The 61,411-nt window shown below is 47.1% G+C and overlaps 4 protein-coding genes across 4 annotated transcripts; all 4 read right to left on the reverse strand.

Moving 5' to 3' along the window:
- Positions 1–5,601: 5,601 nt before the first annotated feature.
- On the reverse strand, positions 5,602–10,235 carry LOC142563478 (vacuolar protein sorting-associated protein 4B-like). The gene is made up of 2 exons (XM_075674031.1): positions 9,955–10,235; positions 5,602–6,694 (listed from the first exon to the last, which is right to left on the reverse strand). Exons 1-2 carry the CDS (start codon positions 10,233–10,235, stop codon positions 5,602–5,604), a joined length of 1,374 nt encoding a protein of 457 aa, XP_075530146.1.
- Positions 10,236–13,094: 2,859 nt separating this feature from the next.
- On the reverse strand, positions 13,095–25,756 carry LOC142563596 (vacuolar protein sorting-associated protein 4-like). Its single transcript, XM_075674176.1, has 2 exons — positions 25,248–25,756; positions 13,095–14,176 (listed from the first exon to the last, which is right to left on the reverse strand). Exons 1-2 carry the CDS (start codon positions 25,530–25,532, stop codon positions 13,304–13,306), a joined length of 1,158 nt encoding a protein of 385 aa, XP_075530291.1. The 5' UTR covers positions 25,533–25,756; the 3' UTR covers positions 13,095–13,303.
- Positions 25,757–43,157: 17,401 nt separating this feature from the next.
- Positions 43,158–45,662, reverse strand: LOC142563597 (vacuolar protein sorting-associated protein 4A-like). The gene is made up of 2 exons (XM_075674177.1): positions 44,905–45,662; positions 43,158–43,686 (listed from the first exon to the last, which is right to left on the reverse strand). The coding sequence occupies exons 1-2, from the start codon at positions 45,630–45,632 to the stop codon at positions 43,254–43,256; spliced, it is 1,161 nt and encodes a 386-aa protein (XP_075530292.1). The 5' UTR covers positions 45,633–45,662; the 3' UTR covers positions 43,158–43,253.
- Positions 45,663–49,622: 3,960 nt separating this feature from the next.
- Positions 49,623–50,840, reverse strand: LOC142563479 (uncharacterized). Its single transcript, XM_075674032.1, has one exon. It carries the CDS (start codon positions 50,838–50,840, stop codon positions 49,623–49,625), a length of 1,218 nt encoding a protein of 405 aa, XP_075530147.1.
- Positions 50,841–61,411: the final 10,571 nt, after the last annotated feature.

Genomic DNA, 61,411 nt, shown 5'->3' on the forward strand with positions numbered 1-61,411 from the left:
AAAATTGAGGCTCGCCTATGTTTGAATAAATACGATAGATGGCGTTGAAGTTCCTATATTCTAGAAACGTAAAATGTAAAATTACTTAAGCTACACCGACCGCTATTTCTGTAGCCGGGAGGCAGGTTTCGTCTTACATTGTGAGATCAGGTTGCGAGCGTTATATTCATCATCATCATCATCATCATCATCAGCTGCATGTAGCCTGGTTACGCCCACTGCAGGGCAAAAGCCTCTCCCATACTTCTCCAACTACCCTGGTCATGTACTAATTGTGCCGGTTGGAACTCGCTCAAGGCATCATCAAGATGGACGACTCGCAAGCGAAACGTGCAGAATAAACAAGTTTCTTAAATCTAAAGCTTCAAGGTCTTTTGACTAGCGTAGGCTAACGTAGATTTTTGAAATAAGCATTGAATTGGTTGCTAACGTGGCGCCTTCGACATAGAACGCGGAATCCATCCGGAACAACAAGAGTCGCAGCTCCAGACGCTTCTCCACACACTGAATATCGGCACCTATACTACGACGAAGATCTTCTATGCCTACACTACGACTACGACTACGACGCGTGAGCGGTGATGTGAGGCGCTGCTGCGAGCTCTTGGGCGCGGTTAGCCAGGACTGGGGCTTGCTGGCGTCTATCCTGAGACCACGAAATACACACATAGATTCTCTTTTGAGCTCCCCCATCCCGTCTCTGCTATACCACGTGACTGGCTCCTCACGCGTTAACAATCTTACACTTGCGCTCTCCTAGTGCTGACGCATTAAGGCAAATCCGAGACAGCAATTTACCAATACCCCTACAGTTTCTATGTAATATTAGTGCTTGCGCATATTTAGGAAGGTTTAGGAAGTCCCCGCCTGGTTCAGAGTCTCGTAGACGGCGCCAGTTTACGATAGCTACATGGCCTTGCCAACATAACGAATCTTCTTGCATTGCAGGTTTTCTCCGAATACGTACGAGATGTTCTCGGCGACTCTGACAGCGATCCGGCGTCCACGCGGTGCGCGTCGCCAACAGCCCCTGGCTCCAGACCTCCAGCGTACAGGCGTTGAACCAGCGGCGGGTCTACGTCCCGCTTCCTGATAAGTCGTGCCGGGCCACCATCGCGCAATAATTCCTCTCGGACTCCGACGGGTACGCGGCCTCGCTCTCCCTCGGCGACATCGCGGATGCCACGGAGGGCTTCACGAGCCCGGAGCTCGCCATGTGCCTGCTCAGCCCATTTTGGCGCATGGACTGGCGCGGATAGCTCGGCCAAAGGTTCGCGCACCTGGTCAGGGTTTCCGGCTTGGGACCTACGCACTGCTGCGGCTTCGGCGTCAAAGAGGTCGAGCCGGACGAGCAATTGACGCCGCAGGGGTTGTCGGGCCCCGAAGGTCCCAGCGCGGCGCCGCCCATCCCTGTCGGCACCCATCTGCAGAAGGCCATTGCGGCTATGGCCTGTGCGCTGGCGTCAAACGTGAGTCCTAGACCGCCGCTCCGAGGTGAAGTGGTTGGCACATCATGGAAATCGTCTGGGCGGAACTCCGTAATTTGTTGATAATTGATTTGGCTTGGTTTTGTGCCCACGGAAATGGTTCAACCCACCACGGGAGATCAGCCATAAATCGCGCAGGAGTTGGTAAAAAAATGAAGAATACTGAAATAAAATTTTGTAATTTCAATATTATATTAGATGAATACTAATCCTTAATATCAATTTTCAGGGTATCTTACTTGAAAATTTCAAGTTATTATTTTTTCTAATCATATTGAGCATAATTGAATGGCGTAGGATGTTCTACCAGTGCCTCTCTGACGATTGTTTTCTTTGAATTCTGCGCGATATTGTACTTTTTATCGGAAATATCAATTTCTTGATTTCATCTTACTGGTTGCATTAGCATGACGCTCGCAAATGAGTATCGAGTGAACATAGCTAAATGGGGGAGGGGGGAAGCTTCTTCCGACGTGTTCAGGTCAGTATTAACATTAGGAGAGCCGATTTCGAAAGTTTTCCAGATGTAAATAAATACAACCATTCTCATTACAGCACTCAGATACGCATTAAATCATATTTTTAACTTTCGTAGTACTTACTATAAAAAATGACAGATTGAATTAACGTTAAACCAGAATCCGAGTACAACGACATATGATACCTTAGCTCGGCCGTACAGATTCATAATTCTCTGATAATATCACCTAGTAGTGACGGTGAAGAAAGCAGAAGTGTTATAGCAATACATGCGATCAGATTATTTATAGGTATATGTATATATAATGATATTATATTATTATTATGACATACAGCAATACATGCAATCAAATGACACAAGGTTGGGCGATAAAAGACAGCGGATAGAACCATCGATAACATTGCAGAAACTTCCGGTGCACCCTGCCGCGTCCTGCGTTGAGCGATAATATTTCTTATACGATTAAACGCAGTAAGGTGCAATACTACGCCAGTAAAACAATGTAAGAGGAGGACCAACGTCAGCAGCAAATGAGAACAATGCCCTCTGTCCTTTTGACGCTTTTATCTGGTTTCAACTTGGTGCCAGAGACATTCGTTGTCGTACGCAGCTTCAAGTAATGTATGTGCACTTAGTAGCCTGTAGGGTGAAATTTTGGTCATCACGTTCAGTCTACTTGTTCCTTGACAGTTCCAACTTAGCGCGCGTATAGCAGAGGAAAAGATAACGTGCCGAGAGAATCATTGTTTGAAAAAGTTAGAGGACCCATAAACTGTGTATTCGGTCCTGCAAACCCTCATACCCGAAAAAAGCGGCGTATACGCTACAGAGAGAAAGAGAGAGAACAACTTTATTGAAAATGCCTGCAGAATCGGTTAGGCTCCCTTCATGCAGGGAGGACAAGCTTTTACCGCGACGCGGTCACTACGTCAGTTTCGTGCGTTGTTCTCCTCGAGGTCTTGGTTCCTCGCTACTTCCGCGGGTCCGAGAGGGCCGCCGCCCCCTTCCTTGGTGTGCTGCCCTCCTTCTCCTCAATTTTGTGCGGTCGCTGCCTCTCTAGAGCTGCCGAGACTTGCTGGGCGACCTTGAGTTGTGTCTCTTGATCATAGCTCCTTGTTGCAGCCTCTAGCTGCGGCGGGTCATCGTCTTCTCGCTGGCTTCTCGCGGATTTACGCTACAGTCCCAAAGGATGTGAGCCGCGGTGGCTCTCTCCTTCGCGCACAGTCTACACACGTCACTCGCGTATATGCTCGGACACACGTGTTTAGCTAGCACCAGGGTGAGCAGGGACCCCGTCTGTAACTGTCTGTATAACACTGCCTCCTTCCGGGTAATCCCCAGGTGAGGTGGCGGCATAGTCTGTCTGTTCAGTCTGTACCACTTCACTATTTCGTTGAAGGTGGTCATCTTGTCCGTGGCACTGCACCGCGACCAACACTCCGAGTCGGCCGTGCTTGCAGCTGCGCTGTTGGTTCGTACTCGCGCGGCCGAGTTGGCCGTCTGGTTGTGGTTCACGTTCCCGCGTTTTGACACGTCACTGCCTATGTGGGCCGGAAACCACTTGATCACCACAGCACTTTTGCGTCCGATGTCTTCGGCCTTGCGCAGTGTGCGCGCGGCCTCCCTACATACCCTACCCTTGGCGTTCTTCACTGCCGTTCTAGAGTCACACAACACTGTAGTGCATCCGGGGTCGGAGACGGCCAAGGCGATGGCCACCTCCTCCGCCCGGTGCGCTTCTCGAGTCCGAACGCTTGCCGCGGTCTTCGTTGCAGCCGTCGATGCCCCGACAGCCACCGCCGCGTATGCGTCGCTGCTCCCTCGATACTCCGCCGCGTCCACGTAGACGGCTCCTTCTTCTCTGGCGTGGAGGTCCACGAGAGCCCTGGCCCTCGCCAACCTCCGCTCCTTGTTGTGCTCGGGGTTCACGTTACTCGGGATCGGGCAGACCCTGAGCTTTCTGTTGATGCTATCCGGTATAGGTACGTCTTTCTGCTGCTTTCCTTCCCTCGTCTCGAGGCCAAGGTCCCGCAGTATCTGTCTTCCGGTTCTCGTTTCAAGGAGACGCTAGAGTTGCGCCGTTCTCTCTGCTTTGGCTATTTCGTCCAGCGTGTTGTGGACTCCCAGCGCCATGAATTTTTCGGTGCTCGTGATCCCGAGGAGACCGAGTGCCGCCTTATACGCCTTGTGTATGGTGGCGTCTATCTTGTTACGTTCGCTCGGCCTCCAGTTGTGGAAGGCGGCCACGTACGTTATGTGGCTTACTGCGAAGGATTGAACGAGTCTAATCAGGCTCTCCTCCTTCATCCTCGCTCTTCTGTTGGACACCCTCTTGATGAGTCTCATTGCCGCGGCCGCTTTGCCCGCGAGCTTGAGGACCGTTTCACCGTTGAGTCGGTTTCGCTGGATGAGCAGCCGAAGCACTCGAATCTTCTCGACCTCCGGTATTACTTGTCCTCCCGCCGTCTTGACCGTTATCTTGGGACGCTCGTACTTGACTTCGATATTCTTTCTTTTCCTGCCCGATCCTGTCGGTAGAATAATCAGCAGTTCTGACTTGGCCGGAGAGCAAACGAGTATAGACCCGCCCAGCTGCTCCTCGATGGCGTTGACCGCTTCTTGCAGCGTTATCTCGATGAGTCCGTCGCTTTCCCCCGTTACACATAGCGTAACGTCGTCTACGCGTATACTCTATAGCGAAAAAAAAATCGCCATCAGGAATGGCTCATACACCAGTAAGCAAGCAAAGATGCAGTGGCTGCATATGAATGAAGAGACGAAAGAAAAAAAAGAACGAAGGAAAGAAATAACGATGGAAAAAAGAAAGAAATATAGAAGGAGCGCATAAAATGAAAGAAAAAAGATGGAAAGAAATAGAGAACGAAAGAAAGAACGAAAGAACCGTTAGATAGCGCACTAAGAACTCGCATGTGTCATTGAGAAGGTCGACCTACAGCACCATACCTTTACTTGACAGTACTGCTCGTTATGTCTTGCAAGAAGTCTGACCCCTCCCTTCACGTAAATTAATGCACTAACACATTGCAGCAGGCTTTCGCCTTTGCCTGTTACAGGAGTGTAACGTGCTGCCGAACTTTTCTTTCTTTCTTAAAATGTATATGTACAAAAGCCGACCCGCGCTTTTCACAAACGTCTGAAAAGAAATATTGTATATCTTTATAGCCTGATTGTTAGGCACAAAGTATTCATGACTGACAATTTCAGTTCATGGTTCAAGCGTATGACGCTGTTTTGGTGCCTATGATTGTCTTGCGATAAACAGAGGGTTTTGCTGAGGATGTCCAGGATTTCAGCCTGTGTTTCCGTAGCGAGACATATCTACACGATTATAGAGTGCATTCTCATATAACTGCAACAAGCCGATCAATTATTGTCGCAGGACGTTAGACCAATTGCCACTTGCGGCTACTTGTATGCTCCGCTACTTCCTGTTTACTCCGCGCATGGAAATATTTTTCAGTTACATTACCTCATTAACTAACTAATAATCAATAGGAAATTGAAAAATTGAAGACAAGCAGATGTTCTAGCATGGCACCCACTATTTCCTTTTTGCTTGCTCCTGGGCGAGCTTTATTGAGGCTGTCGATAAGGAAAACCAAAAACTGAGCGTCAGTTTTCCACTACAGCTCCAGCGTCGTCGTTAGCCATGTGGCCTACATTAAAGGCACTCATGTCGACCCGCAGAACGGTGTGAACATTTGACTCCTGGTTTGTTCTGAACGCGTCCAGTTTTTCAAGTTCGCTGGATGTCACCGAGGCGTGGTACTTCTGCAACGCCGCCTCGAAATCTTGCAAGCTCAGTTCTGGTTCTAAAAGGGCTTCCTTGGGAATGTCCTTCCAGGACAATCTGATCGCTCCTGGAGTGTCCGGCGAGCATGGCGTGAGAAAGTCGCCGGTCTTTGACGCGCTCCCAGGCCTCCTGTACCCTTCGACCTTGACAAAGTGAGTCGCTGACTTGAGTTTCTGTCTGACCTGCTTCTGGGCCTCCCTCTGGAGCAATGTGAGATCCTCGCACGTGTACCCGTCTGTCTTCTGCACGAGGTAGTAGACGTCTGAGTCTAACATCTGATTGCGAACATCCTTGAGTCCACTCAGCAGCATCACTTCTCGGGTGTCGTCTGTCGGTAGCGGAACGTAAACCCACTTCCGGAAGACGCGCGCGAGAGCCGGGTCCACGGCCCACGGCGACTTGGTGGCTCCGATGACGGTGACCTTCTGCTTGAAGAGTATCCCCTCCAGGAGGCTCAGGAAGTCGGCCTTCACTCTGTACAGAAAACCCGAGCTTTCGCCGCTCACTCCGCTTCCGCTGAGGGCGTCAAGCTCGTCGAGGAAGAGCACACTGGGGGCGTGGTTGAGGACCATCTCGAACAGCGTCCTCACGGTGAGGTTCTCGTTCCCGACGAGGCACTTGGAGGCGAAATGCTGGCACATGACGTAGAAGAAGGTCGAGTCATTAAATTCTGTGGCCAGGGCCTTACCGATGTGCGACTTGCCGCAGCCCGTGGGACCGTACAGCATGAGGCTCGAGAGCGGCTTGGCGTTCTCAAACAGCGCCGGGTGCTTGACGGGGTACACCACGTTGAGCATGAGCGCCCGCTTGAGCACCTCGAGGCCAAACACGTCGGACCAGCGCACTTGCGCCTCGCCTAGCACAACCACGCCACCCGTGTGGAACGCCTTGTGCTCCTCTTGACCGTGGGGCCTGGGCAGCGATAATTGCGCCGTAATGTGTCAGCTTTGGATGCCACAGGTTGTCCTCAATAAGCGTAAGCAGACAAACTTGAAGGCTTTACATATCTGAAGAAATAATTGATTCGTGGCTTTTGACATACCAAAGGACCACTGCTACTGTGAGGGACGTTGAAGTAGAGGGCTTTTGAATATTCTTGGCCATCGGAGGTTTTTAACGTGCCCCTGATTCTAAGTATATGCGGGTTGCTTGTGCGTGGACTTCCAATAGAATATGCGGCCGTCGAGCTAGGGCATCGAATCACCGAGCACGTCCTCAGAAGCACAATGCCACTGCGCCACTGCGCTGGGTACGTAAAAAAAAAAAAAAAAAAAACGTTCTGTTCAGTGCGAAAGCACCCCAGTACATCGACTGCATTATACAACTTAAGTACGCCATGTTCATATATGTTTCTTTAAAAGTTTAACGTACGTGCAGCATCCATGCAAATTAAAAGACAGCGTGGACAACGTTGGCGGCAGTCATGGTTCCGCTTTCTTTCAGTACGTGTTGTTGTCGACGAACGACAACAAGTGAGACAGTTGTGAGACATTAGTACACCTATTGCTTACGGATGCTCTAATCTAAGAACATATATATAGAATAAATGCGATGTTTTTACTGAATATGTGTTAATGATGCTGCCAGGACGATTAAATGAAAAAAAAAACGGTACTGATGTTTTGACCAATCTTGAGACCAGAAAGCGGGAGAACGTTCGGAAACAGGAACACTGGCGAGCATAGCCCCCGAAACTCGAAGCCCTTCGTCATTTCAACGATATCGTTGAGCGTCTGACAGCAATCAATACTGTTCCCATCTGTGCGGGCATGTTTTTACGCAACAGTAAACACTCCGTGAATACAATATTATTAGTAAAGCGCCGTATATGTACAGTATTATTATACGCCATATTACTTTAGGCTCAAGAGCCATCTATACCCAAAAGAAGGCAAGGCACACAATGCATGAGCAAATGCATCGATATGCGGTGGATAAATTTTCAGTTTTCCGGCATTTCTAAAAATTGCCTGTTGCGGAGAGCATAATTCTAGTTTATGAGCTAGATTAGTCAAAGAGGCAGACATTACTTGCACGAAAACTTGATACACATGTAGAATGGAATAAACTATCAATAATTCATTTTTTGAATTATTTATTTACGGCATATAATGCAATTTACGAGTTGTAGCCGGTGTGCTTGCGAGGCGTTTGCACTTGTAATTAATTTCCAAAATGGCACAAATATAGAGATATTCGCCATCAAACTCGGCGTAGAAATGCACTGTTGTTCAATTTACTATTTAGCAAGCATACTCTTTTATGCATTGAAGCACAAAAGTAACTGGAACGTCGAAGTATTTCGTCCCACATTTTGCGAAATAATATTTTGAAGCTGGTGTGATCCTGCAGATTCAAGCCAACTGGTTACGTCATGCAAACTCACCGGCTAAAATTCGTAAATTGCTATATATGTAGCGTAAAATAATTAATTATAACGATAATTAGCGAATTTTCAATAAATATATGAATATTTATTTCGAATTCACGGCCAAGTAATGTAGGCCTCTTTCAATTATACAGCTCAAGGACAAGGATTTTGCTATCTGCCACATGCGATTTTTGAGAATTCCAGAAAACCTGAAAGAATGATCTCTCCGTAGGAGCAGGCAAAGAATCAATACCATAAAGGTTGATGCCCCTTTTCTGTTTTTAAGTGGCGTAAAACAGCTTGCTTGAATTCGTATGACAACTAAAAAATAACGCAGTTATAAAGATGATCACATAAATTGGTTATACTACTAGTACAATATTATTTGGAGGCCAGATTTTTATTCGATTGTGTTGTTAGATTGCTGTGTTAAAAGTGCCGCAACTGTTATACACAATAATATTCATCCCACCCAGAATGACTGAGCATGAGGGCTTTAGCTAAATTTATGCGACACCAAATTATGAGATATGGCATCGGCACATGCCTACCTACCCCATGTAAGCTCGTGCTGTCGTGGTCGGAAATTCCTCAGGCCAATGGTAACAGGAACGATTGCGGCAACCACGGAAATATGCCCCTGTGATGCGCCACAGGGCAGCAGTTGCTAGTGAACAGCCCCAACTGTGTGCGAAGGCTTGCATAGCACACATTGAAGGCCCTCGAAACACTATCTCGCCAACAGGGTTAGGTACCGATGACCTATCCGCGCTCCTATTTCAGCTTCCGCGGTCAAGGCGAAGAACACCTGTTTCCATTTCGCGATATCTTGACGCAAAAAATTTCATACCGAGATCACCGCACCGACTGGGTGTATGTCAGCGCCATCAGCGACTTCGCAGAGGGAGGGGCAGTATGGGAACTCTGGCATGACGAAAGGCGTCGGAGCCAGCTGTGGATGAAGACCACGATGAACGCGCGCGCACAAACGCGTTCTCTGCACTTGCGACGAGGAACACCGACGCTCGACCCAGGAACAGGAGCCTAAGAGATTCGCTCTAAAGAATCTGGTGGTATATGTAGCGTAGCGCTGCAAGTGCAGTTTTCTTTTCTAACACTGAAGTGCTTTCGCACTGCTTTGCTCCATTGCTTACCAATGTTTTGCGGCTCGAAATAGGTAATTCGTGATCAGTGTTCGTCTGGTGTATGTGACAAATTACAACCTTCCAGTTCAGAATATAGAAATGCCATTGTTCCTCTCACCATGAAGAGAGGTTGCTCATGTCTGTAGGATTTTAAGCAAACACCACTAAAAGCTTTAGTTAAACGAAATAAATTGCTGGGTTTAACTGCCGGGAAATTCCCAGTTGCATACGAGGCCGCAGTGCATAGCTTCACAGCTAAATTCTGGCCACCTGGGTTTATTTAACCTGGACCAAAAGAAACGTGCACAGTCGTTTTTGCATTCCACCCCCGTCAGAATGGCGCCCCCACGGCAGGTAATCGAAACCAGTGACCTCACGCTGAATTTACGCTAACTCGTCCAAAGCTTTAAAGAAGAAAATGTTTTGCTTTCCAGAAGGATACCAAGGAAGTTAGCTTTAGCAAAAGTTAAGGCTGACACGAAAAATTTTCAGCAATATGCGGATGATCTCCCGGACAGCTCGAGTCACTCAGCTCGAGGCAGCTGGGTCCCCGAAATCCCTAACATTGTGCAGTAAACAAATTATGTTATACTCTCGAGAATAGGGAAAACATGAATACGTCTTAAACAGAGCAGTGACAATGGATTGCGACTTACGCCGGAAAGACGCTGAGGCTGCTTCCGCTGCTGAGTAGCCGGCGCTGCTGTTCCGTGGGCGATGATGGGCTCGAGCTGGCCGTTGAGTAATCACCATCCGCCCGCGCCCCCAAGAAGCGGATGAACTCGTGCGTGCGCTGGAGGTAGCCGCTGCTCTCGACTCGAATTTCCCGCGCAGCCACGAAGTACAGGAACAGCGCCTGCTTGTACAGCCGGAAGGCCTCGGCGAAGTTCTGCGCCTCCTCTTCGGCTTCGGCGCGACGACCGTAGTCTACCGCCATTCGAACCGCTTCTTCGGCGTTCATTCTGTGACAGGATTACCGGCAGTATGGAGTGTCGGTGAATGAATGAATGAATGAATAAATGAATGAATCAATCAATCAATCAATCTTTTATCAGTTTCTTGCGTACAAGTTCTAGTGCCTCCTTCAATGTATTAACAGAGCTAAGAAATAGGGAGAAATAAACTTTAATACCTGGGTTTGTCATCCCGAAAGTACACAGGGAGTTCTGAGGCACCACAGTGCGGAGCAATCAGGAAACATTTTGACCACCTGGAGTTCTTTACCGTGCAGCGTCATGCAAGTGCGCCATCCTTTTTTTTTGCAATTCACTCACATCGCAATGTCGCTGCCATGACGGTAAATCGACACCGCTACCTCAAGCTTGGCGGCGCAACGCCATAACTAGTAATCAACCCTGGCTGCTCAAAGAGTAGGGTAGAAAAGTTGGTGAACCTCACACGCCCAAAGTTCACGTAAAATTTAAATCTTCAAGTTAAGTGTCCCAAAACCACGATAACATTACGAAACACGCCGTAGTGGGGGACTCCGGATTATGTCTTACCGCTTTCAACGTCTATCTACACCGGATTCCACCTACACAGGCGTTTTTTCTTCATTTCGCCTCCCCCCAAATGCGGTCCCCGCGGCGGCGATCAAAATGGCCACCTCAAGTATTGCAGCGTAACACGTTAGTCACTAAGCTGCAATGGCGCGTGAAAAGCGAGACATATGACACTGCTTATTTTATAAAGACGACCGTGTTATCGCTGTCAAAGTGGTTTTGTAAGGTAGGTATGTGGTATGAGTAACACTGACACTCGCTGGATAACATGGCACTCTAGCACTATCACAGTGACCGTAAGAGCAGCACTGGTAATCCGTCGTTATTCTGATCGTCTCACTTTCGCGCCAGTTCTGTAGTGAAAAGACAGGCACTGATCCTGTGGCATCGGTCAATACATTCGTGAACCAAAGATAAACAATACTCTGATTCGTAGCGATAGGCATCTGGAAGAACATAGCTACGCCAAAAGGAAACTGTCCTACTATTAGACGGTGCAGTAAATGAATTTTCCCGGACGAATATGTGCCTTTTACTCCCTGCAAAAAAGGACAATGATTACCTGGACACCGGAAGCGCTTGGTCGCTCTTTTTCTTCCATAAAGCTGGCGCATGACGCTGCAGCCACTCTTCGTTCCTTTTTTTTTTGGTATGTAATCTAAATTTTTTCCTACAGATTAGTTTAAATGAGAGGTCACATAGCAATCGTTAAGCTTCCTTTCACGAATGGACAGTCTTGCCCCGTTTCTTTCTAAGTACAGCCCTAATGTGCTACACAACACAAGCCCGTAAAAAAAGTTGATGTTGACGTCATCACGAGCGTAAGTTGTGCCAATAAATCAGGCATCGTCATCATTCACACTTCGAAATCCCCAGTTAGAAGATAAGAACAACGACACATTGAAATGGCCTTGTAGTTTACGATTCGAAGGGTGCGTACAGGGTTATGTAAGGAGGGTAACATTACCCGTTTAAATGCCTTTGGAGCATCTGACTAGATACTTACTAAAGACAGCTTTAGAAAAATCTTGCTGTAGCTTTTTTAGAGCCAGGTTTAGAGGCAGCAACAAGGTTAGCTGGTCTTTGTGAACAACACGCTATGTCCGTGACCTATCAGATGGGTTTTTGGGAAGTGTGGTCCATCATTAACTTTACAAACTCGCTTGCGGTGTTCGGCAGTTGAACTAATGAAAAGCCACCGCCCACAGGCGCCTGATGGGGGATGCATGACACACCGTGTAGGTATCGCTAGCACGTCGAATCAGGTAGGCTTTTGCACAGAGGAAGTCGACAAAAAATATGAGGTCTACGGGGAGAGTTTCTAATTTGGGTCAATGACTCACGTTTGGTCAGTCTGATTTTTTTTATTCTATGCTCACCGTTAGACATAACTTTTTCGGCCTAATTGAGGCGGGGGGGAGGGGTGCAGGTCTCTTTAATGTATATATGTACATGGGCAGATGTTCCACGAGGAATGAGAAAATTCAGATAATTTCTGAAGAATTCCTTGCATGTAATTTTCTCAGAGGAGCACAGACACATGTAAAAGGCATATCGCAAAACTTCTAGCATGAGCTTCGTGTGTCGACGCAACAGTTCAAGCAACTATGCTGTACCATGGTCCAATAAGAGACGCGTGATGCGCATAACAAATGTGTACAAGACACTAGAACGATGGGGCACAGTACTCCCTGCCTTTTCTCAGCGTCTATAAAATGTATCGTACGCCTCATTCTTCCTATATTGCAATTATCTACGATGTTCATATCAATGATAGCTAACTATACATTTCTTAAATTTTTTTCCTAGAGTGTCCGCGCAATTCCAGTTGACTAATGAGACATGCCTAGAGACGTTGTGAAATGTGTGAAATATGAGTAATTACTCTAGAAGATCCTTAAATACGATAAGATCCTTAAATCATATCCGACTTTCAATAAATTTCAATCCATTCGAAAATATGATATTACGATGTTACGCGGATTATTGTAACGTATTGTATGTACTGTATAGATGGTATTGACATGACTCGATCAATAAGTTGCGAGGGATACATCGGTATGGTACAGTGCGCCGTACAGAGGGAGCACGTAGCATAGTGAACAAACTACAACCGTGTAAACCTACATGTTACAGAAATACAAAGCTAAAGATCAGTATACCCGGTGAACATCAAGTTACACTGCTATGAAATGAAGTCCGGAGCTATTGGCCAAATAAAGGGCAGATTTTTAAGCTCCCCTTGACAGGCCAGATCAGAGAAGTAATTTAGGTCATTTTAATCATAGGATATCACAAGTTTTTACTATAACCGGGTTTGCGAACACTTCTTCGAACTTTTAAAGCACTAAGATGTATATGCCAGCAGGCCCAAGAAAATTAGAGATATGTACGCTGGATTTTACTGCGACAGACTTTGTTTTGTAAATTTCGTTTCCCCCTTTTGTCTCACAGCACAGGTGGCGCTGCTAGTCTTTATTCAGCGAGAGCAGATGGCCTCCTCCTAATTTGCCGTGGGGTTGGCGGTGATGAACTCCTGGTGCTTGGGCTCGTCCTCTTCGGCTAGGTCGGCCTTGATGATCGCAGAGACTTTGTCCATGTCCTCCTTGACCATGTGACTCAGCCGCTCGGCGTCTTCTTTCATGGCGATGGCTTCGACGTTGTTGAAGTTGCGTGCCAGCGCATAGCGGATGATTCGCAGTATCTGGTAGCGCGAGAAGCGAACCGTGTTCTTGGCCAGGTTCTCGATGTCGCCCTCCTTGTAGGTGGGCACACGAATCTTGCCCAGCTCCGCCTTGATGATCGCCTTGCGCGCCTCCTCGTTCTCCGGAATGGGAATGTTGATTTTGGCCTCGAACGTTCCCTTCATGTCGTCCGTGATTAGCCATGGCCTGAAGGTCGTCGCGATCACGATCTCCTTGTATTCCTTCTTCTCGGCCAGGTCCTTCATGTAGTTGAGCAGTTCGGTCTTGACGGCATCTACGACGGGCTTTTTGACATCCGGGTAGTCCGACAGGTACAGCTGGTCTAAACCGTCAAGAACCAGCACTCCCGTGTTGTGCTTCTTGTAGTTCCTCACGAGCATCTGCGCCATCTTGGGAGCGTTGTGCGTGATGCCGCCGTTGACGAACTGGTCCACATCGACGATGAAGATTGACTTTTCGGGGTACTTGACGTACAGAGACTTGGCCAAAAAAGACTTTCCCGTGCCGTGTGGGCCGTGAAGTAGGATGGTCGATGCAGCCTTTGCCTTCGGGTCACTGAGGATCTGAGTGAGGACAAGCTTGGTGGGATCAATACCCTGGATGTCGTCGTTGAAGTTGAGCTTCTTACCGGAGATGACAGTTCCAGCAGCGGTGCACCATGGAGGCAGGACCTTACAGAGGGAAAGGGAAATGCGCAGTTAGACAATTAGCGTTTCAATAAAGTGGTCGCATTGCGTGGCCCTCTCAAGCAAAACATATTGTGATGGCTTAAGTACCTTTTCTATATAAAGTAGCTTAATAAGCACAATGAACTTGCACGTATATAGAGGCAATGACACATTATAAGGGACATCTTTATGCCCTTTGCGCCACTCTAAGGTTTTCGCGAGTACAAAGTCAGAAGCATCCCTTGCAAATATGGCATGGCCTGTATGGCTTGTGTGGGCATTAAGAGGTTAAATAGCAGATGGCGACATAGCACATTTTGGGGTTGTCCACGTAACAAAAAGCCAAAGAACGGCCCCTTTTCATAGTTATCCGTTGTAACTATACTTTGACAAAACTACATTTATTTTTATTCATCACATAACCCTCGGGGCCAGAAAGGTCGTTTCAGAAGGGGTAGATACAATAACCAATAAAAATACCACACGTTAAAACAATTATTGGTAATTAGAGCTATAAACTCAGGATATAATAATTTATTTCAGTATGGAGAGATAATTGATCCTTTATGCAAACGATGGAGGGGGAAAGTCGGATACACTCACACTGGTATTTGGCAGAAAACTATCTGACAAAACGTTTTTGCGGCAGAAATGAATAAACATTTTAGACTGATGACCAAGGCTTCATGGCGTGCATGAAGGTTATGAAATGAATTCTTGTTTAAGTGAGTTATTTTGGTAAAGGATATTTTGCAAGAGGCAGAGAAGAGAAATCTTTCTTCGCAGCTGCATATTAATAGGTCCAAGGTCTGATTTTATTAAACAAACACTAGCTGTGACGGAATAGTTTGAAAGGATGAAACTTTCTCACCTGTTCCGAACTCACTCAGTGGTATCTGCTACTAATTTTTTACCAGGGTCCCCAACTGACGAGGCATTCTCTAGCTTGGGTCTATTTACTGTTTTGAAGAGCAGCAATATTAAATGTGGTGGCGCATTAGAAAAATTTCTGCGTACATAGCCAAGAGAGCTGCTTGCATTGTTAGTGATGTGTTCAATGTGCGCACGCCACGAAAGCTCAGCTGGATTACGAGGTATCTATAGGAATTCATGTGCTCACGGTTGGTTTCATGGATAATATAGCCGAAAACAGTAGGTGAGTCTCAGTGAGGAGAGTCGGACGTAGTTTCACATTTAGTGGAATTAAAGCCATCAACCATTGTGAGCACCACCTTGAGATGTTATCTAAATGTGACTGAAGAATAGGGTGATGACTCTGATTACTCATTTCACAGTGTAGAACGCCTTTATCTGGTGAAGCGGATTCGGCCAAGGCGGGCCCTGAACCAAGTTCTGCTATTTGATATGTCTTCATAAACGGTCCGAAATGAAATATTACGATTTCCTTTTACCCTCTCGCGTTCAGCTTCCACACCAGCCTCTTAGTTCAATTTTACATATCAATGCTCGCTCCGGTAATAATAAAGAAGACCAGATAACGGAACTGCTGAGCGAATTCAGTTTTCATTTTAGTATTATCATGCTAACGGAAACATGGTTGAATAGCGATAGCAGCGCACTACGCCTAAATGGATACAGCAATTATTTCATTAACCGGCCGAACAGGCGTGGTGGCGGTGTTGCCGCATACAGTGAAACACAGCGCCATTGCGTTCCTGTTCCGGAGTTCTGCATTTCAATGAATGAGTATGAGATGTTAACCTTGAAATGCAACTTGCAAAAAACAACGGTAGTATACCGGCCTCCGAATGGCATTATTTCAAGTTTCATAGACTTTGAAACATGTTTAGACTACGTTAGCGCCAATAATTTTCGCCTCATCTGCGAAGGAGATTTCAATGTAGATGTCACAGGGGATAGCACCTTAACCCAACGTTTTATTACCCTTAAATCGACTGGTTTTATGAATTTGATCAACACACGTACACGTGTTACACAGACTACTTTATGCTGTATTGATCTCCTGATTACCAATATTGAAACTATCGTCAACGAAGCTGGTACCATTACCTCAGATATTAGTGATCACTGTCCTATGCTTACGTTCTATTACACAGGTTCGAAAAATTGTAGGCGTCCTGAAACGCCCATTTATGCTTAAGATGTGTCAAATAGCGCTCTGGAAACATTCAAGTACAACATTAGTATTCACGATTGGTCCCACTTATACAGGATAAAAGACACAGATGTTCCGTACCCAATGTTCATTTCCGAGTTCAGAACCAATATACGTTTCACATTTTCCTTTCAAATAAATTACACTAAAAAAATCTGAAAACCGTGGGTCACACCCGCACATATTAAAATGATAAAGAACAAGAAAAAGCTTTACCACGCTTTTCTACGTACTCGGTCGCCAGAAATTTTGATTAGATTCAAAAGCGCACGAGACAAACTAAACGCTGAGCTTAGACATGCCAAGCGAACATATTATCAGCAAACATTTTCTGAACTTACAAGAAAACAGCCCAATGTAGCTTGGAAATTGATAGATGACGTAATGGGCCGCGGCTGAAGGAACGCGTCAGTAGGAAGAATAAACCATAAAGGAAGTGAGCTGTCGGGGAAAGCACTTGCCGATCATTTCAATAGTCATTTCACGAACATTGGAATACCAGTAAATCAGATAGCGAACTCACAAACGCCGATGAACACATACGCCGACAGTGTTCTCCTTGAGCCTAGCGACGAACTAGAGGCTTACAGGACATTCACGAACTTAAACAATAGCAAGGCCTTAGACATAGATAACCTTCAAATAAAACCAGTTAAGTATGTCATAGAATTCACAGCTCCTGTGATTGCTCATATTTTTATCCTGATTCTAGAAAATGGCGTCTATCTGTTGAAATGAAGGAAAGTAGGGTGAGCGTCTTATTCAAGGGCGGTGACAGAAACGACACAGGCAATTATAGGCCAGTCTCTGTCATTCCTGTCTTTTCCAAAGGAATAGAAAAGGTGATATTCACTCGTTCGTCTAAATTTTTCCATTGTAAGAACATTATATGTGACGCCCAGTTCGGCTTCCGGAAAGGGCGATCAACAGAAACCGCCCTGCTAACCATTGAAAAAATTATTCAAGACAACCTTTTCACTCTCGGCCTGTTTATCGATTTTAGTTAGGTGTTTGACTGTCTGAACCACATTATTCTAATTTACAAGCTGTCACTTAGTGGAATCCGCGGAACACCTCTGATGCCAATAAAGTCATACTTAGAAAACAGGAAGCAGGCAGTATATATAATCAACAATCCTTCTTCTTACCAGTGCAAAAACGGTGTACCACAAGGCAGTGTGTTAGAGCCTTTGCTTTTCAATATATATATATATATATATATATATATATATATATATATATATATATATATATATATATATATATATTAATGATTATGATATCAGCCATATTAATTTGATGATATTGATGATTATCGCATTGATGACATAGCTTGTAGAAACGTCGCCTTTTAAAAGATTATCCTTTACTTTTCAATTTTCCCAAACAAACCCACACTTTTTATCTTTTCTTTTCCGACACGAAGCGTTACGATACAGTGATCACTAAATGATACTGGTTGAACCCCATACTCTTCGAACAACATTACTAAATTTGTAGATAAATAGGTGCGATACAACCCAGCGTGGCTATGACCTTGAAAATTGGTAAAGCGAATGTCAGTCCCAAACCAACAACATTCACCGACGTCTTCTAAACAAGGCTGACTGATGAGATCATTAATGAAAGAACCCTGCCATCCCTATAAGGGGTCGAGCTGGTTTGGTCGTTTGCCATGCATACACAATCGAATTCAACAGAACTGCTTGTTGGCCTAGTTGGTGCTTGCTAAAAGAAATGTTTTTGCCGCAATTGAACACACACAAAAAGAAGACACACAAAGAACACGGGCGGCTCTTCCAACTGGTTTAATTTGAGCTGCGACCTATCAAGATATATACACATACACGCATGCGCTGGCTGTTTATAGATCTACGTTACCGAGCGGTCAAACAATCTAGTTCCCGATTTTTCCGATTCACGTAGATCTCGGAACAGTCAGCGCGTGTGTGTATGTGTATATATATTCATGGGTCACAGCCCAAATTAAATCAGTTGGAAGTGCCGCCCGTGTTGTCCTTATGTGTCTTCTTTTTGTGTGGGTTCAATTGCGGCAAAAAACATGTCTTTTAACAATTGAAGTCACCGATCACAATTACAAATCTATCCGTAGCACAGTAGTTACTGATAGTTTCAAACATCTGTTTTTTCTCTTCTGCATTTGAATATGCATAAACACATATTATGCGCCTATGGCATTTAATATCACATCACAAACAATGCAATGCCCGAAATTACATGACACTTTTTTCTAGGAATGCACCCAATGTACGTGTCATCAGCACACACCATGCCGACTTGTCCACTGCGTGACAGACACATACCTCGAACCTATTGGTAAAGAGGCGCACCATGCTGTCTGTTCTTGACTCTCTATTTCAGTTTCTCGAATTGCGGCAACGTCCAAGTCTTTTTCGGTAATTAACTTGTAAACCTGATTTTGGCTCCACCTTGAGGCCAGCCCTCTGATGTTTAATGTCGGCACAAACATGTGCTTTTCAAAGGCCTCCATTTTTAGTTTTGTTATTGTTACCAGACAAACAGCATGGTGCCCACCTTAACAAGCACGCTAGCATCCCGCATGGTGCTGATGAAACAGCCTTTGCGATTTCTCAGTGGCGTCGCGGGGAAGCCACGACGAGCGTTGCGTTCTGGTGACACGCTTCTTTTTCCCAGCGATCCGCCACTGTCACTCCGGCTGACGCAGTTGCTGCTGCGGTGGAACACTCGTTGCGTCGTTGTGGCGGCGCTTAGGAGGCGTGCCTTCCAGGCCCATCGACACTGCACCGCCACCCTCCCAACTTGTCGCCATGTCGCCCACCTTCTCAGCTTCTGCCGTCGTTGTTCCTATTGAAGCAGTGGAATCATCAGCTCGCGTCTGTACGCGACCACACTCCTTCTTGCTAGAGGCAACGTCTCCGTCCTTCGCGTCTGTCCCTGTACTCACTGACCCTTCCTCGGTTGAAGCAGATAGAGAGGCTGGCTTTTGTCTCTGGTCACTGTCTTTCGCGCCACTTGTTTAAGCTGCGTCTCCCTCTGTCACAGCGTCTGAGGCAGCGTTCGCGGCAGCCTTTTCCGCTTCATCCTCGGCCATTATGAACTCGCTGTTTTCTGCCATTCCTCGAAAAGCGACTAGCACCTTGCACATTCAACCTCTTCGTGTGCCCATAAGCATGGCACTCGTTGCATCTCGGCAATCTACACTCACGGCGGATGTGCCCTACATACTGCGCGTTCAAGGCTTACCCATCACGGCGGATGTGCCCTACATGCGCGTTCAAGGCTTACCCATCACGGAGAATAAAATGCCCGATACGCGTTGTTGAGTCAGCGTTGTCCAAGTCACCCGGCTTCCACTTGTCGCCAGTGATCCCCTCCACGTCACCGTACTCTGCGAAAGCCCGTCTCACTGCGTCGTTGCTGACGTTGAACGCGCACCAATGCACTTTCAGCCACACTTCCCGCCTCTGGGTGTTGGTGACGACACGCATTCTACCTTTTACAAGAAAAGGCTTTATTTCTAGCAACTTCTTTTTCACTTTTTTAGTACGGACATTCGCTAGCCAGACGTGTGACATCTCTGAAGCCCCTTTGCCACCAACGAACCTGGTCAATAATGCAAGCGTCCCTCATTGGTTGAATAAAGTCATCTATTTTGTACGGGCGTCCTGTGATGTCGCAATGTAGGACAGCCATTGCATTCAGTCCTTCTTCGCTGCGCATGGGTGGCAAAACAATCCAGTAGTGCTTTGGCACGTCTTAGAACGATGATCCGCGGCTATCGTCGGCCGTTTTCGCAGCCCGCAAGGAACCTGCAGCCCTCCTGCGTCGGCTCGCGTCGATGACCAGAAGCAGAATCATTTAAGCCATGGAGAATAGGCGATGTGAAACGCCCTAATGATTTATCGCGGGCATGCCGGTGCCTTGAGACGCTTCGCGTCTTTCAATTAGGGCACCTCGACAAGTTCAATCGCTGAAATTAGTAGCGATTGCGCGTATTTCGCGGCCTCTTCCGCGCTTCGAAGAGTATAGATTGCTCTGAAACTTACGACAAGGAGGTTTATGTAGCGTATTATACAAAGCCACAGGAACATCTGAAACCACAAGCACGAAGATGAGAGAAACCCATGTACTTCCCATCATTCCCAAGGTAGAACAACGACTTCAGCGCCAGAGTTCCTTCTAGTAAATTGTAGGGAGCTCTACGTTGAAAGCGGGCTGCAACGTGGCCAAAGTGCGCGCCCGCGCGGGCCTTATCTTCAAAGTGAGGTGCGATGTTTCTAGGGTGCGCGTAGAGCCGGTAGCTTCGTATGCGCTGCTCATTAGACGTTTCGTTCTCGTTAAAGCGACGGTCGTACAAAGGTCAATTCGATCGCCGCTGCTGCCACGATTCCTTACTCCACCATCTCGACAGTGAGTTTCAGCGCTTGTCGAGCGAGATGTGTTCATGTTTACCAGGGCGCGCGTGGCCCCACGCTGGTTAATTTAGTCAAAGCTCGCTGCCGGGCTAGTTGGGTTCAATCCGTCATAGAATGTGTAAGCGCGACTGAACAGGGACGTAGAAAGAAACAAACACAGATACAGCTGTCTTTGTGTGTCGGTTTGTTTCTTCATCCTCGTTCAGTTGCGCTTACACGTTATAGCATTGTTACTTTTGTTAGTAAACGAATATTTACAAGTGTATACGGCCGATAAAACTAGTATGCTCACTTCGTATAGCTGTCTACTAATTTGCTGTCGCAATCGGTGCTTCGCCTTTCGGGCCAAACTGCGAGTTTTCTATTTCAGCAGTGCTCCACAATTAGGATGCGTTAGCAGAAAGAAGTGAGCGTAGGTTGGTATATAATAAAAAACGTCCTTCTCTTCTCCTAACGCGGTGCGATAGGCATGCAACGCATTAAAATGACCTTTCCAACGTGTAGATGACAGACTGTATTTTGCATGGCGGTAAAGGCATTTTTTCTTGTGAGACAGTCTTTTTAATGTCGCGAAAAACTAAGGAGAGTGTTCTTTCCTGCGAAGTCTTCGCATTGGCAGATATATAGCGACAAGTGAGGTGGCTTTCTTTTTAAACAAGTTACAGTTTTCTTCTACGGTAGGGCTAAAAAGTTCTGGTATACAGCCGCCAATAAATGCCGTAAACTCATCAGTAATTGCAGCGTAATCGCCGCTCGCATAACCTCTGATGAAGTTTGCTTTGCTCTTCTGACATCTACAAGGCGGCCTTCGGAAAAAAGAAAGTGTGAAAATTGCTGGCTCGCCCGTTATCGAGAGTAGGCGTAAGCACGATATGTCTACCGGCAAAGCAGATTCGTTCGAGATGAGAGTATGGCGAACCTTAAAATGGGTGTAGTGCACGTTCGCAACGGCACACCACACCACACCACACCGCATCACACCACACTGTGCACTGGTCCATATGAATGCTGCCCAGCTAGAAGGAGAAAACCGGCTGAAGTCGGCAAGACAGGCAGCTAAAGACGCCAGGGGTACAGCGCGCACTGCCTAGCTAAATAAACAAAAGCGCATGAAAATGGCGCAATCTGTCACGGCGGCCCAAAACCCGCGCGCCTGAACTCACAGACCGCTGGCGTTCAAGATAGCACATGCAACCCCTCGTCACCGCCATAAGATGACAATGAAGTGCACGGCGCCCTGTATCTCCCTTTTGAACGTCGCCCTCTGAGAATGACAAATAAAACTTCAGCGTACTAGAAGTTGCAGCTTGAGTGGTATTGCGAATAAACATTAGGAAGAACTCGGAATCAACATCTTTTTTAACTTGTGTAGGCAGTAACTGGCGCATGTAATGCTGTCCTGTATAAAGGGTTGGGGGCCAAAAACCGCATTTTCTCCAGTTTTGACTGGGTGCTCGGATGATCTCGTTTTGTTCCCGCAAATTGCCCTGATGAGAGCTCAGGCTTTAGGATCGAGGTCACTTGAAGGTGACCGACAACGGGAGCTAAAAGCATTTCATGCCAAAAAGCAGCGATCGCGTTAAAGAATGTACTAAGTTAGGTTCTGTGACAAGGATCAATTCAAAAACGTTAGATGAAGTACCAGTCCTAGCAGGCCCAGATGTGAGTTGCTTAAGATTAAAGTCTAAGTAGAAGTTATTAAAATATTGAGTTAGCGGACCTACTGACAGTGAAGGGTGACAGCAAAGTCTACTTTATTTTAGGGAAATTAAAATCGCCTAAAAGGAATAAAGGTGAGCGTGGAAATAATCAGAGGAGAAAATTCTGAGTGTCATGCAGTTCATCAAAAAAGAAGTAGGTGGTGCACTTGACAGCCGATAACACGCACAGAGCAATTTTTTGTTGTTTACAACAACACTAACACAAACGAAGTCAAAAGACGTCCAAAGTGAAATCATATTGTACACTATATTGTCGGGGACGGCAATTGAAAGATCGCCACCTGGTTTTAGGTCGCAGTCATGATGGTCAAGATGGTTATGTTAGAGCTTCACCTTTATTAACAGCTTTTCGTGCATTCGATGTAATAAAAATGATAAATCCTGACAAGGTTGACTGCGCTGCCGGTGCCTAATTTCTGCTGAACAAAAGGCGCGTAATAACGGCGGTTTGTAGCGGCAGGCGATAATTCGACGTTACAGGGAACATTGACCAATTGCACTTGACGGCACTGTCGGTAACAGGGTAGTAAATCTAACATACTGATATATAGCTTGTCGTACTTCGCAGTAAAAACTGGCCGCTTTCCTTGCCAAATCCGCGCAGTTTAGTTCCGGAAGCTCTTGCTGCATTACAAGAATATTCACTTACGGAAACTTATGTATGACAAAAAGTCCCCGATGCTTATTCAGCTTCGTTACGCGTTAACGGCGCAGGCTTGCGTGTCTTCTATGTGCCTGTCTTTGTCTGCATGTTTCTGTACGCTTGCAATTATGGAGAGACAGCAATTCCAACTCTAAATGCTGCTTAATCAATTTACTTAAGAAAACTTAGCACTATTATTAGCCATGCATAAGTAGCCAACAATGATGAATGACTGCAAAGGGATAATTATTTGTAGGTAATAACTGAAATAAAGAAATTATGAATACACAAATAAAAGTGGGTTCAAAAACAAACTGTCCACAGCTGGGAAACAAATCCGCATAGCAGCATTAGCTGCGCGATGTTCTTACGAATTTATTCATTACTTATTTATCACATAATGAATTATTTATCAGTTCTTTAATTCAAATAAAAGTACAAGAAATTTCCTCTAACCTGTCCTTGGTGTATTTGTTTATTGGCTTGCTCTAATATGAATAATAAAAATCGCGCTCCTCGGTTTCCTTTCTTCTTCTTCATTACACAGCGAGGGTCCAAAATCCGGCAGTGTTCAAACTTTAAGGTAGCATGTGTGGGTTCATTGACCAGTTCCCTTCTCCCCAAAAATTCACGCACACGTGTTGCCCATGGTAAATTGCATGTTCTTCATTTACTGTCATGGCCGTTAGTGGTGGCGCTGGCAAAGACTCGCAGTGTTATTCCTAGTACACATACATAACTACCCCAGAAAGCTGATGGGAAGACGGCGCGGCAGTAGCTAGATTGGTTAGAGCATCGCAAGTGTAATGCAAAGACGCGCTGCAGTGCCCCACCAAAGATCACTTTCTTTGTTTTTTCACTCACTTTCTATAGCCATTTATTTACCATCTCTATAATTTTATTAGGAACTACAAATACCTTCCCTCATTGTACGCCCTGTCATTGTTTGTTGCCTTAGGTTATGACTATATATATATATATATATATACACACACACACACACACACACACATATATATATATATATATATATATATATATATATATATATATATATATCATAAGAAGCCAACAAACACTGATACCAAGGACAACATAGGGGAAATTACTTGTGCTTAATAAATGAAATAAAGAAACGATGAAGTAATGGAAATTACTTCATCTGGTACTTCAATAACTGGTCAATAAACCCTGTGGGTTTATTGACCAGTTGCCTTCACCCTAAAAGATCACGTTCTCGTGTCGTCCGCCGCCAAGGTCTGTGAGTGGTGGCGCTGGCTAACACTCCCAGGGTTCTACTAGGACACATAAATACCCAAGAAAGTGGATGGGAAAACGACGCCGCGGTAGCTCAATTGGTAGAGCATCGCACGCGAAATGCGAAGGTTGTGGGTTCGGTTCCCACCTGCGGCAAGTTGTTTTTTCATCCACTTTAATTTCCATTACTTCATCGTTTCTTTATTTCATTTATTAAGCACAAGTAATTTCCCCTATGTTGTCCTTGGTATCAGTGTTTGTTGGCTTCTTATGATATGACTGATAAAAATCGGGCCCCTCGGTTAACCCCCTTTCTTCTCGTTCATATATATATATATATATATATATATATGTGTGTGTGTGTGTGTGTGTGTGAGTGGATTAAGAGTTTCTGGCAAGTGAACCTATATTTGAAGAAATTCACGTATTTTTTGTTTGCTGAATTGGTTACGATTTCAAACTTCTGATTTTGATATATGTGTATCGAAAGCGTGGAAATAGCTGCCGCGACACGAGCGATTGTTCGAGGCATCTGTGAACGCAAGACGCGTTCTACGATATATGATTACTCGCTTGCACAGTTGTCTCGCACTGGTGTCCCTATAGACAGCTTAAGATAGCGACAAAATAAGCTGATTCTATACGTACTCAAAATAGAAAATTTCGCAACTCGAAGCACAAGGAAAGAGGAGTCCAACGCGCAACATAGCTTTAGAAATGTTTCGAGCCTAGCGATCGTGTTTGTGTGCCTCCTCTTACTGCGAGCTTCGTCGCCTTTTCTTGCGCTACAGTTCAAAATTGATAATCGTCAGCTCCAGACAAGAGTGTCTCACGCTGTGCTACTGGATAGCAGGGGTCCCAACCACGTGCAACGGTAAGGCCCCCAAAGCGAACCCACCTGCGAGAGCAGGGCGATTTGGTGGACCTTCTTGAGGTCGGGAATTCCCTCGCCGACCACCTCCTGCTCGGCGTCGCCCGCGAACTCCTTGAGCTTCTGGGCCCTCTCGACGAACGGGGCGCACGTGTTGCGGATGAGCAGCGCGGCGTTCAGGTACGACTCCATGGCCTTGCGGTAGAGCCGGATGGCGTTGGCGAACTGCTTCTTGGAATCCTCGACGTTCGCCTGGTTGGACAGGTCGACGGCCGCCTTGATGTCGTTGATGAGCGTCACCGGAATCACCATGGCTAGCGGGTGACGCCGCTTCCCTGCGGCCCCTCGCTACCTCGCCAGACCTGTAGGAAGGCGCGACAGCGGTGTGACGCCAGCCGATTCTCGAGCCACGCCGGCGCCCTTCCTGGCGGGACAGTCCGCCTCTCGCACTTCGTCGTTTTCCACGGGTCATGGCGTGCTTCAATGATGAGTCGTTCCGAGCACCAAAAAGGACCGGCGTTCAATGGTAGGGGAAAATTCCGAAGAAGCCATCTCACGACGAATTGCAAATTTTAAGTGTTTAGCCATGAAGTAATGTTGCGACACACCCTACTGCCAGTTGCTTCGCTTGTGTGTAGCTGGCTAGATTGATTGCTTGTTTGCTTGCTCGTCAATCGATGTCGGTTACCCACTACAGAGGATCGGCCAAGAAGCCGGTGTATACGGAAAGGTAGCGCGCGAGATAGTTTTAAAAAGAAAATAAGGCATAGCAGGGCAGCCATCTTTCAAATGATAGAACACAGACTAACTATAGAGAGGACTCGAATAGAGAAGGAATAATGTCTATGTATAGTATGGCAAATTCGCCGTATTAGATTGGCTTAATTCGAATAGACGATTCGCAATTTTGTGACTTGTTGAGTATTCTATTTAGAAAAATAACATCATATCCCACTGTGTAACGGAAACCCCCGAAAGAGATAATATTTTTCAAATTTAGCAGAATATGAAATTTACTATTAGTATTATTATTTGGCCTAGTCGAAGCAGTGCAGTCATGATGGTCATCACACTACGCAAAACTATAACAAAAAACCGCTACGAAGCTTATGGAGTTTACTGTTCGAGAAATATTTGTTCGTTCAGCGCCTGTCCTGTGGATTTCTCTGTCTTGTGTTGCCATTACTCTTGCGATGTTTTTGCCATGCTTTTAGCTGCTTTTACCATGAAGACCAACCAACTCGGCAAGTTTTACACTATTGTGAACATCCATTCGGCTCCACAACATAAATAACCAGGCAGATGTTATATTCTCCCTTTCCATTTCGGAGTGCTCTGATCACTAGCACCCCACTGTGCCCAACGTTGTGTTCCCCCGCCGTCTTCCCTTTCTCCCGTTGGAGGAAATCGCGCGTTCTCTCCGCTCAGCCTGGCGCTCCGGCCGTTAGGCTTCATGCCGTGGCTGCCGCGTCCGGCCGCCATAGCTGCTGCAGTGCCGTTGAGGCACTACAGCAGCTGACATTTCGGCGTCCTTATTTGCTGAATATATGACTGCAAGAGCAGGCCACAATGAATTTTCCCCAGGCATTCAGGCGAGGCGAAATAAATCAGTCGTGTTGCGTTGTTTCAGCGCGTACGCAGGTTATTTACCCTCAGTAACGAAACGCGCTTGGAATATTTCCATTCTACGCACATTTTCTTTTATCAACAGCTATTGAGTTGGCACTGGGGCAGGTTCAAACATACGGATTCGAAAAGATGCTCTTCTGTTTTGTTGGGTATGATATACACATTTTTACGTCCTTGTTCAAACCAGGGACCACATGTATTCACCAACTAAGTTCCTTCGCAAAGCTCTTATGAGCTCGGAATCCAGCTATACATTCAAGGTCATTCAACACCAAGGTGACTATTGATACAGTGTAGCGCCAGGGAGCAACCACAAATTAGTCACACAGATACACGTCACAAATGCTGACAGCTCTAATCGTTAAATTTGAGAGATGTACTATGCATGCACTACTAACAGTGCGCGGACGGTAACGCTAAAGAGGGCCTTAATCAAAGTCAACAATATTATTGGCAAGATTGTAAAAAAACTTTGATCCACGCTATGCATTACACCTCACACTTCCATTATTTTCATTTTTTTATGTGAGAGGCTTCCAAAAGTTCGCATAGTGTTTTGTCGTTGCTTTTACCCAGGATCTTCACATCAGCGTTTGTGACGTGCGTCAGTGTGCCTTATCTGTAGTTTTAACATTGCACTGCATTACGTCATTAAGTAAGCACCAATATCCCAAAAATAACCTGAACACCAAGCTGCAAAACCTGGTGGATTAGCCCAGGTGCAGGCCTAGAAGTACCCGCTCCGTGGGGTATCATCACTTTTCCTTTGTCACGATTCACAGCTGTGTGCCTTCTAGCGTTCCGCTTCGGGCGATATAGTAGGTTTGCCCTCAAATTGGGAAACATCTCCATTCCTGAATCATCTCAGTAAGCTAAGCTGCCACGAGCTTGGTATCCGGCTACTACTCTACATCACGAAAGGAATACATTTCACTTCACTTCTTCACTTTTATTTCCTTAAAGACCCCTTAAAGGGGGTATTACACAAGGGGTGGGGTTTACAAATGTGCATTTTAATTGGTGGCCACATGAGTTCAATGAAGAATATTAGTATTAAGCTTATCAGCAAACGTCGTTGAACAGGTGATTTTGGTTATGTGACAGGGCAGGCCGTTGCAGTCGCTTGATGATCGGCAAAAGAAGGATGCAGAGAAGGTTGTAGTTCGGCTGCGTGGACGGGTTACTTGCAAGGAATGCCCTGTACGCAGGGAATGGCGAGGGGGCATTCTAAGTCTAAGTCTAAGGGGGCATTCTAAGACCAGTCTAAGTCGTATGAGAGGGTGACGCCGAGCTATTTAAATGTGTCCCCTTTTTCTAAGGTAGTATTAGTAATATTATACGGTGAGTATAAGAGCTGATGGTGGCGAGTGAAGCACATTACTTTACATTTATTGGCGTTAAGGGTCATTAACTAGTCGTTGCAATAACCTTGCATTTTGTTAATGTCATTTTTTAAAATACTGTGGTCAGAGTCATTAGTAATTATGCGGTAGATGACACAATCGTCAGCGAACATACGGATTTGAGAGGAAACATTAAGGGGAAGGTCGTTAATATATATAAGAAAAAGTAGGGGGCCTAGAACGCTACCTTGTGGGACGCCAGAAGTTACAGGGAGGGGTGCGGAGGTGCGATTGTTGACATGCACTGACAGTGATCGGTTAGTGAGAAATTCAATAACCGAATTTAAGACGTCAGGGTGCAGGTTCAGCTGGGAGAGCTTGCGTATTAGGCGTTGGTGAGGTAACTTATCAAATGCTTTAGCATAATCCAGAAAGATGGCGTCGATTTGGGTGTTGGCATCAAGATTAACGTGTAAGTCATGGACGAACATAGCAAGTTTCGTTGCGCACGAGAGACGTTTCCGAAAACCATGTTGGGATGGCTGAAAGTAGTTGCTAGTGTCAAGGAAGTGCATGATTTGGGCGGAAATGACGTGCTCCATTATCTTGCAGGGTACGCTGGTTAGGGAAATCGGTCTGTAGTTAAGAGGCGAGTTTTTATTATCTGATTCGTAGATTGGAACGACCTGCCCTTTCTTCGACGTGACGGGGATGCTGCAGGATGATAAAGACTGTGAGAAGATTAATCTAAAGTACGATGCGCAGATGACTTTAGTATTTTTTAACAGTTGAGAGTTGATTCCATCCGCCCCCGATGACGATGAGAGTTTTAGCTTTTCAATTATTGCCGTTATGCCATGTTCAGTGAATTCGATGGGTGACATAACAGATTGCACAGCTGACAGTGGTATAGATAACAGAGCATCAGGTTCAGTGGTGAATACTGATGAAAACGCGCGGTTAACTGCATCGGCACACTCTTCTTCGGGGATTACTATATCGTTATGGTCGGCGATAGTGATAGCATTCGGTGGCTTGGGGTTTAGTAATTGCCAGAACTTCCGGGGGTTAGTGCTTAGTACACGAGGCAACGTGTCATGGAAAAAGGAGTGTTTTTCGCGGCGTATAGCTGAGAGATAAACTTTCTCTGCCTCGTAATATTTGTCCCAGGACACAGCACAATTGGTTTGCTTTGCCGGCCGAAAAAAAAAATCGTTTCCTCCTGTTTTCTAAAGTTGATAATTTTTTTTGAGAACCAAGGTTTATTGCCGTTAGTCGATACTGAAACAAGTGGAATGTGGTTATTAGCAAGGTCGGTGATTTTTTTGTTGGAAGATCGACCAATTTGCTTGAAGTGTGCGGCTGTGGAATTCATCACTGAAAGTGTTGTAGAAGGACATTAGTTCGCTGTTAATGGCTTCGTAGTTGCCTTTATCGTATAGGAGTATTATTTTATTCCACGATTCTCGTTTTGGAAAGGTAAAGTTAAAGACAGTGTGAATTACTTTGAATTTGAAACGAGAAAGAAATGTTATTTGTTGAGTTGGGAATCAAGAGCCTGACGGCTACAATACTTCTATGGTGCTCTACTTCTGTCCACAAATCCACTTCATTCCACGCAAAATAATAGTAATAATAAATCTCGCGCTGTAGCATAGCTCACCAAATAGTATTAGCAGGTGAGAGAGAATAAGCTATATACAGTACAGCGCCTGAATGAAGCGAGTGTAGGTAATTCGTATGCTATGCAGTGGGTGATTGCAGATACCCTAAAAGAACTTGACGTAATAGTTCTGCGGAAACCCGCAAGGTGGAGAGAAGTAATTAATAAAGGGAAAATCAGACATCCACACGTTCTTAGCAATTGCTACAAAGAAAACCCATACGGGTGCCTCGAAAGAAAAGCTTCACAGTTGAAGAAAAATTCGTCCTGGTCCGGGACTCTAACACGTGACCACCGCCTTTCCGGGGCAGCTGCTCTACCATGTGAGCTAACCAGGCGGCTAGCAGATGGCAGGGCGAAGTCGAACTTGTTGACAACAGGAAGCAAAGGCAAGAGTTTGACGTAATAGTTCTGCGAGTCCTGGACCAGGACGAATTTTTCTTCAACTGTGAAGCTTTGCTTTCGAGGCACCCGTATGGGTTTCTTTTATAGCCATTGCTACGAATGGGTGGATGCCCGATCGCCGTTCCCCTAAAAGAACTTACAAATCTTTAGTTTCGTGGTTTTAAATTGTGACTTGAAAATACCTTAAAGGAAAAGACTCACTCGAACATAGACGCACACTGCGGTTGCGGTGAGCAAAACTTCAATGGCACCACGAACTTGCACTGTAAAGGAACTGGCACAACTTGAGCACACGATTGCGGCAAAATGCGGAAAATGCAATAACGTCAATATAATGAAGTCAATCAAATCAGCAATTTGCTTCTTTATATCGAAATTTCGTGTGTATTTGAAGTTGGCTTTCCATGTTAATAAGTACAGTTGCCGATGGATATTTATTGCACGAAAATGGCTGCGAAATTCCCCGAATCATTCGGCAGTTGGAAAAGGGAAATTTGAAAGAAAGAAAAAGTCGCAGTGTGGTCCGAAATGCGAAACACGATTGCAATATCAAATTAGTAGAGAGGTAAAACAAGTCGCGCAAGTAGCTTTATCGGCCGTAGAAACTTCTAGACGCTCGCTTACTAACTAAATTAACAAGCATGGTGTCACGCCCGCACAGGCTACATAAACAGCTGTAACTCGATGACCGCACACACACACTGTCAAAACGCTGGCGTAAGAGCAGCGGCAGCAACGAGCGAATTGACCTTCTTGCTGCATTGCGCTCTAACGCGAACCAAGCGGCTAGAACAGCGTACATGAAGCTATGAGGCGTCGGCAGACTCAGACTCTGTGCCTATCGGAGGTCACAGTGGCCCAAGCGACCGTGCTCAGCCGAGTGGTCCACTTCCCCACCTCCTCCTCCCGCTGCACCTTGCGCTCGCCAGATTGAGTCACCATCCTTGGCTTACCCTCGCGCTACCCGCCGCGGTTGCTCAGTGGCTATGGTGTTGGGCTGCTGAGCACAAGGTCGCGGGATCGAATCCCGGCCACGGCGGCCGCATTTCGATGGGGGCGAAATGCGAAAACACCCGTGTGCTTAGATTTAGGTGCACGTTAAAGAACCCCAGGTGGTCAAAATTTCCGGAGTCCTCCACTACGGCGTGCCTCATAATCAGAAAGTGGTTTTGGCACGTAAAACCCCAAATATTATTATTATATTACCCTCGCGCACTTTCACTCGCACCCGCTGAAAATGGAGCGTGGCCACGATGTTATCGCATTTGGACTTCATACGGAACATCACGACGACGCAGAAAGCGACAAAGACGGCGGAAAGGCACCTGGAGTGTCCTTATGCTTGGTATAACATTTATTTAAGTGACAGTCGCAGACGTAAGATATGGTTTTATGTCGTATCGACGATATATTCACGCTGACGGTACGAAGCAAAGCCACGCTTTTGCTTCCACTACATTCGCGTTGCTGATAGTGTTGCCAATAGTGGGACGACGCTATCACCACAAGCGCTGGCAGCGAGGAGCGAATGCTTCATCGGCCCCTCGTTGCAGCGCGTCTCGTAAACTCGAGATTGCGCAACCTCCATCAATAAACAAGTGGGAAGACAGCACGCATGACCGCACGCCATCTCAGCTCACCCAATCTTTGCACAAGCAACGGATTACCTGTAAAGAAGGGGGCGGGGACTGCGTATGTGCTCAGCCACGCTATAACCATGCCACAGACGCGCTAGGAATACGGTCCCTAGAAAAAAATTTGGCTGGAGGTTTAGCTGAGGCTAAGCCAGAACAATTGAGCGCTAGGACCGTTAACCCTAGTTTTGCGTAGCTGCTCTTGGTTTATAATGACTATGCGTAACTCGTTCCCTGCTGCTCTCCAATGAACCTTTGATGTCAACATGGGTTATATGCAGGGGCGTAGCCAAGGGGAGGGGGTTGGGGCTTATGGGGCTTCAGCCTCTTCCGAATTTTTTTCGTGCCATCCATGCACCACCGACCAACGCAACCTCCGGCGCCGGCAATTATTCTGGATGTCGTCTAGAATGTTATTTTCACGCTCGAAAAGACATTTCACCGCGAACATAGCGAACTCGGGCTGGATTACGCGGCAACGCCCATGCACATAACGGAAGGAGCCCCATCCGAGCACAAAGTTTCAAGGGCTTTTATTGGCGAACGTGTTCGTCGCGGTATCTCGCGGAGGCCACAAAATCTGCGGAGCGTATGGATGTCAATTTCGAAACTTTATGCGTATAAAGTTTTCGGTCACTTTTGGTGTGAAAGCTGTATTGACATTTCCAAAGTTGTGCTTTAGATTATCGATTCCGGAACTGTGAGGGCTTAATGTTGTTATGAACGTTTGACGCCTAAGGTGCATTGACTTTTCTAAAGTCGTACATCGGACCACGCAACGAGACAAGACAAATCAGCACACTATCAGACAAGTTGACAAAGCACGCAGCGAGGTCCGTTGAGACGAAGCGTTGCGGTGGCGCATGTGGCGTCGTGGTGGCGCATGGCGTCGTGTCAAAGAAAAAAAATATCAACATTTTTTTGACCTACGCCAAAGCCTTCATGTCAAGACACTAAAGCCAGCAAAGGTAACTACGTTCTTATTTGTTTTTTCTACTTTGGCTTTTATTCGCGAGGACACATTGAGCCTCTTCAATTTTTTTTTTCGCTACCCTAGCCGTGGGCTGCCAGAGCCAGTCAGAGCGCATGTGTTTTTCTCGTGTTGCCCCTACCACCAAGCAGCGGACTTCCCTGGTCGAGTGGATTTTCGCCTGGCAAATTTTAGACGCTTTCTAGCTAGTGGACGAGAAAAAGAAACAATGGTGGCTCGCCACCATCACTGTAGGGACTAGAGGGATTGCAATGCGTTCGCTTGAGCGCAACTTCTCGGGAAAGTCTTGTCTCGCCGGTGTAGGATACCGAGCAGTAGGCGTATGGTTCTTGGTGGACCAAGCCTGTCACGTTTTTTTTTTTTTCGACATTCCTTCGGTAGCCACATTAGGTGCCCAAAGTAGGCATTCGATTGTGGCCATTGTGCTTTCCCTTGCGTTTTTTTTTTCATTTCGGTGCCCCCGCCCCTTCAAAAGAAGAAAAGAAGACATTGTTGCGGTGCAACGACTTGTCGCATGTGAAAGTTCGATTCTGTTACTTCTTTTGCGGAAAGTAGAGGGCCACAGGTCGCTTCAGTTGCCGGTTACTCTTATTATATTATTGCGATAGCAATATGGACACTTCAGGCGCATGCCTGCCGTCGCCGTCGCCCTCATTTTGCGTATAAAGTGCAAGGGCGATAACATCTTCGCCGCGTACCGCTTGCTGTATGTGCGAGTGAAAGCGTAGGGGGGAGAGGGGTGCATGGGTGAGTCGACGGCGGTGGCTGAGTCTTATGTGCGCCGCCTTTCTTCACGCACGATACGTTAGAGGGAGTACAGGGAGCGGGGGTGAGGGGGTGGAGGGGCTGTCGCCGTGTGGCTGCCGTGTACGTTGAACATTGCGTTTCATTGGCCACTGTGAAGCGTTGGAGCAAACGGTGCAAAGAAGGACGTGACAGTTGCAAGCAGGATCCAAGACCGGGCCAAAACCGCCGTGCAATCTCCCCCAACGCAATTGCAAAGGTAGATGAGCTGATTAGACAAGAACGGAGGATAAGCATGGATGAACTGGCAGAGCGTGTGAATATCAATCACGGTTCGGTTCACGCCGTAATTCCTGAACATCTTGGTTATTGGCTCTTGTGTACGCAATGGATTCCCAAGACTTTGAACCACCGCCAGAAGACGGAGAAGTTCGGCGCTGCCTTGACTCATCTGATCCGGTATCACAATGATGGTCACGACTTCTCGTCAGCAGTTGTGACCGTGGACGAATCATGGTTCCACTACTACGAGCCTGAAACACGTCGCAAAGCTTACAGTTGAAACATTCGAATTCACCACCCCCAAATAAAAGCAAAGGCCATCAAGTCCGCCGGAAAGGTGTTGACTTCTTTTTTACGATCGTCAGGGGCTCAGGGATCGTCAGGGACAGAATTTCCTAAATCTCTAGAGACTATGAATTGTTTCCGTTTTTATGAAACGCTGGATCGGCTGCGTCTCCCAGTCAAGAACGACGTGGAATATTGACAAATGGGTCATCTGGCTCCACGACAATGCCAGTCCCCACGTAGCTGATGTGGTACATACAAAACTGGCAAAGTTCAAGTGGAAAACGCTGCAACATCCGCCATACAGCCCAGACCTGTTGTCTTGCGGCTTACATATTTTTGGGCAACTGAAAAAAATAACGGCTCGAGGGAACCAGATTCGTGTGGGACAATGATGTGAAAGAGTCAGTTACAGACTTTTTCAAGCAGCAACCAGATGAATGTTATGAGACGGGAATCACGCGACTCGTTACTCAATGGGAGAAATGTCTAAATGCTCATGGATACTACTTTTAGATAAAGTACACCGATTGATATATTCGCATTGGCTCACTTTCACTTTGCTCGCCCTCATACATTCTGTAGAATTCCTGCTTTTTATACGTGTTGTCTGTTGCGATTACAATTCCGGTACAATTACTCACAATACACGACCAGTGACAGCTGCTCCTGCGTGATACATTGGAAGAAATGACAGCGTCATTGAGATTTTTCACTGGCCGTTACATATGTACAAAAATATAAACAAGGTCCTTGAACGACAAAGTTTCATTAACATATTTGTCCTCAACTTGTTCATTTCATGGTCTTTACATTTTTCATTTTCAAACTGATATTGTTCTAAGGTTCGCGTGACATCTTCTTTACTTATTGAATAGACAAAAACATGGAAGCATTGATATCAGTTATTTCGTGCACAATTTTTGGGACCTATGAGTATATTCTTGTATGAAAAAATTAATATTTTCCTTGTGCTGACAGTGCGCAACGTTCAATAATTCGTTTGCATCATCTTTGGTAATGCAGCTATTAAACATGTATTTGATCCCTCGACAAGTTCTTTGAGGAGGAGGCCGAGCTGCAACGTGAGCCCCCCCTCCCCCCCCCCCCGCCGTAACACAATTTCTGGCTACGCCATTGGTTATTGGGTATGTGCCAGCAGGAGCGTACCGCTCTTCAATGCACGTAGTTGACCAAGCGCGCAGTCTACTCTCCGGCAATGTCCTTCGCCCGTCGAGTGCTCATAGCTTGAACGTCGGCGTCTACGTCGCGTTGTCGCTGTTCGGGAGTTTCGTTAGCCCGCACGCTTCTCGTATAGCCTGGACATAAGCGTCGAGACGGTGTCCTCTCTGTACAGCAGTTTCCACATGTGCGGCATTTTCCCAACCTGTCTGCTTCCAGCCTCTTCCCTCGTTTATCCACAATCTCAGGATCAATCGACGCACATTCACGGTATTGTTTCAGCCGTAGTTGTGTGCTCCGTCAAGCTCAGTGCTCCGCGTAGACCAACCCAGATGAACCCGCCGCCTCATCCATGGCCCATCTCCGAAGAACTGTGACGCGACTTGTTCTAAGGCCTTGATGTAGCATCTGTGAGACGAGGAGTACCGGGCGTGGCACTTTCCCCGCCGGACGCAACTGCGGCCGAGCGTGGCTTCATATTGGCTGCAGCAGTCGTGGCGGGCACGCTCTAATTGGCTGCGTTGTGCGAGGCGAGAGCGCAGCGCAGACTCGCACTCAATATGTCCAAAAAGTCATATCCAATATCCTAATCGTATTTTGTTTATTGCACACCTGAATAAATATCTTCCTAAGTGCAGGCATTACTCTGATTTTAAAAAAACAAATGCTGCATAGCCACTGCTACTAGCCATCAAATAATAAAGTATAATACAATATATCAAAGCACATTACATCCAGCTGCGAGCTCGTTCTTTCCTGGTTTCCCGTACACTCGAAGATGTCTCAGTAATAGGCGATGCCATTTTAGTAATGAAAAACACACAACTGCAAATCAACATAAGAAAAACGCCGGAAGCGATACACGGATTGCCAGCAAAACACAGTACAGTAATAGCTAGGGCAATCCGCGTGCGTGTCGTATAAGGGCCCTCAAATTCTTATGGGGCTTTAGCAGTGCACGGAGGCGAAAAGGCATAAACACAACAATGCGCGTCATGATTCAAGTTTACGTGGCGATGTCGCACGGTTCACCAGAACAGTCAACCGCATTCACACACGCGCACACACTATTCTCGATGTCGGTGTGCCGCTAGATCGCGTTGACAGCTCGAACCCGATCGAGGAGACACGCTGGCACGATCCATAGCGCGCTTTAGAATGTCACGACAGTTGCACTGGCTCGTAGCACTGAACCACAAAACAGATCAGTCGTCGCGTAATTGCTACACGACAGACACACTCAGCGGCAAGAAGGCTGTTGACGCACTCGTTTCCACACACACACAGGATGTTGTTTAGTTGCCGTGTGGGTCGCACGTTTGAGCGACGGTATGTCGAAAGCTTTTCGGTCCACGCGACTGTCAGCCTTCTTTTTTGCACGAATTATTCGTTCAAAGTAACCGCTATGTGTACGCAGCACACTTACAAGCAAACGAATTCACAGATCAAACGGGATTCAGCGCAAGCAATCACCAAGGCTCGCGCGGTGATTGAGCGCAAACGAACGAAATGTAAACATGCGGCATCGAGGCCTCATTCCGCTCTCTTGAGCGTTTTTCTTTCAGTACTCATTTCAAAGTAAAGGATTAGATTTAACAGTTCGGGCCCTTCTTTCGTTTTTCACCACAGTCAGGCACCAGTAGGTTTTATTTCCGCGCGTGAGCATATATTTTTTTTTCACCTCACGAATGCCGCGGCGCCGTGGTTTAGCGTGGGCGCCGTCAGCTACAGGAACTTCCTTGGTGGCGCGCGCGGCAGATGTCGCTACCTTGAAAACTATAGAGGGACCTTATCTCCTCTCCTCTAACGCGTGTCGCACATACTCCTTGCTTGCTCTCCACCGCGCTGCGCTGTTACTGGCTCTTCATGGTCCTGTAGCACACGGTCAGACAGACAACGGCTTTTCGCCATATCGGAAGTTCTAGCTCTGGGCGACTAAAAAGAAACTTCTTATATCCATCGACCTTAGTTAGAAAGGGAGACGCACTCCAACCTGCCCCCACTCCACCCCCACCCCCTCCGCCCTAGCATGGCCTCATTACCGCGAGCTCGCTCACATCCGTCCCTTACCCCTTGCTCAAGAGGGAAGGCGGTGCTCGTCAAGAGATCACCCTTTTTGCCTGAACCTCACAAACTTTCACTCGCACATAAAGCATGCAGCGCGTGAGGCACCACTTGTACTGTATACAGAACGTGACCCTGCTCCGTTTTGGCGGTCGCTCTCGGTTGCACGGTGAGCGATTTGACAGGTGCGTTCGCAAACAGCCGCATGTTATTCAACCATTTGACCACCCGCGTCCACAGAAGTTTTCATTTCTTGTCTCTCTATTCCTTCGTCATGGCAGTGAAACGTTGTTTTATCGACATCGTGTATAGACTCAGTGTGTTATGTTGAAGTTCAATATACACCATGTTATATCAACTAGGAGTTATAAAAGCATTGGTTACATCGGGAACTTCGTTATATTCAAGTGAGTTTAGAGGTTCATACTTTGAGCACAAGAGTACTTCGTAATGGCTTATTGCCTAATGTATCATGATCATTGTTACCGTTGCAGACGCTCTTGTGGGCATTCATGGAGTTTTTATGGTCCTGAAGCTTCACACATCCCACCAATACTAGTATGAGGGCACCACTGCGGCGTGATGTGCAATTTAGATGACAGGGCTCGCACGAAACCGTTGGAAAACACGACCAATCTTTAGAACGACATTACACGCTCCCGATGCTTGGAAGTGAGTAATATTTAGCTCCGGTGTTCGCAGAAACATTGCCTCTTGCTAATATTGTTTTTTTTTACTATGCACATGAAGTGTTGAAATAAGATATACAGGAACTGCAACCAAAATATTTTAGGAATTCATGTCTCAGGAACTGTCAAATGCTAAGGAAAGTTTAATTTTTTTAATTTCCGCGTAATCCCTGGATAACAAAAGGTTTGTTAACCAGCATGCGTAAAAAGATAATCTTTACAGAAAGACTAAAATACAGCCGTTCAATGTAAACCCAGCACATCGCTATAAAAGATACAGTACCATGTTTTAAACAAGCTACTCGAATAATGAAAATGGCTTTATTATGAGAAAGAATTCTGCAAGGCTAAAAATAATCCAAGAAACAATGGCAACTTTTCAACGACTTTTTGAATGCACCTTAGGCTAGTAGAACCATTGATAAAAAAACTTATAAGCATAAAACTTGCATTGAATCGTCTTGCATAGCCCAAGCATTTAGTAAGTACTTCTATGGAAGTGTACAGTAATAGACCGTTGGGCTCTTCCTATCCATGTAACCGTTGAACTCACACATTCTTTCGTTTTCGCGTCATAGCCGATGAGGTCTGTTCTGCTATATTAAATCTAAAAAAAGAGTTGCTCAGGTGTAGATAATGTCTCTGCCTATCACTTAAAACTTGTTTCCCCTTGTCTTGCGGAAACACTAAGCAGCATAATTAATCTAATTTTTAAATGCGGCTCCTTTCGTAGTTCGCTTAAGAAGGCAAAACTGTTTCCTGACTTTAAAGAAGGTGATAAATCTCTGGTGTCTAATTATCGCCGAAGTAAAATTATCCACAAATTATTTCTGAAAAGTGTAAACAGCTCCCTAACAAAGTTTAGGTTGCTGAAATCTTGCCAATTCTATTGCGTTCTATTGACAGTGGTAAATTTGTTGGCTCAGTATTTTTAGATTTTACTAAAGCTTTTCACACTGTTAATCATGTCATTTTATTTGCCAAACTAGAATTTTAGCTATAACACGTCCAGCTTTAACTTTTCTTAAATATTACTTACATGACCGTGAGCAAACAGTTTGTGTTGGCGGCGCTTATTCTCAGTCGACAGTTATTATTCAAGTGGTACCACAGGGCTCAATACTGGGACCCTTGTTGTTTTGCATTTACATTAACGACTTACCAGATCTTCTTGACCTTTCAAATGCTATTTTATATGCTGATGATACCACTATTTCGAAGTCTGATAACTCTTTAACAACCTTACTGTTTAAACTGAACAATGAACGGGCGAAAGTTGTTGAATGGTGTCAGTTAAATCATTTAATTTTAAACCCTCTCAAAACTTAGTTTATGTTCTATGAAAAAAAGCATAGGATCGTGCCGTGTATCCCCCAAGTAACTCTCGACAGTCACCTTATTCCTGCTGCGGACTGTGTGTTGTTCCTTGCCATAAAATTAGATTCTCAGTTGAAATTTACGAATCATATTGCGTTTGTTCAACGTAAAACACCTTTTGGCATTAGAACTCTCATAGCGTGACGTGCATTCTCTTCAGAACGCGCATTATTATCTTTACACTTTGCGTTCATTCATAGTCATATCACATATGGTATTGCTTCCTGGGGAAACACGTGTAACCGCCACCCCTCGTCCATTCAACGCATACAGAGTCAGGCTATTCGCATAATCACCAACAGTTCCTTTCACTCAAATGCTATCCCGCTTCCTCAGGCAAACTTTATACTACCTGTATCTAGCTTGTTTATGTATCATCTAAGTATACTCTTTTTAAGATTACTTAACGAACATCTTCCTTACGAATGTGTGGCCTATTACTCACTGGTACCAGCCGCACTAGGTTTGCGCATAATTATAACTTTTAGAGCGCAGCTCTTTGGCGTCCGTTCCTGGGTTTCGCGTCGTCGTCGGCGTCGTCGTCGGCGTCGGCCTCGTAACCAGCTCCGCCCCCCTTTCATCCCCCCAGCGCTAGCAGCGACCGACTGATACCGCTGGATGCCGCTGACGCCGCTAGAGAGTCAAGATAACGTGACTGCATAGAACACCGTCGCCGCCATGCAGAAAGAGGAGGAAAGGGTCCCCCCCCCCCTGTTCTTGTGTGGCGGATAGCTGGGGTTGACTCACTATCGCCGTCAGCGGCATCAGTCAGTCGCTGCTATCTCTTCCCTCCTCCCTTTATCGTGTTGTCCGCTTGCTGCGCGCGCTTCTGCCCCCATCGTTTGCCGCTGGGTGTACACGCCGCCCCCCTCCGCTTCCGCTTACTGCTGGTTGCTCTCGACGGCGGCGATGAGCCTCCGCTTCGGCGGCGCGAACTGCAGGGTCTTCTCGGCGGCGGCGATGAGCTTCTGCTTCAGCCTCGCTTATGCCCCGTTCACACTGAGACATTCGGCGTCTGGAGCGGCGCCCAGTTCGGCGGAACGCAGTTCGGCGGCGGCGAGATCCGCCGGAATAGCCCCTTCCGCGCCGATCGCTCCCGTACCGATTTTTGCGACAGCTGCCGCCGGATTGCCTCGCCGCCGCGCAGCGCTGACCAATCGGGGAGCGCGAAACAGAACTTCCAAAGATGGCGGCCGAGTCTCACGTCATGTCGCAGTCATCAAAGTCCGCCGCGACATCCACATCAGAAATACTCATCGAACTGGTGCGCAACCACCCAGTCCTCTACGATAAGCGCCACTTGAAGCACAAAGACAACGTGCTGAAGGACGACTTGTGGCACAAGATCGGTCGCGAGCTTCGGCGAATGCTTCTGCGCGTCATGCATTGCCAGAAAGGTGCTTGCCAACAGGCCGAGCAGTACTGCCTCTTCTTGCTCGGGGTTCATCATTGTCTTTCCAAGTAATGGTGGAAACGCGCAACATAAACACACGAACTCGACGCGAGCGGAGACAACTGCGCAATTTCGAGCCGCGCGAACATCCGGGATATCCCGCGGTTGATTGGAGGTTAGCACTTTATGGGGCAGATGGCGCTGTATGTCTTTCCGGCGGCGCGGTCCGCAAGCAGTGTGAACTACGCGATTTTCGGCGGCAGGAGAATTCCATTCGCTGTAGACGCCGGATTCCTCAGTGTGAACGTACCATTACTGCTGGTTGCTCTCGACGGCGGCGATGAGCCTCCGCTTCGGCGGCGCGAACGGCAGGGTCTTCTCGGCGGCGGCGCTTAGCCTCTGCTTCCCCCACGGCTGTGACAACCTCGCGAGGCACTTGTATAGATCTCGTCTTTGAGAATCAAGCATTGGTGTACCAAGTCGAACATATATCAGTCTATTTCTCCGACCACAAAGCTTCCTTCATGACTGTCAAGAACTGTTAGTGGAGTCTTTGTTAAAGGAATACGTGTGAAAAATAAAAAAAAAATTATGTGATAGCGCATACATGTGTTGCTCGATTTCTTTGCCTCAATCTATCCAAAAGGTGAAACAGCTTATTTGCTGCGCTCAAATTTCGCATTAGGAAGTAACGTAATCGTCGGTAATTTTTTATTACGTAAACGTAACACAAGCTATGAAAAAATGACATATTCGTTTGCAGCATTAAAACTATGGAATGACCTACTCCATTCACTTAATGTAACGTCGTCTTTGAACTTATCGAAAGATGAGTTAGGTTGTTTTGTTTCCTTTTGTAAATAGCCTCATATCCTATAACATTTTCTCTGTATAATTATGCTTTTTGATATATGCACTTTGTGTCTGTTTTCTCTTACCAATGTATTGCATTACGCGCATTAATTTGTTTTCCTTGTAGTTCTTTTTTTAAATATTTGCTGCTTTAACCCACGTTTTGTACACACCTTTTTTTTTCTTTTTAAAACCGAGGGTCCCATTGCAGTCATTGATTTAGGGACCCTCGTTTGCATACTATTTGTTATTTACTCATTGTTTTTTGAATGAAGAATTAACTGAAACTGGAACTGACCTGTTCCGTATTCAGGGGGAAAATGGCGTGAGGCCCTACCTGTGCTTGTATGCGTTTTTCAGTGACTTGAAAAGTGCCCGGATGCTTGCGTAGTCCACGGAAATAGAGTGCAGGAAGTGTTCTTCGCGAATGATTGATAGTTTCGGACGTCTTTTGAATTAGGCAATTGTGGTTCTTCCTTATAAGCCCGATCAAGACGAGGCTGAAGAATTGTGTTAAATAACTCCATCAACTGCAGGACATAGACTGAATGACGAAGAAGAGTAAGGTAGAGAATGCCATCAGCCAGAATTACGACAGACAAAGTACTTGCCCAGTCTATGGCCCCTGAGATTACCGACGCCGCGCACTAGGGTGTCTCTATGCGCACGCACTCACATACCGTGTATATGCAAACCTGCAATCGTGAGTACAACCTAGGCTAGTTGGTGTGATTACATAATGTGAAAAAAGTACACAAAAAGGCGGACAATAACACAGCTCTTGAGCTCGTCGCCTTACAGTTCCTGCCCGAATTATTTTTCCCTCCATTTCTCGCATTATAGTACTTGTTATATGTTACGTTGTTGAGTTGTACATATGCACAGGAGTTATTCCTTGCTCTTGCATCTGACGCACCAAATAACAATTTTCACCTCGTTACCATATTAGCAGAGTCTCGACTTCGTGGATGTTTACCGGCTTGATGAGAAACAAATTGGCGCACAGTAGTGCAGAGGCACAATGGCGACCAAGCAAATACGAACTTTCAGTATAGCTCTTTTGAACATTCAATAGGTCTTATCCGTAAGGCTGTGGTTAATATTTCACGCGAAGGTGTACAAAGTGTTCGAGCTATTCGGCGCAGTCATTGATTCAACGCTCCAGAGTCCACGTTATCTTTTTCCCCGCGTTAGGCAAGTCCCTACACGGCAACAATAACAACAGAAAAAGTAGATATATATAGATCGTAATGGTGCTCGTTCCTTAATTTTTTGGTCATGTAAAGCAATACTGACATATTCAGCTAGATCTGAATGGACTTTCTAGTAAAATCGTTTCCAAACGAAACGCAACCGTGCACAAATTAACTGCGATTCCTGAAGCGAACAAGCCAAGTTCTTTATTTTTGTACATCGCCGACTTCTATGGCTCGCTGGCCTGGCCAGACAATTTGCTGTTGATACGCGAATATCGACCAATCACGTCAGGGCGGCGCACCTTTACGCGGAAGTGTTGGCATGCTCTTCCTTAAACTTGAGACAATCCTGGATGTCTTCAGGAGTGTTTCTTGGCTTGTACTGTTCGATGGCGGCCGTGAGTTCTTCGAAGGTCAAATCGCCGGTGTCCTTGAAAGTGTGCATGACAATAGACAGGATGTCCTCTCCGCTGTAGCCCGACGTCCTGTCGGCGAGCTCGATCCACTGGTCGTCAGTGATTGTGTGGGGGGCCTTGCCAATGTGCTGCTTGAAGATGCGCATGCGTTCTTCAGGCCTCGGCATCGGTATGAAGATGCGCTTCTGAAATGCAGTGGCGAAGAAGGAGTCGACAAGCTTCGGTGCATTGGTGGTAGCGATGCACAACGTGATCTCAGCCGTCATGTTGTCGTTGATGAACTTGACCTCGTTGACGATACTTTGGCGCAGCTTCTGGTATCTGCCCAAGAAAAAAAAAAAGCTCATTACATTGAATACCATAGTGCTGTAGGCTAGATGCTAATTGGTTAAGTTATCCATCCAGCCCCGCCACTAAAATGAAATTAAACATCACCACTTATGAGTTTGCCAATTGCGAAGGTTCCTCGTATAAAGATGCCGTAGAAGCGCACGTGCCTGATTAAGCTGTGAGTATTACACGCCTGGTTCGTAGTACATTGCTCTGGGGTTGCTGAGCGCGAGCAAAGATTATGAAATAGTTTGGGTATAACGAAGGTAGCACGTACGCTCGCCTTAAACCTAGATGAGGATAAAAGTGATAACAAGAACGTGATTAAAGCTCGCTTCCATATGGATAGGAGCGTTTGTATTATCTGCTGTTCCTGTCTATATCATTGTGTTCATTGACGCTAAGTAACCATCGCTAGCACTAGAGCTCATTCAGAGCTACACGTATTTTTTGTGAGATCATGAAATAGAGAAAAAAATTAAAATGTATTTATATCAATGCTGAACGTTCTTCGGAACAAGTAGGCCAAATGCAGATTAACTTGAGTGCTACTGCAGCGTATTGGTGAAGCACAACAGGAACGACTACTAAATGACTAGTAGTGATGCAGATATCATGACCTCTAAGTCGACGAGCGACGAGCGTTTATCCCCTTTCTCAATAGGATGTGAACGCACTACCTATGCTGGTGACTTCCGCGGCCACCACCATTACTCGCCGACGCCATGCCACCCTAGCAGCCGCCAGGACTTTGGACAAATTTGCTTGAAATGAATAGTAAAATCGTCCTTCATAACGAAGGGACCAAGCGTGAATCCGGGATGCGAATTTCAACTCATGGGTGTGCTATGACAACGCGATATTTTTATGCACATCTATTATTGCCTAGTCCTACCTAGGCCAATCCTTTGTAAGAAAGAACTCGTCAACCATTCCCCTTCACTCGAATTGGCTGCGAGTAGTTCCCATGCAGTACAATTAGTTTCCTGGTCGGATGTGCATGCAGGTAATTGAAGTATTAAATATCTCGTCTCCAAACCAAACACTTAGTCCGGCAAAGCGTCGTTATGTATATTGATTTACGAGCGAGCTTTTAGGTTGTTTTCTGACTGCCTACTAAAAATTGCCTCTCTAAATATTTCGTCTGCTTATTCTAAGCTGCCTAACGTGTAAAAAATAAAATGCAACTAAGAAAACGGGCATGTGCACCTGTGCTCTTCTGCAGGTTTGTCGGTTGGCTTGAAGAGTTCCTGGACGTCCTGGAGAACTAGGAGACACCAAGCCGCCAGTCTGGCTGCCTTGAACAGCGACTTCACGTACAAGTCTTCTGCACCCTCTGGCGCGTCTCTCATTAGTGAGGCAACGTTGACGTCAATGCACACCCAGTCCTTCGCGGCCCCAATCATGGCCTTGGAAAGGTAGCTCTTGCCGCAACCGGTCGGGCCAAACAGGAGAATCGACTTTAGCGTCTTACGTTTACCGGTAAACATAACAGGGTGCTTTATCGGGCACCGGTCCAGGATGGCGAGCTTCAGAATGAACTTGGGCGTCTCGTGGCCTATGACGTCACTCCACTTGACGGGCTTGTCGGGCGTGATGGACATCACTCCGGGGAGCCTGTTCATGTTCGACGTCGGCTCGAAGTCGTTGATGTCCGTGTCCTGCTTCGATCGGTCGGGTTGCGGATGCGTGGGCTTGCGGTACTTGTCGTTCGGAGTGATGATACGCAGCAGGTCCTCGTTACGCTCCTGGAAACGGATGCACTGGAATAGCATGTCTTCAATGACAGTGAGGTAGGTCTGCAGGGTCTGCTTGTACATGACGAACGCTTGCGGCAGCTTTTTGTCGCGATCATGTTGCTCAGCCTTGGTCGCCTGGTCGTTGGCCTTCTCCAAGACCGACTGGAAGGCGGCCGCCGAATACTTTTCGGTCGCCATGGCTGGCACTCCTTTCTCGGCGACCTACGGTAGGGGCGGCTTCCCGCTCTTCGCCGTCGTCTTCCCCTTGCGCTTATCTGTGGTGAAAAAAGGTGAACTGTTCTGTATACGCTATTTAATATTTATTCACCCACGATCCTGGTCTGAATTTTCGATTACGCACTATAACACTGTCTCTAGTTTTGTCTTTTGTAATTATACGATTCAGTGTTAATATTTGAACTAACTACTATGCGATTCTTGACTTATTTCCCATGCGGGTTGCGGGTACATTCCATGTTTTACCGCTCATTATCATCAGCATCCATACTGAGCTCAAAATACCGGCAAGGGAGTGGGCCTGCCCACGCCTGCAGGTAAGTGCCACCGTTGGTACAGTGCAACAATTTTTGCCAAGCAACACAAGTAACATAGATTAGTGATTTCAAATGACTTTAGATGGGAAGCACAGGAAAACTATGTTATACCATCCGCCTTAAAGAGATTATTCTTCCTTAAAGAGCGACTACGATCTGCACCGGCAAAAACAAAGCTCTTAGCATACGCTACCTTTATTCGACCTGTATTTGTATAAGCTGACGTAGTTTGGTTCCCAGCGATAAGCAATCTGGAAGGGGTGCAAATAAAATCCGTTAGGTTTCTTTAAAAGAAATATGGGTGTCTTCGATGCACTCACAGAACTAAGCGAAAGATTTGGACTCTTGACATTAAGTAATCGTGCTAAATTCGCACGCCAAAGAATGATGTTCCAACTCCTTCATAAGCAGCCTAAGAGCGAAAGTTCAAGGTTTATATCTAAACGTGAAACTATACAATCACGCCACAAACATGCACTAACGTTATTTTGTGGGTGTTTGTGGTGTGATTGTCTTGTTTCACCAATACCCAGAAACATGCACCCGACCTTCCACATCGGACGGTGACATGCCCGAGTGCAGGCGCTCGCGAGGAAGTATTAGAACCACCCCAATGTCCTATACGCAGACCCGGCCAGTACATCAAGAAGCACTGCATTTGTCACCAGCGCAGTCGACAATCACGGGACAGAAATAAATGGATCGTCGCTTTCCAGAGCAAGTGCTGCAGAGGCAGCCATCACAACGAGACCGCACTAGGAGCGCGTCATAGTTCTGACGGACTCCCAGACGGCATGCAGAAAGTTTTCCAGGGCCAAGGTTTCCAAGGCCGCATGTCGAATTCTGATTGGGGCGCACCAGCTCCCGCCATACACACAAGTTGTGTGGACTCCGGGGCATGAATCCTTACGCGGCAATCAGCAGGCACACGCCTTCGCACAAGGGCATGCACACCGGGAGCCGCGAGAGGGTCACGCCGAGCAGTTCCACCCCGAACCTATCCCATTAAGCTACACGCGCATTCTACAACACTATCGCCTTTCACGAAGAGCACTACCGCCGCTTCATAATGATCTGACGCGAGAGGAAGCCGTAATATGGCGAAAACACCAAACAAACACATGTCCTCACTTGAGTCTCCACCACGCCATGCACCCTGCGCTATATTTCTATAAATGCCCACACTGCGATCAATGCGAAATGCTTTACCACATGTTATGGGCTTCCGCAAGCACACCACAGCTCTCGCCCATATCATAGCCCACCACATGGCAATGGGAGGCAGAGCTGTCATGTTCAGACTCGGCGGACCAGCTCAACCTGTTCAACCGAGCGAGAAGGGCAGCTAAGGCCGCTGGACTCCTGGACTGAGGTGACCACCCACTGCAGAGCGGAAGAGCTCCCTACGCTCGTGTTCTCTCTTCTGTAAAGTTTACTCTCTCTCAACGAGGTCACCCACTCCATTGCGCGAGGTCTAGTCAACCGCGCCGGAGTCACTGGAGGTGAGTTGGACACCAGGGACAGTCTGACAACTTATAACGATCTCGTTAAGGCCTTTCACCTCAGTCGCCGAATCTTCCCCCCGCCTCACCCAAAGTTCAGCCGGGCGCAGGCTACCACCCTGCGTCTACTACAAACAAACACGTACCCTTCACCCGCCCGCCTCCACCTTCTATTTCCGGACGTCTACACTACCCCCAACTGCCGGTGCTGTGGAATTCACCCGGCTACGCTTCCGCATATGCTATGGGAGTGCCCAGCACAGTACACCCAGACTGACACCACGACTCTCTCGTCGAGGTTGCATGAGGCTCTGCGGAGCTCCGCCCTCGATGACCAAACCTGGGCGACCCAGAACGCCCGCGAGGCGGCGGCGAGGCAAGCCCTCGACGTCCCTTCGTGGGAGGCTTAGGCCCGGCCATCATAAAGTGCTGGTTCTACAATACAAGTTTATTCCTCCTCCTCCTCTCTCTCTCCACTAACCTTACAAGAATCCCAGTTCAACACAAAATGTCTCAAATATCTTTTTCTTCTCACAGGTAATTTAAGAATGGAATAGATTACCCGAGTGTATAACTAGTTGTTGTAAAGATTTGAGTAATTTTGCAACAATACTTGAGAATTCCTGACGAACCACCACCATTAAAACCTTGTGTGCTGTTCTTTTTTACTACGGCGATTCTTGAATGTGATCATTAATTGCTGTATATCTGTTCATAATGCTTGTGCTATATAACTATCACTCCCTTAATCCCAAATAAAATTGTACAAAACCGTTAACTGCGTATTGACAGTTTTATATATATATATATATATATATATATATATATATATATATATATGTGTGTGTGTGTGTGTGTGTGTGTGTGTGTGTGTGTGTGTGTGTGTGTGTGTGTGTGAATTTCACTTCTACACTTTCGGCTATTTACCACCAAGCCGCCTATCTTTTTTAGATAAAAGTACTGTCAAAGAAATTGAATATATAAACAAATATTTAAGAACAATGAGGAGTGTGATCGAGGGCCTGGTTTTAGGAAATAACAAGTACATAAAGCAAACAGACAATGACAACAAGAAAAGAATGTGTGGGATTACTTGTTTATTTATATAAAATGGAGTACCGTAAGTGAATGCAAGCACGTGAAATACTACTGGCCACAGGTAGCATACAAACGCACAGGTTACACACACACACACACACACACACACACACACACACATATATATATATATATATATATATATATATATATTCTAGTAACGTAGGATATGGATTCCCCTTCTTATCAGTACTTTTATGTAATAAAACCAAGATACACGGCTTTGTGGGAAATCAGGCTAATGATCTGCAGTGTAGGACTGAAGCTCGTATACCACTTTGTTTATTTTGGTAAATGAGTAAACAATGTTTGCCACTTTATTCGCGTGAAGAAACACCTATTGCCAGCTTGGAACAACTGTGCCTACTACCCAGCGCTAAAGCTTAAAGCTGAAGCGTTATCATGTTTAGGCAAGCGTATCGTGTGCATCAGGGGGCGCCGGAAAATCTAAGCAGTACGACGGATTCGACTACACATGGCCATAACGACATGGTTTATGCGAAATTCAAATGCGTTCCGAGAACCCAAGAAATGCCGGAGGGAATTGCGATTACATAGATCCTATTAACATTATGAAATGTGACGCTCTAGTTCGGTAATTATTCAAGTCAGAACTTAAAATCTGATGGTTTATCTGCAGAATCATCAGAAGGTATGTAACGTGACCGTGATTCGCCTCTGAAGTACGTAGTTGCATATTCTTATCAAAATAAAGCAATGTTGCTATGAAAAGTTCCGTCAGTTTCATTTGTTCCATGTCTGCACTGGAACTTCCACGGCCAGGGAAAAACCAATAATAATTTCAACCAAGGTCCAGCGATTGCGGTAACATTCGCTGGAGTGGACATTATATGCAACTGCACAATCTTCAAGGCTACCAAGCTGAAAGAATAATAATAAAGGGGGCGCATTGCTCTCGTCACCCGGTACCAATATACAGTGAACCCAGCGTAAACAGTGCATCAAAAAATCATGTTTACATGTAAAGAAACTCGTAACCCTGCCAAATGCCGCCTAACGAAGACATCACACAATCAGCCCCGAACTTTTCCGCACGTTTCGCTGCTGCGTGCTCCATCGGTGTGATCACTGGGATCTTGTTTGGGCTCCGGGTGAGCAAGCTGGACAGTCTCCATATTCGCCAGCTCCTTGTCAGATCGACGCAGCTCCACCTTCACAAACCCGTCCAGGAGATCCCCGTACACGATGGGCTCTTTCACATCTGTCGGCTTCATCGTGTGCCAGGACAGCTGCATGGCGCCGCGTTCGCTGGGCGAACAAGCTTCCCAGTACCTGCCTACTTGCCGGAAGTGCGTAGCCGCTTCGATCCTCTTGAAGGGTCCCAGGTGGGCCTCTTCCACCATGTTCCCAATCTCCGAGTAGGTGTAGTCTTCGGTCATTCGTGACAGCTGGAGAATGTTGCTGTCGGTCAGCGAGCAGGGAACCTGTCCGATGTGAGCCCTGATGAGCCGGATCCTCTCGGCCGAACCCGGCAGCCCAACGTGGACCCACTTCTGGAAGAGCGATTGCAGGTCAGCCGGGAAGAGCCAGGGTTTTCTCGCGGACGCGACGACTGCCAGTTGCTGCTTCTCGACAGACACCACGCGCCTCAAGAATTCGGGGAGTTCTTTCTTGAACCGGTGCGCGTACTCGATCTCTTCAGGCGCCAGCGTGTTGCCGTAGATGGTGTCCAACAAGTAGAAGAAGAGCACCTTGATCTTGTCCTTGCCCCCTTCGGTGAACAGGGTCTCCAGCTCCGCCTGGCAGTCGCGGCCCGTGGAGTGGCCCATGAACTGCTTCATGCGCACATAGTGCACCTCCCAGCGTGGGTCCTCCTTGGCGATCATCTTGGCCAGGTAGATGAAGGCGGAGCCTGAGGCGCCATACAGGAGCAGAGTATGACCCTGGGCCGGGTACTGTCGCACAAAGCCCAGCAGCGCCTTCTCAGCCGGCAGGCAGCCTTCGAGGCGCAACGTCTCCTCTTCGGCGCCGCTGGTGCTGGGCGAGCCTGTTCCCCGGCTCTCGTTGAGCAAGATGACCGACTCCATGGGTTGGCACACGCTGAGCCGGCGGCGAGTGCCCGCCAGCTTAGGTGGCCGCGGGGGCGTCTTGGGGGACGTCGCGTCTTCGTCGTCGTCTCGGCACGCTGTTGCAGCTGCTATGGAGATCCCGTCCTTGAGGACGGCCACGTCCGCGTGAAAGCGCGGATGCTGGCCGCCCTCGCTTCTTCTTCCGCTTCGCCCGGCCCGCATAACTGCAAGGTGGTGCTGTTGTTTTAGTGGTTATCCAGTAAAGATATGGCCGATGCCCATTATATGTGAGGGACCAAGAAGAAACTAGTGGATCAATATGCCACTCGGTTTGTTGCTGTTCTTGCGGCCTATCTCGCACAGGGGGTTTGTGCCATTATACAAGAAGGCATCGTCGTCATCATGATCATGGTCATTATCCGAAATGAGATTTCACGCGTGTAGAAAGGTGGAGAAGATGGTCCCAGAGATTGGTGCACACCACAACTGGGGATTTGCCAAGAAGCGGGCGGTATAAAATTAAAAGGTGCCCAAAGAGAAGCTATAATAATAATAAAAATGTGAATGCAACAATCGCGTAAAAAATTTACAATTTTACATAAATATTTGCTTTATAGTCGGATGGCTAAATAGAATAAATAAAATGGCACAATCCAGTGCCCAGTATTTATTTCTAATTTGACCACACGAAGGGAATATATTGAAGAATAGGTCGCAGTTTCCCTCAGAATACAAAAAATTGTGCACGATATCAATATATTAGGCAACCACACAACGTAACCTTCGTACAAATTGCTGTAATCTTTCGCTTGCTAATAAAATTATGAACCAGCCATCTCTGCTTCGCCATGCTTTGCACCACCCAGAATGCTTCCAAGATATGTCACACGTCCTGTGGGTGCGCTCAGAGGCGCGGACAACCACGCGCAGCCGCAGACGGGTAAGAGGGGGAGATGCCCGCTCACATGACGTATCCTTCAGTGCGCACTTGATCACGTTACTCACCACTTACCACCCCCCATTGCGTGCGCTTGATCGTGTGACCTCCAACATTGAGCGAATGGGAATACAGCGCCCACCAACCCACCTCCTCCACCTGGTGCGCTCTTCGTCCCTGCTGCAGTAGAGGGCGCGCGGGGCGTGGTATCATTTTATCGCACTCGGACCTAATACGGTACATCAAGGTGGCTATGACGATGGCGCGTATGCGCCTTAAGGGTCCCTGTGATTGCTCGCAACCCATATCAAGATCACCAGTGCACACCCACGTGCGCGTTGTGTGGTGGACCCCACCCCACAGCGGACAAAGCTTGTACTGCCAGATACAAAGCGCCGTACATTATACGAAGACGCCTCGGAGAACGCCGAGTAGCACAGCATTCAGCCCTTCAATCAGAAGATTTCCTGTCCATGGAGACCAAGCACCGGTCCCGGTCCCACCCCCTCTCCCGACCGATGTCGGGCCGTTCCAGATCGATATCCACGTCGACTCCAGGAGTCAGATATACCTCAGAAAAGGTGAGCTTCGCAGAGGCCCTGACGGGCGTCTCGCAAGAGGGTCACGTAAAACACCCCCACTGCCTAAACCCAACATAGACAACACAGATATCGAACACCTTAAGAAGGAAAACGCAGTTATGCATGATTTAATCCAAAAGCTTACCCAGGAGGTTCACAGCCTCAAACAACCCAAAACCCAACCCACACCCAACACTCGAGAACCCGCTACCAACCGCCAATCCGAAGAACTCTCAAGACCAGCCTCAAAAAAGCGAGCCCTCCAAGAAGGAGCTCAGGGCCAAGTACGCTCCGAAGTCAAGGATATGCTCGTAACACTCCAAAGCACGGTGGGAACATTACAGAATTCTCTAATCGCCTTTATGCATAGAGTCACCACCATGGAAGCTAATATCGAAACCCTTTTCACAGAAACCGTTTGCACCGCTCAAGCCGTAGCCATGGACAGCACAGGAACCGTCGCCGCCACTCTGCCACCTGTGGCATCTGCTATCCTTCATCATGGCCCACACTAACAATGACACAACATTCTGGCAGTGGAACTGCCGAGGCTACCTCCATAAACAACCCGTTTTCTGTCAACACCTCCGTACTACTTCATGTCAAACCGACGTGATCTTACTCCAGGAAACGCACGACACTCACTTTAACCTTCCAGGATATCAACCTTTCACCGCGAACAACGCTCCACACGGAGTCTCCACACTCGTTCGAAAAAGAATTACCGCAATCGAACACGATCTCCACGATCGGCGCATCGAACATCTCTTCATTGAGCTCATCCCGCACAGAAAACGAAAAGAAGGAATATTTATCCTCAATGTCTACAATACTCCATCTCAACGCCATAGCCTATTTCTAACCCTCTTTAAAAAGGCCCTTAACATCGCAGGCAGCAGCCCCCTAATCATCGGAGGTGACTTCAATCTCCCGCACACAGGATGGGGTTACAGACACAGCGCTGCTGCAGGTCTTAACTTATGGCAAGACTCCCACGATCTCGGGCTTACACTCATTACTGACCCAGCTTTTCCCACTCTCCTCGGCACTTCTACTGAAGGAGACACGACACCAGACCTCACTTTCACCAAAAACTCAGACAACGTCCATTGGCGCAACACCCAACACGACCTTGGAAGTGATCACTCTATCATCGAAATTACTCTCCCACACGTAACAGCCGTTATAAGAAGAACAAGGGACTTGGACGGACTGGGATGCGTTCCGTAAACGCCGTGTAACAGCAACGACGGACACTCCCATTACCGACATAGAGTCATGGTCATGCGATCTGCTGTCTGATACTAAATCGGCCACCCGCATTATCACAACAGATGCCCCGACTGAGCGCATGGACAGCAGACTCGCCCACCTTATCGAGGCCAAATCATCCATCCTCTCTAGATGGAAGGGACAACGGCTCAATAGAAGACTCAGACGGAAGGTCGCACTTCTCAACAAGGAAATTGAAGCACACTGCCGCGTTCTAAGACAACAGCTATGGACCAGAGCTCTGTCACTCTCTAGACAGGCAACTCCACCACCCCCGCTCGTGGAAAATCCTCAAACATTTGATTGATAGCACTACCACCCGCTCATATCGACAAGATCGCCTCACCAAGCTATTATTCACAGAAAGCAAGACGCATGGCCAAGACCACGTTAAGAATAGCTTATGTCAAAAGTACATCCCATCTGGGCCCACTCAACCTCACGGGCCATACACAGGGACCTCCAACCGTGACCTTGATGAAGATTTCAGCGTGGCAGAGATTCATGCTGCCCTGCACAAGCTGAACAGGCGTTCGGCGCAAGGCCCAGATGGTGTTACGAATAAAACACTAAGAAATCTAGATGACCCCTCGGTGCAACAACTCACCGAATACATCAACAACTGCTGGCGCCAAAGATCCATTCCTCCAACATGAAAAACGGCCAAAGTAATTCTCATCCCCAAACCCGGTAAGCCATCTAGCCTCGCCAATCTCCGGCCCATATCGCTAACTTCATGTGTAGGCGAGGTCGTGGAGCACGCACTCCTAACCCGTGTAAAGACTCACCTCGAAGACATATCTGTTTACCCCCACTCGATAATTGGCTTTAGACAGCATCTTTCCACCCAAGACGCTATGCTCCAACTTCAGCATCAAATCCTAGATGGCAAATCCCGTCAGACGATGGCGATCTTGGGCCTCGACCTCGAGCGCGCCTTCGATAACATAAGGCACTCCACCGTCCTCGAACGCATCTCCTTGCTCAACCTTGGAGAACGCACTTACAGCTACGTAAGAGACTTTCTATCCAATCGGAAGGCCTTCCTGTCGGTCGGAGACATTCGATCAGAGGAACTGTCTCTCGGCAGCACGGTCACACCGCAAGGCTCTGTCATTTCCTCAATACTGTTTAATCTGGTTATGCTCGGATTAGCACAAGAACTACAAATCTCGACGGCATTGAACACACCATATGCGCCGAAGACATCACAATCTGGGTTGCAAAGGGCAGTGACGGCCAAATCAAGACTGCCCTACAAGACGCCATTGACGTCGTAGAAAAGTATCTTGAAGGCACGGGACTCCGCTGTTCCCCTGAAAAGTCGGAGCTTCTCCTATGCCCCCAACACTCTGTGGACGCCCCCCACGGGGCTCCACGAATAAACGCCAATACGAGGAAATCTAACTCCATCTGAGGGATTGCAGACTCATACCCGTGGTCCCTAGCATCCGCGTCCTTTGCATGACCATAGAAGCCAACAGAGCCAACTCTACGGCTATCTCCAAGATCCTTCGACAGACCGCCAATACATCCAGACTGCTGAAATGAGTGACGAACCGACGAGGGGGTATGAAGGAAGAAAGCCTCATCCGCCTTGTCCAATCTTTTATCATCTGTCACATTACTTACGCTGCGCCCTTTCTCAACTGGAACAAAGCTGAAAAGACTAAACTAGACATCATCATCAGAGGAGCCTATAAGCAGGCCTTAGGACTGCCCAACCACACCAGCACGGAACTTCTACTACAATTAGGTATCCACAACACGCTAGACGAGTTAATCGAAGCCCAATGTCGCTCTCAACTAGAGCGGCTTACCCTCACGGAAACGGGCCGCAGCATTCTAACCAAGCTTCATATCACCTACCACGGTCAACATGGAGACAGACACCCAATACCATGCGACATTCAGCAATGGATACACGCCCACCCTCTTCCCAAAAACATGCACCCAGACAACAAAGAACGCAGGAAGGCACAAGCTACCTCCCTCATCAAAGCTTATGCTAACACCGCGGGCGTCGCCTTCGTAGACGCAGCTGAGTACCAAGATGGACGGCGCTTTGCGGCGGTTATCACAGCAGGCGGCTTGCTCCGACATGCTGCCAGCATCGTTACCCAAAATGACGAGACGGCCGAGGAAGTGGCCATCGCCCTGGCCACTCTTGGCCCAGCCTGTTATACCATACTGAGCGATTCTCGCACAGCAATCAACAACATCAAGGGTCGTATTTCTCAGCAATCACTCCGTATCTTAGAACAAGCCCCGCATTCGTCTGAAAATCAAATCACCCTCGTCTGGATCCCAGCACACGCGGGCGTTGTACACCCGCACCTCACCAACCTCAACGAGGTTACACACTCCGTAGCACGAGGACTAGTCAACCGTGCCTATAACCAAAGAGGAAGTATACGCAGCAATAAGAAATACAACTAGGAATACGGCTGCAGGCGCAGACAAGATAAAAAACGCGCTGATTCGCAACCTCAGTGATGAGCTGGTAGTCGAACTTACTCACTATCTCAACAAGCACTGGGCGGAGGAGACAGTACCCGAGGAGTGGAAGCATTAGGAGGTAGTGATGATTCCAAAACCTGGCAAAAAACTGCAAGTAGAAAATCTTAGACCAAGCTCTCTCACGTCATGCTTAGGCAAGCTGTACGAGCGGGTGGTTACAATGAGGCTACAAAATTATATGGAGGACAACGAGCTGTACCCCCCCCCCCCAGCATGTTTGGATTCCGCGCTAAATTATCGACGCAAGACGTGCTCCTCCAGCTCAAGGAGGAGGTGCTCAGCAACGTCCCACGAAACAGCGAACACGTAATCATGGCACTGGACATTAAAGGAGCCTTCGACAATGTCAGCCACGAAGCCATACTCACAGGAATGGATAGCCTGAACTCTGGCAGAAGCATTCATGGCTATGTCAAGGTCTTCCTCTCTAACCGGACAGCAACAATCGGCCTGGGAGCAGTCAGATCAGAGAAGTTTCGCACCCCAAACAAGGGAACTCCTCAAGGGACGGTCATCTCCCCCATCCTCTTCAACGTCGCAATGATCGGGCTAGCGAGACAACTCGAACAACTTGAAGGCATACGGCACGCCATTTACGCTGACGACATAACGGTATGGGTGAACCGGGGATCGCGCAGCGAAAAAGAAGAGTGCCTGCAAAAAGCGGCCACCTGCGTAGAAACCTACGTTAGGGCCAGGGGCCTCACCTGCTCGACGGAGAAGTCCGAGCTCCTAAGGATGTGGCGAGGCAAAGAAAATCGAACGGTCCCTACAAGCGATGAGCTCAGCCTCAACGTATAGCTCGCGGGACAACGCATTCCTGAGAAGACCACCATTCGGATCCTGGGGATGTGGCTTCAGTCCAATCAACGGTGCAGTCATACTCTGACACTGCTGAAGACTGTCACCATGCAGGTAGCCCGTATGATTAACAGAGTATCTAGCAAGAGACACGGTATGAAGGAGAGCGACACACTTAGGCTAGTCACGAGCCTCGTGGTTAGCAGAGTGGTGTATAGCCTTCCCTACCACAAATACATAGCAGGCTACAAACACGCTTTCCAGGCCAACCTCTCCTCCTTTGTCTCTATTGAAATTTACTCCTCCTCCTCCTCCTCCTCCTGAGACTGAGACGAAGCAGATGGACACAGTCCTCCCTACGGCACTAAAGGCAGCGCTGGTAATAACCTAACATGTGTTCACGCAGCTCCTACTACGACTGGGGGTGTACAACACCATCTGCGAACTAATGGAAGGTCACCTTAACAGCCACTTGCAAGGTCTCCAAAGAACAAGGCATGGGTGCCTCATTCTATCCAAGTTAGGACAACAAACACCAAGAAAATGACAACAGCAAAACCACACACTTCCTGTGGTTAGCGTTCGAAACAAAATGAACGTGGTCCAATTATCTGGAATATACACCCTTAGAGCACGAGCCCTGGCTCCACTTTTTTGCGACGACACATCGGGCCCACCAGCCCTTTGCATCTAAAAGAAGAATGATACAGACAGGGTCACGATAGAAAACATGGACAAGTGCAGGCTAACAACAATGGATTTTTCTGCGCTGGTCCGTGTTTTCCATCTTGTCCATGTCCTTTTATGCCATTCTTCTTTGAGTATGAATTAGCAATAACTCAGCAGTTAGAACTTCTAAATTCTATAAACCAACATGGCCCTATAGCCATAGACACGTTCCCCGTGTCTCGTCGTACTAGATAGTACAGACTCTCTGAGGGCTTCGGCCACGCTCTGCACTGGGCAGTGGTACGGTGGAAGTGGCTGCTATCGTCCCAGCCATAGTGCACGCTTCAACCATACCAGCGCCATTTGGATCCATCACAACGGTCACTGATTCATAGACCACCTCCGGTACTTTGGCACGTGGTATGGATACACCCTACACACACCGCATCCTTACATCAGTACACTGCACAGCGTTACACAGGGTGCGTATCCTTTGTACAGCTGCATACGCCTCTCTCCATGGTAGTGAACACGCTAATGTGTTAGCCCGAGAACTCACTATCAGGCGCCATTGGAAGAGCTATCGAAGCCAGAGGACGCACTCACAGAATCACTTAACTGCACTGCAATTCTACACTTTACAGAAATAGCAGGACACACTCCCCCCCTCCCCACACAAACATATAATTATCTTACCCGAGAAGATGCCGTCACGTGGCCGTAGCTTCAAATTAATTCCCCTGTTTCTGTTACCTTCCCTTTTCCGACCCACACAATATCCCTCATATTGTCCCTACTGTGGAGCGAAACCTCGAGTATATCGTTGCACCAGGGAGTGCCCATACCCTCCGGGTTACTCCCCTATTCCTTCACCTTCACCTTCCACCCGAGATATTGAACTGACTAGCTTGTACCCGAAAAGCAGCGATGGCTGATACAGAGGGCACAAGGAGTGGCACGAACCAATGGGCCTCTTAACTAAGTAAGGGCTCCACCCTACAAGGAAGTCTGGCCACCTCATTTGACTCTCTGGCGAGTGCCTTAAGACAGCTATTTCTTGCTGTCATTTGCTTCGGTTGTTTCTCACCTTTTAGCACGTAAATATTAAATGTGAATGTCAAGATGTAGCTTCAGAATATGTCTCGCTAACGCCAAATAAGGGTTTATGCCACGACAATAGTGCTGCTGGTCTGAAACAGGAAGAACCTTTCTTGCTTAGATCTCAACAAAGGTAGAACGATTTGTTCGTCACGACGTTGTCGAAAATGCATCGACGATTTGAATGAGCTGGGCCATTTTTTTCTTCATGTCATGAATTTGACGATATCTCTTCCGGTCAGGGAAACTACTAATGTGAAAGGGGGAATAAAGGTCATTTGTCCTTTCTGTCTATGAATTTTCCGCAAGCGATTCTGATAGTTGGTCCAATTGATTATATGTTGATTCGTTTATGCTGCTTGCACCTAATGGGCCATTTATAGCAATACAAATTTTACGGACGCTCAGTGCGCGTCTGTGCCTTCGCCGTTGGCGTTGCGGTGCTGTCCTGCTATCGACGGCGCATGGGTAGGCCGCGCGTCGAAGACTAGAAGGCCTTCGAAGACGCCAAGGTCGTTCGGAAACGTTCTGACATGTTCGTTCTCCGCAACACCGCCGCACCTGGCTAACTTGCGGCTTGCGCAGACATCTTCGCACAAGCTTTCTCTTCATCCTGGGAAGAAGGCTGCTCAGTAAAATCGAACTAAAATTTCAGAAAGCTGGCATAAATTGGCCCTATTTTTCAAGGCGACAGACAGGACTCAAAGAGAAAAGAATTCATGATTGTCCGTCCTCTATGCTTTGTTTTCTGCTTGGTCCCTAAGAAACCACGATGAATTACTAAAGCGCCAATTCATTAAGCCATGATGGCAGTTTTGCTATTTACTTGAAGAAAAATTGTATTCTAACCTAGTAGTAACCTTCGTTATGAAAAAAGAAGTTATTTGCTTGAAGTTAGAAGAGGCTAAAATGGCGGTGTAGCTCAGCGAGTAATCGTACATACCTAGTATACTGTTTGAGTTGAACAGGCTGTGTAATTCTTAAAAATAACGGTGCTGTATCATATTAACAGAATGATTGCCAAGAAAATGAAAACAATAGCGAAAGTGATAGAAGAATATGTGGATTTTTTTTAGTAGAATTGAAAGTCGCACTACTTCGTGTTAATTCATCTGCGAAACAGATAAACCTGAAACGTACCAAACTGAAGTATCTCATGCCTTCTGTTTACATCAACGAAAGTGCCAATAGTCAAGACTGCTGTTTTGTTTTGCGCTTTTGTACGTCTCTCTCGCCCAGTTCTCAAAGAGTTTGTAGTTGGGAAAAGGGTGGATTTATATAGGATTCGACTAACGCAGTATTGGCCTTCATCATGTATTAGACATCAAATACGCTGACGAGTGTTGCGATGTGGGCTTGTTGGAACGCCATATTTAACGGGAACTAAAGGTAGCGCAACACCGCGACACCACCACAAGGAGGAGCAACAGAGTGCAGTGTGCATGTATTTATTTTTTTTAATCCACGTGCAAATTGTGCTAGGAAGGACCAGCAACACTCAAACGCATGCTGTGGGAGTGCAATGTAGTTATAGGAAGGATGGCACGCATTCCGGAGACCCTGTCGTCGAGCTGGGCCGCCGCTCTGCGCAGCTTAGACCTCGGCATCCAGACGTGGGCAGCCCAGGAAGTCCGTGAGGGGGCATTGAGGCAGGGTATTGACGTTTTTCCGGGCGACACCTAAGCCCAGGTTATATTAAACTTTGACGTACGTTCATTAAAGTTGTATACATCCATCCATCCATATTGCGGTTATTGCTGTTGTCGTCCTGAATGATTACGGCGCATACCTGCAGTGGGGCATCAGCAATGATTCGGCTAATTAGGAGAAACGGACAAGAAGAGGGAAAAAGTTAGAAGGGAAAAGATCAACGCAAAACGCACATTTAAAAAAAAATCCTGATGTGCTAAAAAAAAGCCGCTAGGGGGCCGTGGAGAACAGACGCGCTTCACATGGGCTCCCGCTTCTCGTGCCTGTCAACCAAGATCACGGCCAGCGATCAACTTAATTTTGCCAACTGCATAACCGGCAAGACGAGAGAAATCGGTGGACACTAGCCACCATAAAGTGAGTGTCATATTTACTGATTTCTTCAGCGGCTGCACAGCCGCCTAGCTAAGCCCAACGCCGAACGAGCGGCTGCAACCCCGTGGCGCGTGCTCGCGCCGCTCGAGCGTATCTGCGAGCATAGCACGGGCGCCTGCCCACGCAGCTACGAGCTCTCGAGATAAGGGAAGCAGCAATAGAAGCAATCAACATACCAAGAGAACAACTGGAAGATACAAACGCAATGCAGATGGACCCGACTGAAGTAAACAACACAGAAACTGCCTGGAATTACGACGCAAGCAGCGGAAGAGCTATTGAACGTGAGAACATCTGGATTACGAGGCGCAGAAAAGGCAAGAAGGACGCAGAGCATCAAACGACACAAGTAAGCAACCCAGCCAAGCAACAAACGAATGGAAAGCCACCACCACCGCAACAGCGAAAGCCCCGAATGCCGCCTCTACCAGTCGACGACTACAAGGTCGTATTCCGCCCACAACCAGGCCTCGAGCTTGCAAAGTGGAACAATGTCGCCATTATGCACGTCATCGGAAGAGCCAGCCGTTTCTCGCAGCATGACTTCGGCGCGAAAGTGGGTGTTGAAGTGCAGAGAATTGAGAACTTGATTATTGCAAGCACGGCCGACTGGGAAGACGCGGAGAAACTCGAAAATATCAGCACAATGCAACTTGGCGGCATTTTCTTCACTGTAAAAGGCAACGCGAGAACCCCGGACGATGTATCCAGAGTCGTAATAAGCGGGCTCTTGCCCGGCACGAGTGAAGAAGAACTCAAGGCAAGTCTTCGCTCACCAGCTAGGTACACCGTCCTCCACGCTCGTATGCTCGGGCAATCGTCCGCGGCCG

Source organism: Dermacentor variabilis, chromosome 11 (genome assembly GCF_050947875.1).
Source record: "Dermacentor variabilis isolate Ectoservices chromosome 11, ASM5094787v1, whole genome shotgun sequence".
NCBI classification, from domain to species: Eukaryota; Metazoa; Arthropoda; class Arachnida; order Ixodida; family Ixodidae; genus Dermacentor; species Dermacentor variabilis.

Coding starts and splice junctions, on each gene's coding strand:
- LOC142563478 (XM_075674031.1), bottom strand. CDS start 10,235: ATGGCGGTAGACTACGGTCGTCGCGCCGAAGCCGAAGAGGAGGCGCAG. Junction 6,695..9,954: donor AGCCTCAGCGTCTTTCCGGC/GTAAGTCGCAAT, acceptor ATCGCTGCCCAG/GCCCCACGGTCAAGAGGAGC.
- LOC142563596 (XM_075674176.1), bottom strand. CDS start 25,532: ATGGTGATTCCGGTGACGCTCATCAACGACATCAAGGCGGCCGTCGAC. Junction 14,177..25,247: donor AAATCGCCCTGCTCTCGCAG/GTGGGTTCGCTT, acceptor TCCCTCTGTAAG/GTCCTGCCTCCATGGTGCAC.
- LOC142563597 (XM_075674177.1), bottom strand. CDS start 45,632: ATGGCGACCGAAAAGTATTCGGCGGCCGCCTTCCAGTCGGTCTTGGAG. Junction 43,687..44,904: donor AAACCTGCAGAAGAGCACAG/GTGCACATGCCC, acceptor TTTCTTGGGCAG/ATACCAGAAGCTGCGCCAAA.
- LOC142563479 (XM_075674032.1), bottom strand. CDS start 50,840: ATGCGGGCCGGGCGAAGCGGAAGAAGAAGCGAGGGCGGCCAGCATCCG.